The sequence below is a fragment of the Camellia sinensis genome, chromosome 10 (genome assembly GCF_055761805.1).
Source record: "Camellia sinensis isolate YWXY chromosome 10, ASM5576180v1, whole genome shotgun sequence".
NCBI classification, from domain to species: domain Eukaryota; kingdom Viridiplantae; phylum Streptophyta; class Magnoliopsida; order Ericales; family Theaceae; genus Camellia; species Camellia sinensis.
In genome coordinates, this window is record NC_138970.1 from 60,880,059 (window position 1) to 60,952,147 (window position 72,089).

The 72,089-nt window shown below is 38.1% G+C and overlaps 2 protein-coding genes and 1 pseudogene across 5 annotated transcripts; all 3 read left to right on the forward strand.

Annotated features, from left to right (window-relative positions):
* The first annotated feature begins 24,975 nt into the window (after positions 1-24,975).
* LOC145800423 (uncharacterized) lies at positions 24,976-25,560 on the forward strand. The gene has a single exon (XM_082890095.1). The coding sequence runs from the start codon at positions 24,976-24,978 to the stop codon at positions 25,558-25,560; it is 585 nt and encodes a 194-aa protein (XP_082746221.1).
* A 13,755-nt stretch (positions 25,561-39,315) lies between these two features.
* Positions 39,316-43,033, forward strand: LOC114286278 (uncharacterized). 3 transcript variants are annotated; one of them, XM_082891487.1, is made up of 2 exons: positions 39,316-41,420; positions 42,546-43,033. In XM_082891487.1, the coding sequence occupies exon 1, from the start codon at positions 39,324-39,326 to the stop codon at positions 41,328-41,330; it is 2,007 nt and encodes a 668-aa protein (XP_082747613.1). In that variant the 5' UTR covers positions 39,316-39,323; the 3' UTR covers positions 41,331-41,420; positions 42,546-43,033. The 3 variants fall into 3 exon arrangements, with proteins under 3 accessions (XP_082747613.1, XP_082747615.1, XP_082747614.1); XM_082891489.1 differs by having other exon boundaries at positions 39,329-41,420; positions 42,554-43,033; XM_082891488.1 differs by having other exon boundaries at positions 39,337-41,420; positions 42,185-43,033.
* A 3,054-nt stretch (positions 43,034-46,087) lies between these two features.
* Positions 46,088-53,159, forward strand: LOC114313166 (protein REVEILLE 8-like; annotated as a pseudogene). Its single transcript, XR_014342069.1, has 7 exons — positions 46,088-46,205; positions 46,300-46,455; positions 46,571-46,696; positions 47,407-47,529; positions 52,356-52,419; positions 52,577-52,703; positions 52,799-53,159. The product of XR_014342069.1 is annotated as a protein REVEILLE 8-like (transcript).
* Positions 53,160-72,089: the final 18,930 nt, after the last annotated feature.

Below are 72,089 nucleotides of genomic sequence, written 5' to 3' on the forward strand. Positions count from 1 at the left end.
GCACTGGTGCTCTTGTTTGGTATTGTTACTAAAGGTTTGGATATAATGTTTAAGGTTCAAACATTCATGTATAAAGAATGGGTATTATTCAAGGAATTTTTTTTTGCGCAGAATCATAGATTTTAAAAATCAAGAAACCATAACAAACGGATGAGTTTTGAACTGAAATTTTTACAGTAGATTAATTACACATAGAATTTCATATCTGAATTTTCTCATAATTTGTGAGAGTCAAAATCCATATAAACTAATGTGTTCAAATCTGTCCAGAAAACTGGTTTAAAACAGTAAGTTCGGAAGCATCGTTCTCTTTGGATATAGATCCAAAAATTATCAAATTAGTGTCATTAGAAGTCTTGCATTGATTGATCATGTGTACTAAGAGAACCATTAATTTCTTTAAAGTGCTGCAGAAAACAACATGTTTAGATATAATTAATTGTAGTTAATTATTTTGATAAGAAAATCAAGTGAAACCATTTGGGTTTGAAACTTAGGATATATTAGTTGATATCTGGAGGGTTTTAGAATTTTTCGAATGGTGTAGAGTGGGTTTTTAATTTTCAGAGTTAGTGAACAGTTCGGGAAAACCTATCAAAAAAATTCTATTTTATCTCAAAGTCACGTTTAATTAAGTTTCGATCGGAACCCAATGTCTTGGGTGATTTTAGACCTTGAATAACACGAACTTAGATAATATTTAAGAGTAACGGTGAGTTGGGTTGAGCCGTGTTAGTGCGCTTTAAGTTTGAGGTTACTTAGTTCCTATTCTTTAGTATTTTTAAATTAGTAGTGACGTGTAGTTTTCATACTTGGTTCAGGGCACTAGTGGACTTTCATACTCTATTCGAGGATTATATTATTTCTTTTTCAGGTGAGTAGTTTCATGCTACATATTTTTATAAATGTTTCCCTACCCTGAACTATTGGAAAATTAAATTATTGTTTCATGACTAAACTGTTTTGATAAATTATTATATTATCAATGGAATCAAATTATTTCTGAAACATGTGTGAACTTGGCATACTGTAAACTATTTGTTTTGGTCTCATGTTTATAATGGTGAACTACCATGTTTTGCGAAACTGATGTGTGTTGATTATTGGGACCATATGTGTATTTAGTCCAGGGAAATTATTCCACTGTGTGTGGTGCCTCTGGCCACTAGGGAACAGATCCGGGTTGGGCCGTGATGACTCTAGTGCTCAACGATTGTAAGGAAAAGACCCAGGTTAAGCTAGGTGACCTTCAATCAGATCGTCTTCGAGAAAAGGCTCAGGTTGCCACCCTGAGATGACTCTTAGTTCGGTATTGGATCCAACGGGCTTATACCCTTAAGAACTGTGTGGCATATTACTTGTTATTTTCTTGGTACCCAGAAAATTATTGGTGTTCATGCTGTAATCTGTTTGGAGTGGAAAATGTCATTTATCATGTTCTTGAGAGACATGAGTATTTTAACTGTTGAATCGTGGAACCTTCTTTTTGAAACAGATTGTCTTTACCAAACTGTATGCCAATCTAGTTTCTGTGATATATATCTTATTTTGGAATTGAACCATGTTTTCAAAACTGTATATACTATCCATGTTACTGAGCTATTAGCTGACTTAGTTGTTTACCATTTCTAGGTGTTAGAAGGACTTAGACTGGACTTATGGCGTAGCGGGGACTCGATTGTATGGACCTCTAGGACATTCATTTATTTTATTTTAGAGTGTTATGTCAAGTTTGTACATATTTATTTTATTTTTATTTTTATTGGGGTTCATTTAGGATTATTTTGATATGTGGACTGTTTATATTGCATAAGTTTGGATGGTTTTGATTACGGTTGATTTTGCCGTTTATAATTGTGGCATGTCACTGGATTGAGTTTTGGTTATTTATTATTGGACTATTGTTTAGTTGTTCAATGTGATTATGGATTCGTGTTTAGGCTTACGTGTGCCTTGGGCTAAGGCCCTGTGGGATACGGCCGATCATGCCCGGATTTGGGGCGTGACACGCAATACCATCCTTAGTCACACCACCTACACTTGAGTTGAAGCCACTCCCGGCCACACTGAAGTATACATTTTTAGGGCCAAAGGATACTTTACTTATCATCATTGCATCAGACTTGATTGTAGAGCAGGAGAGTGAATTAATGAGTGTTCTCGTGGCACATCGGAGTGCTATAGGGTGGTTGGTGGCTGATTTGCGAGGGATAGATCCCACCACGTGTATGCATTATATACATTTAGAGGAGGACACCAAACCTTCTTGTGAAATGCAACGGAGGCTTAATCCCAATATAAAAAAGGTGGTGAAAAAGGAGGTGTTAAAATTGTTGGATACGGGTATTATATACCCCATCTCGGATAGCAAGTGGGTAAGTCTCACACAAGTGGTGCCCAAGAAATCAGGCATCATAGTTGTTGAGAATGAGCGAGGAGAGTTAGTCCCCACACGAACCACTATTGGGTGGCGAGTGTGCATTGATTATAGGAGATTGAATTCCATGACTAGGAAGGACCATTTTCCTTTGCCATATATTGATCAAATTCTTGAGAGGTGTAGACGCGCCCCGAGGGCCTCATGCTACAGTTCGGACTCAAATGTCACGGTTCTTAATCTGATCTCGCAAAGTGCAATGCAAGATTGATAAATCACCAAAGAGTCCAAATCTGGCAAATCGTTTTGGAAAACTGATTTTTAAGAAAGAAGTGTCAAACATGGACTGCTTTGCCAGATACAGAGTCGCCACCTAAATATTTATTTTGGGAGAATTTAGGAAACCCTGACTCGTGCCTAAGGCCATGTGTCCGTCATCACCAAAGTTGCCTCGGCTCGAGAACTTGGGTACGATTGGGGAAGGTCACTTCGTGAGCAGCCCCGCTCCCCCGATCAAAGATCGGCCTCCACTAACCATGATATCAAGTTTTGAAAATATTATGGGCTCTTATTTCGGTTATTAGCCTAGAATTACTATGTGATGCACACAACATACAAGTATAGACTAAATTGCCTAATTTGGAACAAAGCATCGCATATCCGTTTGTTTTGAAAATGGATTGAAGTTTGCTACTCGCAAGTAGGCTAAAACACGGGTTTCGACGAATTATCCCAATTCAAGCAACCCAACCTTCACCCACAGGCATTCAGGCAGTTATATCACATAAGCAGTTAGCCTTATGGTAAGCATGCTATCATGGCAACACTCACACACATGCAAGGATGCTAAAGCATAAACGCTTACCTAGTACTCCAAGCCAAAACAGAAACTAGTTAGTAATCAAATGCATGATCCTAGTTCATGTTAAGATGGCTAATGCAACACATGCAAAATGCAACTAGAAATAGGCTCGGCTATTCCAAAATGTCATATGAAATGCAACTTGATACATGTATTCAAATTGGAATTGAAATACAATGCAGTTAGCATGATGCGCCGAGCCTGGTGCATGCAAGACAGATGAATGGATGCAAACATGCAAGCATAAGTATGCTAATTGAAACATGCCCTAATCTAACCATCATAAACTGATAAATAAAAGGGAGAAAGACGTGGGGTTGGAAGACACACATCACACACACGCACACTTATTACAATTGTGCCCTCGCTCGGAGGGTCCGAATAAATAATACAACACAAATAAATAATTAACTACTCTAGCTAATTAAATATTACAAAACCCTAAATTAATTAACAAATTAGTTACAAAGGGAGGCCGCTGCAGCCCCGCCTCGGAATGCTTGGATGATGCATGCTCGATTTGTCTCGCTCGAAAACCCGTTGCCATGCCTCTGTTGCCTCTGCTTGCACTGTTCTGCTCCTCTGATAATTGTGAAAATTCTTGGGATGCTTTTGAATTACTCCCTGATCATTATGGGATATCACCGGCTAAGATATCTGACCACCGGCTATGGAAATATGGTAACCGACCAGAAATTGGTCCATCGGCTGGACTTTTGTGTTCGGCCGGCACTGAAAATTGCCGACCGGCCATTTCTTCCTGCAGAATACTGGTTTTGCTGCAATAGAGGACAGACAGTGCATGGCAAAGCATTTTCAAGACAATGTGTGCAGAGCCACTCTCTCTATCATGTAATGAACTCAAGGGAGTGTGGCCCTTGGTCCTCGGGCCACCAATCACGCATTTCGATGCATGATGGCCAAAGGTACCAAGCTTGCAAATCAATGTAAATGAATGCAACAAAACAAATGAGTGCTACACACTCTATCATGTTGAGATCAAGAGTGTCGGCGACCGGAAATTGAGACATGTTTCGCCACTTTGAGTACAAAACGCCCCTCGTTTCCCGTGTTTGGACTAACCCTACTCGAAACACAATGCAATGAGATGTCATACACAATGCGACTAACATGCAACCCTAAATGCAATGCAACCAAATCATGCTGCCATGCGAGGGATGATATGCACACATGCAACCTAGTATACGCAATGGTATGGACTAAAATGGCATACACAATGCACATGAGCTATATGGCATACACAATGCACACATACGAAGATGGACATACTCAAAGGCATAATCAAAACATACACAATGTGATGGTCAAACATGTAACAACATGAACCAAATGGCATACACAATGCAAGGTGGACTTAAACCAATATGAGTGGACCTCAGCCACACTCAAATCAATAGCCATATGATGAAAATGAGACAACCGAAATACATGCAAAGATGCACGAATGCAAAGAACCGATCCTAAGGCACAACATGCAACTCTAACAAAGCATGACAAATGATGAAATATGGCATAGAATGGCATATGATCCAGCTCTGAAATATGATACACAATGGTCCCGAATCATTCAAACACTTCACACGATGCGTGCTAGATGGCTCGAATGCCGAAACTAGTGAAGTGCGTTACACTAGAGGTACACAAAGCAATGCACAAATGGAAAAACCAACCCCAAATAGACCCTAGGCAGGTCCATGATAGTGGGAAATTGGTCTAAAATGATGGCTCGGAATACATTCAAATGAAGCCCATGCAATGGTCGGTAAATGAGGCATACAAGCCCGACTCTCTAATGCACTTAAAGAGTGGAAATCATGGGAATATGGCATGCATATAAACTCTGAAATATGATGTGCAATGGCTCCAAAACATGAAAACACCGCAGTATATGCATGCGATGGACCTCAAAACTCAAAGTTAAGCATCGATATTGAACTACAGGCATGCAAAACAAGCATCATTCGACCATGAGACCCAAAACCAGAGCTAAGGTAGTCCAAAACATGCACAAAATCAGTTTAAGGCAAGGCCAAAATATGCTAGGAAAGGCGGCCAAAACATCATGCAAAACAAGCTAGTGAACCATGACTTACACTACAACTATATGAAGCATGTGAAGGACTACCAAACCAGCCAAAAATAGAAACATGGCATGCCAAAATATGACCAAAAACCCACTGGAACTCAGTCAACACATGCTAGAATGAGGTGCTCCTTTGAAAGGCTATGCAAGGGGTTACTCTACACATGCAAGATAGACATCAAAAATGGCAAAACCACCTATGGACAGAGGTTATGAGGGCCCTAAAACTCATCAAAAAGGGCCTGAAAGGGGGCTAGGAAGCATGCAAGTGAAGGCTCCTTTGAAAGGCCATGAAGAGGGTTACTCTACACATGCAAGATGGACACTTAATATGGAAAAACCACCTCTGGACAGAGATCATGCAGGTCATAAAACTCACAACTAATAGCCTGAAATATGGCTTGAAAACATGCAAATAGGGGCTCCTTTGTAAGGCCAAGAAAGCTAGTAAACAAGACAAGGGGTGAGAGGGTCACCCCTCTCTGATTTTGGTGCTCAAAACAGTATGCTAGCCACAGAAAATCTACTGGATTTCAGTGGCTAGAAGGCCAAACAAAGCTCACTTCAAAGGCCTAGATGCATGGCTCAAAACAAGGTGAAAACAAGCATGCAAGGGGGTAGATGACCCCCAACAGAAAAATGACCTTAAACAAACTTCAAGAGGAGCTCAAAATAAGACTTTTTGTAGTTTATGACAAAGCCCGAAAATGCTTGCAAATAGAGCTGAGATATGAAGCAAAACAATGCTCAAAAGAGGGAAATGAGTGTTACCCTTGTAGAGAAGACCTCTAGCAGCTTCTGGACCAAAGTAGCAAACCTTCAACCTCTGAAAATGAGCTCCAAGGTGCTTAGATGGATGATGGAGAGGTTAGGCTAAGAGGCGTAGTGCAATGGTGCAAGAACAATGGAGTTTTGAAAGCCAAATATAGAGATACAAAGGGGGAGTGTATGTATGAGCCTCAACAATTTTTTCTGAACCAGATGAGGGAGGAGGAGCCTCCCTCTTATAGAGATTAAAAGCATAAGCTTCTCTAAGAAGCTAAGGGCCAAGGAAATTCCTTCATACATGTGTATGGAGGATAGCCAAAATGCTTGCCAGCTGTGTTAGCTAGAAGATACAGCTGTGATGGAGCAGGTGAAAAGCTGCCGACCAGAAAACTGGTCGACCAGTTACTTTTTCTGGCCGGCTGGCTACTTTGGTGGCCGGTAGGTGGCTTCCAAGGCCAAAAAGTGGTCGGTGGGTGTCCAAAATGAAGCCCCAGAAGTTAGCTTTCCAATGGCGCCAACCTTGCATTAAAATTCCATCTGTGCAAAAAGTTATGCCTATTTTTGTGAAGCCGTGCAGTTTCGATCCGACCGGATTGATGCCCTACTTCAAACAATCATATCTCCCCCATCCAGACTTGGCTTTAGGAGATTCTTGAGTGTAAAATGAAGCCCCGGAAGTTTTCTTTCCAACGGTGGTGGCCTCATAGCTTAAACCTAAGTGCATAGACAGATAAACCTGATTTAGCGAGGACCATTCGATTTTCTCTTAGCGATTTATACCCACCTTCTTTTTCAACTTGGTTTCTTCCCTCTTCTCTTCTTTTCTTCAACTCCAAACTCTCGAAGCATGGTGTTTTGAAAGATTTTTTCAAGATTTCATCTCTCTTTCATTCATTTCCCTTTTTGTCCTTGCTCGGTTTATCGAAAAGCGCAATATTTGACAAAATGCGAGCCTCGAAACATCGTAGAAACTTTATTTCAAAAATGTTTTAAAAGAGAGGGTTTTAAGGTTTAAAAAACCATTCAAAATAGCTTTGGTACAAAATGGGGTGTGAGGTTTGGATTTGACGCTCTCCTTGCCAAAGAAATCGACCCTTTGCATAGCATAGCCTGCACAACTTTCATCACCAAGGAAGCCATCAGTAGCGCCTAAGTCTTAAGGTCGGTCAAAAATTGGGTGTCTACAGTTGCTCCTTTTTGACAGAACTCGAAAGTCACGAAGTGATGGGAGTGAATGTCAAAGCCCAGAGACGACCCATTTTTGACAAGGCCAAAGACTTTGACAAACAAAGTACAGATAAATAAATGGTTGCGACCGCAGGCTGCCTACGTATCCCTTTGCAAGGAATCAAACCAGCGTAGTTTAGGAGCAGGATGCAAAATGTTATGTAGGAAGATTTTGATAATTGGACTTATACGCTACGCGAAGCCGATTTGATAATTGGACTTATGCAATGCACTGTAATGACTAAAATGCAATGTGATAGCTAGGAAAAGGGAGGTACCTTACAGGGGCAATTGGTAATGACTTACCTCGGCAATGTCCTACCTTATGCTGATGTGGGAATCTTCCTCTTCTGTATCTTGTATTTCCGAACCGTAGGTACTAATTTTCTCCCTGGCTATGGTCGTAGCTTTCCCTATTCTCCAACAGGGTGACAGACTAGGTTGATTCGGTATCTAGAATTGAGACGCATACACATGTTATCTCAATCTATGGGGCTGCCATACAGATTTCAAGCCGAGGATATACCACTGGGTATTTAAACCAGACTTTAGTCTTGGAAATCCTGAACCTTTGCATTCTAGGCATGAGCCATTCGAACTCTAGTTTCTACCGTCTCAGTTGGTCCCCTAGGAACTCACCGCAAACACAGGCAGGTGGCTATACCAGACCACTGGGAGTCGTTCGGGCACGACAAACACCAAAGGAATTGCACTTTTAGAGGATTTAAAGTCTCCTAGACCGGCGAGTGCACAAGACAGTACGAATGAAGATGCAAAAACACAATGTGCACAAGACAGTGCGATGCAAAGTGAATGCACAAAACAGTGCTAAACAGATGCACAAAATAGTGTGATGCTAAAGGTGTACAAAATAATACGAGCAGGGTGAATGCACAAAACAGTGCGATACAGATAAGGTGCGCAAGATAGCGCGATGCAATGCACTAACAAGTGCAGGTAAAGTATGCAAGACAGCGCGATGCAATGCATTAACAAGTGCAGGTAAGGTACACAAGATAGCGCGATAAAATGCATGCACAATGCAAGTAAGGTGCACAAAATAGTGCGATGCGCAAAATAGCGCGAATGAAATGTAATACACTAACAAGTGTGGAGAGGTGTGCAAAATAGCGCGATGTGATATGCAAAGCACAAGACAGTGCGATTGAGGTGCGTAAAATAGCGCGAATGAATGCAATGAACAGGACAGTACGATGCGCAAAATAGCGCGAATGTAAACTGCACAAAACAGTGCGATTGAGGTGCACAAAATAGCGTGAATGATAAACTGCACAAAATAGTGCGATACGCTAAACAGCGCGAGTGATTTGAAATGCACTAAACAGTGTGATACGCTAAACAACGCGAGTAATTTGAAATGCACTAAACAGTGCGATACGCTAAACAGCGCGAGTGATTTGAAATGCACTAAACAGTGTGATACGCTAAACAGCGCGAGTGATTTGAAATGCACTAAACAGTGCGATACGCTAAACAGTGCGAGTGATATGAAATGCACTAAACAGTGTGATACGCTAAACAACGCGAGTGATTTGAAATGCACTAAACAGTGCGAGTGATATGAAATGCACTAAACAGTGCGATACGCTAAACAGCGCGAGTGATATGCAATGCACAAGATAGAGTGAGCGGATACAACCACAAGATACACAAGACAGTGCTAGTGAGATACAAAGTGTAAGTGCACAAGACAGTGCGATAAAATGCATCTTCTATGCAAGTATGGGGGCTTTTTCTACGCAACAGATACGAGCATTTTCTATGCAAGTACGGAAGCACATTCTATGCAATATTGAAAGCATATTCTATGTATGAGACAAGCAAAGCATATTCTATGTGGAATCAAAAGCAAGCATATTCTATGCATGAATCATAACGATGCGCGGCACGCATGCAACAGCAGTGTATATGAAAGTTTACATTCTATGCAATAGAGGAGCATCAAATATGTACTCTGGTGCTCTGATTTGCCTCTTAGAGGACTTCGCAACACACTCAGCTCAAAAAGGGTACACTCCGTTTATGTTGGCAAGAGATAACATCTGCATGTGAAACCCTTGGGTGCTGCTTGGACTGTCATTCTGACTTGAAGCAGACTTACACTTGGGGCCGAGATACACTCATACTCCAGAGAAACGGCGAGGCCTGAGAAGGTGCACCTGGAATGCAGTCTCAAATTTTGCTAAAGTTGAAACATGCTGAAATGCTCCAAATTTTTCCTCTTTTCTTTTGCTTTGCAGTCCGGACCCTAAATAGCTTCGGATAGGTCCTTGTTTTACTATTCTGACATGACCTGGGTTAAACCCTGCGGCTTTATGAAAAAACCAATCCTGTTTTGCACAAATGTGGAGAACGACACGGCACTCTGAGCACAAAACGATTTTTGAAATTGAAATGAGAAAAGGGTTCTCAACTGGGTATTGAGCCTACAACTGACCACAGCCAAAACGACTTAACAATGGAAAACAAAGGTAGAACAACCTAAACACAACTCAACAAAGGAAAAACAAGGTAAAATGACCTAAACATCTGTTGACACTTAAACGACTCAAAACAAGAATCGAGACAAACAAAAACGCACAAACACAACACTCAGCTGTGTTACAAAGGCAAGAGACCTCTCGGTGCCCGAGGAGCCAGTTTCTCCGGGTATTGTTTCCCACCATTTCTTATTTGTGATTCTCACATCACTCGGCTCTTAGGCTTGGCTTTTTTCACAAAACCCTTTTTCTCACTTTTTCTCTCAGCGCATATCTCTCTGTTATTTAATATCACATTTTTTTATCCCTCCCCTGAGTGGTTGATGGATAAACAAAAAGTTACGGGCTCTTGCCCCTAGCACTCAGCTAGATTCTTCTTTTTCCGCACGCAGCTAGTGAGTTCCTCCCATACAGGGGTTGTGTTGCAACTGAGCGTGTAGCGAATCTGCAGCTGACATCGGCTGTCGATGCTCTGCCGGGGAGTTTGGACGTGGTTAGATCTGTCCAGATGAGGGAGTGGAAAATCTTGATCCATTCCAATTCATGCTTTGTACATGGCCTGATACCTCGTTGCTTTGAGGATGAGAGAGCTTTCAGCCCTTTGTTGTTAGCTTCAGTTGTGCCCTTTTCTAGCAGGTAGAGTGCCCTTTCTGGCAAGTAGAGTGCCCTTTCCGACAAGTGCGTTGATAAAGGGGAAAATATAGAACACCTGACTTAACTGTGCCCCTAGTTTATTATTTTGACCATTTTTTATTTTTGGCTTTCTACTAAAACAATTTTGACCAACATAAGAGTTAGATTAACACGCTTGTTCGATTTTCTGATTTAAAATCATGCAAGTCAGGTTATGAGCAATGAAAATTTTTCTTTTTTGGGTCCAAGAAATGGTCCAGTTTTGGAAAAATGGAAAAATTTTCGAGAAAATTAGTCAACCTCAGTAAAAATTCTCAAAAATTGTTTTTGCAAACGGTCACTGCTCAACGAGCACGGAACCTACTCTTGAGATGCACGACCTCGGACCCATAAACAATGGAAAATTGCCCCTTGTTTGAACGGCACTGCATGGCAACTGAAAGTTGCCCCTAGTCTGAATAGCACCACAACACAATGTATGGCAACGGAAAGTTGCCCCTTGTTTGAATGGCACCGCAGTGCATCGTAATCAGGCTTCAGAGTGACGATCACAACCGAACTCTCGGATACAGAGAAGGCAAAGATGACCAAAACCATCACATGGACACAATCGAATTTGAAGTGTTTTACGGCTGGACTTCAGAATGAAGTTGCCTACATATCCCAAAGATGGGAATCAAGCCTTGCGTAGTTCGGGGTAAGGTACACTCAGGTATTAACCTCTCCTTTTGCGCTCTAACTTTTGCCAAGGCCGCCCTTTCTGGGTTTTCAACCTTGCGAGCTTTGTTCTTCTTTTCTTTTCAATTCTTTTCATTTATTTTCTTCTTCTTTTTTTCTTATTTTCTCTTTTTTTTTTTTCATTCTGTGCATTTTTTTTTCTTCTCTTTTTTTTGCATTCTTTTCTTTGCTCTAACTTTTGCCTGGGTCGCCCTTTCGGGTTTTCGGCCCATCGAGCCTCTCAAGGGTAAAAGTGAAGTTTTGTCCATGTCAAATGGTTTTGAGATCCTGAAGTCATCTAGATCCAGGAGAATGGCTACTGTTCGCTGATGATGTAAGAGTTCATCCAATGGGGCTGAAATTGCACCTAGTGTTGTGGACAGGAACTCAATTATCCTTCAGCACAAACTTTCTTCTTTCCTCCCTTATGGGATTTGGCATCCTTGCTAGTCTTCATTGATTTGCAAGATGATCCATCTTCGGCTCTTCGAGCACATCTGACATTTTTCTGCCCCTAGGTCGAGGGCTGCTTTGAATCTAGCCACACAGGCCTCACATTGCGGTTGACCGTTGAGCATTCTGAGTTAAGGTTCAAGGTTTGAAAGCAAAGGGGGGTCGAGTCTCGAGGCTGAGAGCGATCCTAAGCTGCACAATCTCAAGAGCGATTCCACACAGGTCTTCACAGGACCGCGCAAAACATTTTTTGAAATCTTTTAAGAAAGCGACAAATCGCTCGCGCTAAAGACTGTGTGGGACCAATCTGGATCAAGCCAGGATCCTTCTCAGTACTCACATTAACAAACATGATCTCATTCATTAAGGGTTTAGCACACCTCTCTTCCTCTCAATTGATCAATTTTTTGCAAATCCTGAGAAATTCCTCCCTCTTTGTTTTCAACACATCATTCAAAAAGTTTTGAAAAACTTAGGTCAATGCAATGACTTCAAGGCACAGAAAAGACATAGTTCTGGTCAAATACTGCCATCTTATTCAGAACTTCTGGCATAACTGGCACAAGGCAGAAGCAAACACAAGAGTGTGAAAATCACTGCTGTTTCATTCAAAATCTGTTGGAACAACTGGCTCCAAGGCAGAAACAGACTCAAAAGAAAACGAAAAGACAAACACAAAACAAGCAAGTGATGTCCGAGGTAACACCCCTGAAATCACCCGACTCTAACAAAACAGGACTAACTCGATACAACAAGACAGACCCGACTGACTCAGCATAAAATGACTGACTCTAAACAACACAACAAGACAGACCCAATACCCAAGTCAGAAAGCAAAATTAACAGCATTTGTACATTGCTCAAAACAGTGCATGCTATCTACCATAACTGGAGTAAACTAAGCGCCATTCGCAGGTGGTTCATCTCCCTGATCACATCACATTATCCCCCTAAGTGCACTGATCCAGTGCCGATAGACTTTGCAGGACCTGGTGCGACGATGACCTCTTTATCAATCAGATCTTGTATTTCATAGCGAAGACGGTAACAACTATCAGTGCCATGATTGGTTTGTTGATGGAAGGCGTAGTACTTGGCCGGATCATGGGAGGGAGGAATTTTATTTGGCAGTGGTCGCGGCTCTAGGGGTTTCAGATCCCCCTTTCTAATCAAGACCCTCAAGGCCGCTGATAGAGACATGTACAGTGGTGTGAACACCCTCTGGCCTTGAGGTGGGTGTTTTGAGGTTTATGGAGTTTTGCTGGATGCACCAGCAAAGGGATTGGTAGGCGCTGACTGGGCTTGCTGATCTCTTTCGAGCAAGGGTTTAGAGCTGAAAGGAACATTCCTGGTACAACGGCCCTTCTCCCGGCTTGCCCCTTGATTCAAACTGCTCTCAACTTGAGTGGTGAAAGTTTTATCCACAGCCTTTGTAACGACTACAATCACTTGTTGTTTGTCCAACCCTTCGGCTTTCAAAGCCTCCACAGCCCACAAAAGGTGTTCATGAGGATCCATGTCTACCCCTACCTTGTTCTTTCCACTGGCTTCCATTTTGCCAAGCGATTGGCCTTCTTCAAATGTAGCCCGTCCCAAGGTTGGGGAGCCTTTAGATATGAACTCCCTGGTACGTGATGTGGTCGATGATGGGGCCAAACCCCAAAGGCCAGATCTGCCATAGTTCTTTAAAGGTCTTCAATCATTTTCATCAACTCAGAAGTAGTGGGTTCCTGGGTTTGAGATGATTGGGGTTCAGATGCACCCATCATGCATAAGTCCAGGCTCTCTGGGATAAACACATTAGGCTTGGGTAAATGGACTGGGGTGATGTATACGCTGGGGTCGTAAGGGACGGCCAGTGTGTGGATTAGATTGAGATGTGGATGAGGTACTTGGTCATTGGGGTCTAAAGGTGGAGCTATTGTCTGGTTGTCGATGAGATTTTGGACCTCATGACGAAGGCGGTAGCAACGGTCGGTACCATGACCGCGCTACTGATGGTACACACAGTACTTGGATGGGTTATGTCTGGCTGGGAGTGGGTCAGGCAGAGGTTGAGGATCAAGGGGTTTGAGATACCCTCTTTCCATCAAGAGTTTCAGTGCGCTAGTTAGGCTCATATAGAGGGGGGTGAAAGTTCTGCCCTAAGCCCGGGCTGGGCTGGCGGTTTGTAGGCTTGGATTGGCAAAAGGGTCGGCTGTAGCAATTGTATTGATTTCAGTGGTTTGGGAATAACGCTACTACCAGCATTGGTACTCCCTGAAATCACCCTCCTTGTCGGTTCACTTGTTCTAGGAATGATCCCACTGTTGAACGCATTCTCGATTTGAACCCCCAGTTCATGCAAACTTTTGAAAGTGAATAGTGGAGCGACTATCAACTTTTGCAACATATCATGCTCGAGGTTTCGCACCATCATTTGCACTTGATCCCTCTCAGAAGGGCGATCTGTCATCTGTGCTGCCTTTGCTCTCCACCTTGCAACAAATTCCACAAAAGGCTCTGTTGGGTTTTGGCAGGTTGTTTCAAGCTCTTGCATGGTCATTTCAACTTGGGTATTGTAGGAATACTAATCGACAAAGGCCTCAGCCAGTTCTTCCCAGTTTTGCTTCACTTTATCCTCCAACCTAGCGTACCAAGTGGCTGCTACACCCGACAGGGTTCTTCCATACAGAGAGAGTTTCTGTGGCTTAGTCAGACCCATCAGCTTTAGGACATCCAAGAAAAGCCGGATATGTACCATAAGATCTCCAGACCCGTCGAAACGGTCAATATGTGGCATTTTGAATCTGTCTGGGAGCTGTATGGCAGCCTCAGTGTATCCATCCTCAATGTCGGGAATGGAGTTAAAGCCCTTTGCCTTTTTGAATTGCTTATCAAGGTTCGCAATTTTCACTGCAGTCGGATTGAGCTCATTAACATCAAAGGGATAAGGCCTCTCATTAGGCTGCACTAGGGGTCTGAACACCTGAGCGTGAGTCAACCTTTCTCGGGGGTCTGGACCCTGCAAATCTTCAGCTGGCGGAAGTGGGTCAAAGTTCGGCTGGGGTCCCAAAGCTGGATGTGAGGCAGATGCCCCAGATGGGCGTTGCGTTTCAGCATTGGTCTCATCCTGCATGGCAATTCCCTGATTTAGCGCTGCTGTCACGGCCACAAATTCTTCCGAACCCTGTGCCATCACGGGTCTGCTGAATTGAACAGAGGTGATGTGACTGGTGACTAACGGATCAGATGAACCGGTAAGCCTTGACTGGCCTTTTTATGCCTTGCCTCAGCGAAGGAAAACACTGGCTGCTCTGAACTGAATCTTTGACCTGACAAAGTCTATCAGCACAAGTCCGGTGTACTCGGGGGATATTAGAGCCTTCTGAAGCTATGGTTCCAAGACTACCCCCATAGAAAAAGAGAAAACATGCAGCATCTCAGCCCAATTTCAACATAACAGATTTGAGTATAACTAAATGACTGTACTCTCTACTAAATTCTGCCTACAATTCTGCCTGTAAATTGATACCCTCAGGTAAAATTGATTCCCAAATACTGATGCCCGCAGGCCTGATGCCCAGACTTGCAAACTATTACGTGCATTCCTGCAGGGACACACCCTAAAAGCACATAGCAAGCAAGTGAGAGCCAAAACACCCCTATGCTGGGGTAGGGTTTCCCTGTCCTATTTTGTCAGGAGCTAGGGTTTCACTACGCACGCAGTGGTTTCAAATAACCTATAATCGGGTAAGCAACCTGTCCTAGCTTTGGAATGGTCACTATGGATTCCGAATATGCACTAGGTCGAATGGTCAAAAAAGGTGCCCCGGTAAAACTGGGATTTATGTTCCCGTCGTGGCAGAGCCCGTAACCGGTCAGCCTTATGGCACACTTCTCAAAGCGAGCCTCCGACAAACCGTTCAGGAATAGCAGATGGCAAACACGGTGTCCTAGGCGCACCAATGCAAATGCAATGCAAAGAAACACATAACTGTAATCAAAACAAGATATCATGAGTTCGAGTCAAGTTCTCTAAATCCCCAGCGGAGTCGCCAGAAACTGTAGACGCGCCCCGAAGGCCTCATGCTACAGTTTGGACTCAAATGTCACGGTTTTTAATCTGATCTCGCAAAGTGCAATGCAAGATTGATAAATCACCAAAGAGTCCAAATCCGGCAAATCGTTTTGGAAAACTGATTTTTAAGAAAGAAGTGCCAAACATGGACTGCTTTGCCAGATACAGAGTCGCCACCTAAATATTTATTTTGGGGGAATTTAGGAAACCCTGACTCGTGCCTAAGGCCATGTGTCCGTCATCACCAAAGTTGCCTTGGCTCGGGAACTTGGGTACGATTGGGGAAGGTCACTTCGTGAGCACCCCCACTCGCCCGATCAAAGATCGGCCTCCACTAACCATGATATTGAGTTTTGAAAATATTATGGGCTCTTATTCCGGTTATTAGCCTAGAATTACTATGTGATGCACACAGCATACAAGTATGGACTAGATTGTCTAATTTGGAACAAAGCATCGCATATCCGTTTGTTTTGAAAATGGATTGAAGTTTGCTACTCGCAAGTAGGCTAAAACACGGGTTTCGACGAATTATCCCAATTCAAGCAACCCAACCTTCACCCATAGGCATTCAGGCAATTATATCACATAAGCAGTTAGCCTTATGGTAAGCATGCTATCATGGCAACACTCACACACATGCAAGGATGCTAAAGCATAAACGCTTACCTAGTACTCCAAGCCAAAACAGAAACTAGTTAGTAATCAAATGCATGATCCTAGTTCATGTTAAGATGGCTAATGCAACACATGCAAAATGTAACTAGAAATAGGCTTGGCTATTCTAAGATGTCATGTGAAATGCAACTTGATACATGTATTCAAATTGGAATTGAAATACAATGCAGTTAGCATGATGCGCCGAGCCTGGTGCATGCAAGACAGATGAATGGATGCAAACATGCAAGCATAAGTATGCTAATTGAAACATGCCCTAATCTAACCATCATAAACTGATAAATAAAAGGGAGAAAGACGTGGGGTTGGAAGACATACATCACACACATGCACACTTATTACAATTGTGCCCTCGCTCGGAGGGTCCGAATAAATAATACAACACAAATAAATAATTAACTACTCTAGCTAATTAAATATTACAAAACCCTAAATTAATTAACAAATTAGTTACAAAGGGAGGCCGCTGCAGCCCTGCCTCGGAACGCTTGGATGATGCATGCTCGATTTGTCTCGCTCGAAAACCCGTTGCCATGCCTCTGTTGCCTCTGTTTGCATTGTTCTGCACCTCTGATAATTGTGAAAATTCTTGGGATGCTTTTGAATTACTCCCTGATCATTATGGGATATCACCGGCTAAGATATCTGACCACCGGCTATGGAAATATGGTAACCGACCAGAAGTTGGTCCATCAGCTGGACTTTTGTAGTCGGCCGGCACTGAAAATTGCCGACCGGCCATTTCTTCCTGCAGAATACTGGTTTTGCTGCAACAGAGGACAGATAGTGCATGGCAAAGCATTTTCAAGACAATGTGTGCAGAGCCACTCTCTCTATCATGTAATAAACTCAAGAGAGTGTGGCCCTCAGTCCTCGGGCCACCAATCATGCATTTCGATGCATGATGGCCAAAGGTACCAAGCTTGCAAATCAATGTAAATGAATGCAACAAAACAAATGAGTGCTACACACTCTATTATGTTGAGATCAAGAGTGTCGGCGACCGGAAATTGAGACATGTTTCGCCACTTTGAGTACGAAACGCCCCTCGTTTCCCGTGTTTGGACTAACCCTACTCTAAACACAATACAAGGAGATGGCATACACAATGCGACTAACATGCAACCCTAAATGCAATGCAACCTAATCATGCTGGCATGCGAGGGATGATATGCACACATGCAACCTAGTATACACAATGCTATGGACTAAAATGGCATACACAATGCACATGAGCTATATGGCATACACAATGCACACATACGAAGATGGACATACTCAAAGGCATAATCAAAACATATACAATGCGATGGTCAAACATGCAACAACATGAACCAAATGGCATACACAATGCAAGGTGGACATAAACCAATATGAGTAGACCTCAGCCACACTCAAATCAGTAGCCATATGATGAAAATGAGACAACCGAAATACATGAAAACATGCACGAATGCAAAGAACCGATCCTAAGGCACAACATGCAACTCTAACAAAGCATGACAAATGATGAAATATGGCATAGAATGGCATATGATCCAGCTCTGAAATATGATGCACAATGGTCCTGAATCATGCAAACACTTCACACGATGCGTGCTAGATGGCTCGAATACTGAAACTAGTGAAGTGCGTTACACTAGAGGTACACAAAGCAATGCACAAATGGAAAAACCAACCCCAAACAGACCTTAGGCAGGTCCAAGATAGTGGGAAATTGGTCAAAAATGATGGCTCGGAATACATTCAAATGAAGCCCATGCAATGGTCGGTAAATGAGGCATACGAGCCCGACTCTCTAATGCACTTAAAGAGTGGAAATCATGGGAATATAGCATGCATATAAGCTCTGAAATATGATGTACAATGGCCCCAAAACATGAAAACACCTCAGTATATGCATGCGATGGACCTCAAAACTCAAAGTTAAGCATGGATATTGAACTACAGGCATGCAAAATAAGCATCATTCGACCATGAGACCTAAAAACAGAGCTAAGGTAGTCCAAAATATGCATAAAATCAGTTTAAGGCAAGGCCAAAATATGCTAGGAAAGGCGGCCAAAACATCATGCAAAACAAGCTAGTGAACCATGACTTACACTACAACTATATGAAGCATGTGAAGGACTACCAAACCAGCCAAAAATAGAAACATGGCATGCCATAATATGACCAAAAACCCACTGGAACTCAGTCAACACATGCTAGAATGAGGTGCTCCTTTGAAAGGCTATGCAAGGGGTTACTCTACACATGCAAGATAGACATCAAAAATGGCAAAACCATCTATGGACAGAGGTTATGAGGGCCCTAAAACTCATCAAAAAGGGCCTGAAAGGGGGCTAGGAAGCATGCAAGTGAAGGCTCCTTTGAAAGGCCATGAAGAGGGTTACTCTACACATGCAAGATGAACACTTAATATGGAAAAACCACCTCTGGACAGAGATCATGCAGGTCATAAAACTCACAAATAATAGCCTGAAACATGGCTTGAAAGTATGCAAATAGGGGCTCCTTTGTAAGGCCAAAAAAGCTAGTAAACAAGACAATGGGTGAGAGGGTCACCCCTCTCTGATTTTGGTGCTCAAAAAAGTATGCTAACCACTGAAAATCCACTGGATTTTAGTGGCTATAAGGCCAAACAAAGCTCACTTCAAAGGCCTAGATGCATGGCTCAAAACAAGGTGAAAACAAGCATGCAAGGGGGTAGATGACCCCCAACAAAAAAATGACCTTAAACAAACTTCAAGAGGAGCTCAAAATAAGACTTTTTGTAGTTTATGACAAAGCCCAAAAATACTTTCAAATAGAGTTAAGATATGAAGCAAAACAATGCTCAAAAGAGGGAAATGAGTGTTACCCTTGTAGAGAAAACCTCTAGCAGCTTCTGGACCAAAGTAGCAAACCTTCAACCTCTGAAAATGAGCTCCAAGGTGCTTAGATGAATGATGGAGAGGTTAGGCTAAGAGGTGTAGTGCAATGGTGCAAGAACAATGGAGTTTTGAAGGCCAAATATGGAGATACAAAGGGGGAGTGTATGTATGCGCCTCAACAATTTTTTCTGAACCAGATGAGGGAGGAGGAGCCTCCCTCTTATAGAGATTAAAAGTATAAGCTTCTCCAAGAAGCTAAGGGCCAAGGAAATCCCTCCATACATATGGAGGATAGCCAAAATGCTTGCCAGCTGTGCCAGCTGGAAGATACAACTATGAGGGAGCAGGTGAAAAGCTGCCGACCAGAAAACTGGTTGACCGGCTACTTTTTCTGGCCGGCCGGCTACTTTGGTGGCCGGTAGGTGGCTTCTAAGGCCAAAAAGTGGTCGGTGGGTGTCTGAAATGAAGCCCCAGAAGTTAGCTTTCCAATGGCGGCAACCTTGCATTAAAATTCCGTCTGTGCAAAAAGTTATGCCTATTTTGATGAAGCCGTGCAGTTTTGATCCTACCGGATTGATGCCCTACTTCAAACAATCATATCTCCCCCATCTGGACTTGGCTTTAGGAGATTCTTGAGTGTAAAATGAAGCCCTGGAAGTCTTCTTTCCAACGGTGGTGGCCTCATAGCTTAAACCCAAGTGCATAGACAGATAAGCCTGATTTAGCGAGGACCGCTCGATTTTCTCTTAGCAATTTATACCCACCTTCTTCTTCAACTTGGTTTCTTCCCTCTTCTCTTCTTTTCTTCAACTCCAAACCCCCGAAGCATGGTGTTTTGAAAGATTTTTCCAAGATTTCATCTCTCTTTCATTCATTTTCCCTTTGTCCTTGCTCGGTTTATCGAAAAGCGCAACATCTGACAAAATACGAGCCTCGGAACATCGTAAAAACTTTATTTCAAAAATGTTTTGAAAGAGAGGGTTTTAAGGTCTAAAAAACCTTTCAAAATAGCTTTGGTACAAAATGGGGTGTGAGGTTTGGATTTGACGCTCTCCTTGCCAAAGAAACCGACCCTTTGCATAGCATTGCCTGCACAACTTTCATCACCAAGGAAGCCATCAGTAGCGCCCAAGTCTTAAGGTCGGTCAAAAATGGGGTGTCTACAAGAGGTTAGCGGGTTAGGGTTTTATTGTTTTCTTGATGGTTAGTCGGGGTATAATAAAGTCCCAATGTACCCTGCTGACCAAGGAAAGACCACCTTCACATGTTCTTTTTGCACTTTTGCTTATAGGCGCATGCCCTTTGGGTTATGCAATGCACCGGCGACTTTTCAACCGTTTATGATGGCCATTTTCTCCGACATGGTGGAGAAATTTTTAGAGATTTTCATGGATGACTTCTTTGTGTTTGGGCCATCTTTTGAGGAATGTCTCCAGAACTTAACTAAAGTACTACTCGATGTGTGGAGACAAACCTTGTTTTGAGTTGGGAGAAGAGCTATTTTATGGTTCACAAGGGTATAGTGTTGGGACATATTGTGTCCCCTCGAGGTATAGAATTTGACAAAGCTAAGGTTAACCTCATTGCAGTCTTTCCGTCACTTACTTCTGTGCGCCAAGTTAGGTTTTTCTTAGGGCATGCAGGTTTTTACCGTCGATTCATCAAAGACTTTAGCAAAATATCCTGTCCTTTGTGTAGTTTACTTGCTAAGGATGCGCCCTTTATCTTTGATGATGCATGTTTGAAAGCATTTGAAACACTTCGAGCTGCTCTTTTTATTGCCCCTATCATGCAATCTCTTGAGTGGTCCCTTCCTTTCGAAATCATGTGCGATGCATCTGATTATGCCCTCGGCGCCGTCTTGGGCCAAAGGGTGAATAAAGTGCCCCATGTTATATCCTATGCTAGTCATACTCTTTCTGATGATCAATTATGCTACACTACCACTGAGAAAAAGTTACTAGCTATTGTCTTTGCACTTATTAAGTTCTAGTCCTACCTCCTAGGGTCTAAAGTCATTATGTTCACTGACTATGCTACGTTGCGGTACTTATTGTCCAAAAAAGAGACTAAACCTAGGTTAATTAGGTGGATTCTACTCCTTCAGGAGTTTGACCTAGAAATTCAGGACAAGAAGGGATCCAAGAATGTAGTTACGAATCATTTATCCTGCATCTTTATTGAGCACATGAGTGATCCCTTAGCCTTGCATGACTAGTGTCACGACCCCATTCTGCCCCTAGTAGAATGGTGCCGTGATGGCCAGTAATCCAAGATTACCAAAGGCCAACTTACAAAAATTCACACACAATTAGAGTATACATATGGGGCTTACATGTGCGGAAGCAATAAATTTAAATCTAAATAGTCTAGAAGAGCTGTGCATAAGTCAAATGAAATGGCATACAATTTAACATGGCTTACAACATGAATACAAATAAAATAAAGTACATGTTACATCTTGATCAAAAGGCTTCTCAAGCCAACATATACAAAAGAAGTGAATTAAAACTAAGAAACATAATCTTCAAGAGGTTAGCAAAATGAATCCAAAACAACTTGCAAATAACATCTAGGCGTCACAGCCTTCTTGCTCACCACCTACATATATATAAAGGGGAGGGTGAACTTGGATACTCAGTGAATGATATAATTAATAAAGGTTTGAATGAATGATATCCGAGATCTTTATCAAAATAATACATATCATAGCTTGTAACAAAACATGGGATGAATCAAGTTCATCAATCAAATCTTTCAAATCTTCTTGGGATGTTTAATAACATCTACATAATACATGGGGGATGACATTCCGGACAAAACAAGGAAATAATCGACCCATAATCGATTAGACAAATCCACCAGTACAAGACCGTCGGTAAGGCCATCTGTACAAGACCGTCGATGGCAGAGATCTCTCAAACATGGTGCTACATGGGCTTAAAGTCCCCTAGCATAAAAGGACTTTCTAAGAATGTCATCAAAACAAGATAATACTTGATACAAAAACTAGGGATAATCATTCATGCTTGATCAAATACTTTTCCAAAACGAAGCAAAGCCTTATCAAAACTTTATAACATAGCTTTATTAAAAATACCACTCACATAGCTCTTCGGGTGTAGGGATTAAGGCAAGGATCCAAGACCTACAAATACATAATAAAGCCTACTGAATGCACTTCAAGAAAACAAGAAGATATGCTCAAAGATGGGTATGAAATGCATTCTTAAAACAAGCTTTTCATGAGTGCAAATGATCCCAGCATTTCTTTCCAAAACCAAGTCAAGACAAAGTAAAACATGCTCGGAGTTAAATCACTGTTTTTCATGTAGGGAAAACATGCTGGGTACCAACCAGGTCTTGGAATGGGTGCACAGAAATGATCTAGGCAAAAATGACCTAGCTGGGTGAACTTAGGAGGTCTTAGCCGAGGTCCCACACCTCTTAGCCGAGGTGTGGTTACCTAGGCTTCGGTGTGTTGCCTACCGAGGTGTTACAACGTGCCGGCAAGGGTGTACCATGGTCGGCCTAGGTGTGAAGTGGTTAGCGTAGGTGTGTATGCAAGATAGACTAAGGTGCAAGTGATCATGCAAGGTAGGCCACGGTGAGATACAATGCTTGGCCTAGGTGTGAGATCTAGGCAAGAGTGGTTTCAGTGACCACACCTAGGGAAATGAGGTCTGGAAATCTAGGTTTCCCTCTTGATGAACATGAAGAACATGAAGGACAAGAACATGAATGCTAAAATCATAACTTCTTTATTTACAATCTGAGATTTCATGAGATGAGTTTGAAAACATGGACCTGGGTACCCATTCTTGAAGATCTTATGAAAACAAACACAAAAACATGGATCTTGATACAAACTTTCGGATCAAAACATGGTTTTTCTTCAAGAACACATGAACATCATTTTCTCTTTCTAAAACAAACTTTAAATCAATGCATGGCTCATGAATCATGCTAGATCATGCAATGTGATCGAATCAACATAAAGAATAACAAGAGTAGATCAAGAATCTAACCTCAAAACACGGATCTAACGGTTCAAGGTGTGAAGATCAAGCTTGGAAATCTACTTTTCTCTCAAGAACTCTTCTTCCACACCTCCTAGAGCTTCTCTCTCTTCTAGGGTAAAGATATAACAAATGATGTGGGTTTCTCACTGCTAGCTGACTTAACCCTCTGCTGGGACACGTGATAACGTCTGGTTGGATCTCCTCAAAAAGGTGACTGAATGATAAGACAAGAGCATGACAAAGGGTGTACAACAAGTAAGGTGTCATGGGCACTCTAACAAGGTAATGACCTCGGATTAGGACATAGGCTTCGGCAAGTAAGGTCTCAATGATCTCGGCTAGGAAGGACAACACTTGACCTAGCTGTGCCACACCTCGGCCTAGATGTGCCACACCTCGGTGTAGGTCATACTAGTCCCGGAACAAGATCACTAGGTGCAAGGATCAAAGATCTAGGACGCCTAGATGATAACATCTCGGCCTAGATGATACACATCTCGGCCTAAGTGATGCACACCTCGGCCTAGATGATGACATCTTGGCCAATATGCCTAGGTGATAGTGGAGTTCAACCAAAGTGGTTCCAAGATGGTCCTAGGTGTAAGAGGTTCAAAGGTGTGACCTAGGCTTGACATGACCTAGGCTTGGCATGACCTAGCCTTAACATGACCTAGGCTTGGCATGACATAGGCATGACCTAGGCTTAACATGACCTAGGCTTGGCATGACATAGGCTTGGCATGACCTAGGCTTGGCATGACCTAGGCTTGACATGACATAGGCTTGGCATGACCTAGGCTTGACATGACCTAGGCTTGGCATGACCTAGGCTTGAGACAGCAAGGAAGGAACAAAGCATGCATACAACACTTAGGCGAATCACATAAGCACAAGACAAGACAGGGACCTTTACTTAGGCAAAACAAGTCAAAGTCTACAAATGCAAGCTTAACAAGACAAAATCATGCAAATGCACATGAACATGACTAAGACATGAATGTGGGTTATTACAACTAGTTTTCGAGCAAGAAACTTCTTACGGTTTCACACGTGACCCTCCCATGGTTTGCTCACATAGTGAATTACTTGGCGGTTGATCAAATTCTGAAAACTTGGTCTAAGCAAGACAAAGACCGATTTTTCTCACAAGTCAAGCACTATTTCTGGGAAAACACGGAATTGTTCAAGTATTGTCCGGATCAAGTGATTCGGCGTTATGTGCCTGAGAGTGAAACCCATAGCATTCTCACCTCTTGTCACTCTCATGCATGTAGTAGCCATTTTAGTGGGTAGAAAACGGCCTCCAAGGTTTTACAATGTGGGTTCCATCGGCCCTCTATTTTCAAAGATGTCCATAACTTCTGTAGAGCGTGTGAGCGTTGTCAATGCATGGGCTCTATGTCACGGCGAGATATGATGCCAATGACCCCTATTTTGATTGTTGAGATTTTTTATGTTTGGGACATCAACTTTATGGGTCCCTTTCCACCATCTTTTGGATTTGAATACATTTGGTAGCTGTGGACTATGTCTCCACTTGGGTTGAGGTAGTGGCCACCAGAACGAATGACCACAAAATTGTGGTTAAATTTCTCCATGAGACCATTTTTTGTCGTTTTGGGTTCCCACGTGCCATAATTGGTGACGGTGGCAAATATTTTTGCAACTGATTCTTCGAGGCATTAGTGCGCAAATACATGATCACTCACAAAGTTGGCACTCCCTACCATCCCCAGACTAGTGGTCAAGTAGAGGTGTCTAATAGGGAGGTTAAACACATCCTTGATAAAACTGTGAGGCCCGATAAGAAAGATTGGTCCACTAGGTTGGTTGATGCACTTTGGGCCTATCGCACTGCATATAAGACACCTATCAGGATGTCTCTATATAAGATTGTGTTTGGGAAACCATGCCATCTCCCTGTTGAGTTAGAACACCGGGCTTTGTGGGCCATTAGGAAGTTCAATTTTGATATAGCCAAAGCCGGTGACCATCGAAAACTCCAACTTAATGAGTTAGAGGAGCTCCGCAATGATGCATATGAGAGCTCTAAAATTTACAAGGCTAGGACTAAGGCAGTTCACGACAAACACATTTCTGGTAAGTCCTTCGAGCCTCACCAAAAAGTGTGGCTGTTCAATGCTAAATTGCAATTATTCTCGGGTAAACTCTGGTCTTGGTGGGATGGCCCATATGAGGTTATAGAAGTCTTTTCGCATGGGGCGGTTGAAAGTAAAAATCCACAAGATGGTACGACCTTCAAGGTCATGGCCAAAGATTAAAACACTATGTGGATGGTATTGAGAAAGGGGAGATGATTAAGGTCGTCCACTTCACGGACCCAATATATCTTCCATAGTAATTGTTTTGAGTCTAAGAGACTTTAAATCCTCTAGAGGTGTAATTCCTTTGGTGTTTGTCTTGCCCGAACGGCATCTGACGGTCTGGTATAGCCACCTAACTGTGTTTGTAGTGAGTTCCTAGGAGACCAACTGAGACGGTGAAAACTAGAGTTCGAATGGCAAAGCCTAGAGCGCAAAGGTTTGGAATTTCCGAGACTAGAGTCTGGTTTAAATACCCGAGGGTGTAGAGATTGCTTTAAAACCACCCCGGCTTAAACTCTGTATGGCAGCCCTATAGGTCGAATTAGCTTTCAGCTCCTCGATTCTGGATATCGAATTAACCTAGTCTGGCGCCCTGTTGGAGAATAAGGAAAGTTACAAGCATTGTTAAGGAGAAAAGTAATAGCCGTGGTTTTCCCATGAAGATTATACCTTTGTTGACCATTTAGATGCTTTCAAAGTGCTATTTTTATTTCAGATGTGCATTAAAGGTAGAAATGGTTTAAATTTTTCTTTGGGTTGTAATTTGGTTTATTCATTTAAAAAAAAATATTTGCCCCAGACCGTACGTGTAGCCCACACGGACACACGAGTGGTGGTCCCAAAAATGGGCGCACGAACGAAGGACCAAGCCGTACAAGCAGCCCAGCCCAAATGCACACTGCTTGAACGCCGCAAGAATGACCTATTTCCGCCGTTGGAGTGGCCAATAAATCAGCGCTCGTGCGGCCCAAATTGGTGCACAAGCGATCCACAACCAAAAAAAAAAAAAAATGGAGCGCAGAAGCGGAAGGGCCAGCTGCATGAGTGGCCCAGGCCCAAAAGTATTTTGCACAGCCGCCCCCACGAACGGCCCAATTTCGCCGCTGGAGCGGCGGCGCACGAGCGGTCCAATAAAGCACAAGAAAAAAAAAACCTGCAGATTTTATTTATTTTTATTTACTTATTTTTTATTTCTTCAAAAAAAAAGGTTGCTTCTTTATTTAGTTTTTATTTATTTGTTTAATTTTTACTTATTTTTACTTAATTTTTATTTTTATTTATTTATTTATTTTAATTTCTTCACAAAAAAAAATGAAAATTTTGCTGAGAAAAAAAAACCCTAGACCCACTTGTTGACCCTCATTTTCCTGACTACACTCTCTCTCTACCTCTCATCATCATCATCATCATCATCATCTTCTTCTTCTTCTCTCTCTCTCTCTCTCAACCCCATAAACTCCATTAAACCCTACCATCCCCAACTTCTTATTCCTTCTTTCTTCAACTTTCACTCACTACTACCTTCCCATCGGAGCATCACCCTATTTTCCGATCGGCAACCTTTCGGCGGCCATTTTTTCTGGCGGATCTACATCTTCTCTTCTTTCTTTTTTTTCTCCCTATTTTTTTTTTAAGGTAATCACCCTCTTTTTATGTAGATTTCTTAATTTTCACTTGTAATATTAGTCCATTAGTAGTTTGATGGTGATTTTTGAGCCTTGTTCATCGTCATTGTCCATGATCTTCATCCTCATAAAATAAAAATAAAAAATAAAAAATAAACTAATCTAGGCATGCAATCAACAAACCACCGCACGTGTGCCCCAAACATTAAAAAAAAAATCAATAATAATAATAATAATCATAATTTAGCTTGTTGTAGCCTATTTTTCTATATTATAGTTGTTTAGTTTAACTGTTTAGTTAGTGGTTTTTGTTAGTCTAATTGGTTAGTGGATTGTTTTTATTTTTGTTTCAATTGTTTAGTTAGTGATTTAGTTTTATTTTTATTCAGTGATTTAATTGTTAGCTTAATTGTTTAGTAGTTTAGTTTTTTTATTTTTATTTTCAGAATTTTATTTTATTTTATTCTCTCCTACTAACTTAGATTATTTTATTTTATTTTCTTATTTATTTATTCCTTGTATTTCATATTTATGTTTGTCAATTTGTCTCATGCTAACTTGGTGTAGGCTAATTTTTTGTAAAAAAAAAAAAAAAAAAAAAACATCGGTAGTGTGATGGCAATGAGGTTTTGAGTGATTTGTGTATGCATGCGCTATTTGATGAGTGCTGATATAATAGTTCCAAGTTTTTGGTTGTGTTACTTTGTGCAGATATGTTTACATCATCCCGCTGAGCTCCCAAATGGCCTCGCAATGCCAACATTATTGCTAGGGATGTACTAACCGACACCTGGGCCAACAAACCAATTGCCTGTGACACATCCTTTGATGTGGACTTCTTCCTCCACCATCAACCCACTACGTGGAGTGTCCAATAACTTAAAGACGGGGGCCTCCTAGGCATCTGCACCGTCACTAAACCGACGTATCCTCGCATTGTACTAGTCTTTTATCAGAATATGTACATCAGTGACGAGGTCTCGGGAGCTCTTTTGTCCATTGTTGATGGGGTGGAGTTAGTGGTCACACCAGCTTCCATTGCTGAGGTTCTCCATTGTTCCATGGACACTATCAATGAAGAACAATTCCCGGTGTTCACTCAGAAACTCACACTCCCTGCACTGGTGACTGAATTTTATGAGGGGCGATAGGATAATGACAACCAAACTAGTATTCGGCAGGCTAGTTTACCGCGCTGCATCCTCTTCCTTGATGTGGTTCTAAAAAAGAATGTCATCCTTCTAAGCCACAAGGAAGAGCGGCGATGGGACTTCTTTCGTGCCTTGCACTGATTTGACTTCGGATTTTGGGTCGACATCCCTATTTTGATCTTTAACCAGATGTTCCGTATCCTTAATGGAGTCAAGTTGTGCAACACCCAAGGTAGTTCTACATGGGCCCTCCCTTTTGCCAACCTCATCACTGCACTCATAAAAGGCCAAAGGACATACCCACTCGAATCCAATGAGATTCTACTTCCGCCGCTAACGTTTTATGGTAAAACCCACTGGCTCCAAACCATTGCTTGCCTATCGCCTTCACTACTCCTCTTCGATGCCCTGGCCAATCCTTATGATATTCTGGTAGAGCCCGTCACCTCACTAGCCCCATCGCCACCGTTATTTCGTATGACGCGGGCGCAATATCAGGCTCTTTTGGATAATCAAGCCACTATTTAGCAATCTGTGGTTGATCTCCAGGTAGACCATCAGGCATATTGGGATCACTCGCAGATGGCCTTTGATGGGTATCAGCAGTCAGTTGCATCTCTGTAAACTGACTTCTGCGTATACCGAGAGTCGAGCCAGCAGCGGTTTGATCAGCTTGGTGCTAGGGTTCATGATGAGGCATTCGAGACTCGGACACTGATGCTAGCCCTATTTGAGTAGCATTTTCCGCCACTGCCGGATCCAAATCAGTGATATCCGTTGTATTTTCTTTGTTTTAGTTCTTTATTTATTTTTGTTTTGTTTTGTTCTATTTTATTTTCTTTTCCTTTTATCTTGTACAGTTCAAAAAAAAAAAAAATAGTAAAGAGTGTGTGTGTGTGGTGTGTCCTTGCCTTGCTGGATGTGCGCCTACGCCGTCTAGTAAGATCCTCTCTCTCTCATTTTATTATCTACTTTCCAGTTGCTTACATTAAAGACAATGTTGTATTCCAGTTGGGAGGGGGGTAATGGTGTTTATAAAAACAATTCATGTTTGTACTTGCTGCACTTGATTGCACCACTTCACTTGATGTTCACTTTGTGCCAGCATGGTAGTGATATGAGCATTTGTTAATTGGGGAACATAGTGGGCTTGTATGAAAATGGTTTATTGGGTAGATACTCACATGTGATGTTTGCACTAGGAGAGTTGTTTGTGTTTGTGGTATTAGTACACTTGTCATGAGTATGCCTTGATTCACATGAACACACTTTCATAGCAGTGACCTCTTTATTCTAATACCTGGTGTACATCATTGATAATTGCTATGGTTGTAGAAAAGAATAAATGAGTAACCAAGATTCTTTAAAAAAAAAAAAAAACACTTGACTTGTTTGGGTTCGTAGCCTCTTTAACTCGAGTTATTAAGCCCGTAGGGGGTGTCTCTGCACCTAGTGCCCTAAAACCGTTTGGTTTGGGAGTCATTGGCCCAATATTTGCTACATGGGTCAATTAGAAAGCTTAAGGCAACTAGACATTGCATAGTTAAGGAAAAATAAGGAGAATGACTTGTTTGGATTCGTAGCCTTTTCAGCTTGAGTTATTAAGCCTGTAGGGGTGTTTTCACACCTAGTGCCCTAAAATCGTCTGGTTTGGGAGTCATTGGCCCAATGCTTGCTACATGGGTTGATTAGAAAGCTTAATGGATCAAAACATTGCACAATCTTTCCAAAAAAAATAAAATAAATTGAGAATCTTGGTTGCAACAGTTTAGTTTTTCTGTATATGTTGGGTGTTATTATGAGTTACACTGGCTATTATAGTGGACAGTTAACTAGTATGGAGATTACACTTTACACCAAGGGTACTGATGATGTGTTTACTAGTATTCACAAGTACAGGGAACTTAACTTTTGTATTAATTGAATTGTGGTTTTTGCTCAATAGATTCCTTCATGCTTGTCCATTGTGCCTTCAATGACTTATCATGTCTTAATATCACTCGGTAGTGGCACATAAGTTGATTGTTAGGTAGAATAGTGTGGTTAATTGTTGTTGAGCAGATATGAATATGTTGATGTTTGTGGGTATCATTTCTGGAAACCCTTACGAGACTATACTCGTTCACTTGGGGTAACCTTGTGGTTTACAGGTTGTTGCATATGCTAAATGCAATCATGATCCCTACGAAAGTGGCTTAAAGTTATTTTACTTTTCTTATTTCTTTTGTTTTGCTTGAGGACCAGCAAAATATAAGTTGGGGGATGTGATGTAGGCCGAAAGGTACCACATTGAGGTCACTTAAGTTACATTTATAGTCTTTCAATTTTGTTTATTTGCTGGAGATGATGTGTTTTGTGCACTTGTACAGATTTGATAGGAAATATGCAAATTCAATCAAAAAGGGCGCGAAAGCAAATTCTCTGTGTGAGAAGCAAAAAATCCGAGCCAGCCACCTCACTACATGTGTGGCCAAGCTCCACCGCACGTGCGGTTCACCACTACTCGAGCGGTCCACATGGGTGCTCGAGTGGCTCACCTAGGGATGCATGCGCAGAATTTTGGATTTGTTCTGCTGAGAATAAAAGGAAAAAAAATAGGCTAACTTAGGGTTCAAAAATTATTCTAAGAAAAGGAGAGGCTAGGGTTTAGAAAAGTGATTTTCCTAAAGCTTCAAGAAGAACTTTCATGGGGGCTTCCCCCTCTTCCTATTTCTCCATAAGTGGCTAGGCTCTTCTTTTCTAGGGTTTTGATGAAACCCTAGCCATGAAAAATGATTGTTCTTAAGCTTTGATTGTGAATCGGTTTGAATCAATGTATGGATGATTTAGAAGTTTTTAATAATTGTTCTTTTCATCTCTTCAAGTATTTTACTCTCTGTGGTTATTTAATGCTTTCCATACAGTAGTTTTCTTTGTGTTTGTGTTCAAAGTATAAGACGAGTCATGCTACGAGAAACGGGTCGTGTTGCCACCATAGTTTAGAGCAAACGACTCGTGCTACTCGGGATGATTTGTGCTTGTACGTTGAATGAAACAACTCTCTTAATCAATATTTCAAACTTGTAGTTATGAAATATTAGGTATTTCAAACCGGATTGCAATTGATGGCCGATGTTAAATCTTATTTATATGGTTAGTGGTGAATTCTTTGCCCTAGGATTTTTTTCCCAAAAATCAATATGTCAAACTCTACGTTTAATTGTCAATTTCATTTCTCAATTTCATTTAATTCTTGTTTAGTCATAATATTCATCAATCTTTTTAATCAAAATTAATTTAGGAATTTAGCAATTAAATTAGTTTAATTTCATAATTGGCTTTGTGGATCAATACTTGGATTTGCCATTATTCTAAAAGAATTTGGTATAGTTTAGTATTTATATTTGGTGTGTGAAATGACCCATCATAAGCAAAACAGAGTAGTAGAATATTGACATGATGTAAATGTCACCTGTTTGATTCGTGTTTTTAATTTAACACTTTGTTGTTAATATTCACATTGGAATATTGTGTTCATGTGTTCGATGTTGTTGTGTTGTATTTGTCGTAGGTTTATTTCCTGTAGCATTTGCGATTATTGATTCAGAGACCACGACCAATTGATCATGGTTCTTGCACAAGCTTGGAAAGGTTGTTGATACTAGGCGACAAATTACGTTCATTTTTTATCGTAATAATGGGATGTTAGAAGCGATGCCAAAGGTATTTCCCTCAGCTCACCATGGTTATTGCTTACAATATTTGAAGAACAATTTAAGGGACCTGATGAAGGGTATTGATAATCAATTTAAGGACCACTTGGTTAGTAGTTTGGGTGATTGTTCATATGAGCCAACTGTGGTAGGTTTTCATAAAAAACTTGAGAAATTAAAGGAGAAGGGCAAGCAACGAGCGCATAATTTCTTCAAGGAGTTGGCATCTAAGCACTGGGCGAATACATATTTCAGGTAGGTTTATATGCTTGATGTATATCTAATGTGAAATTTCACATTTAGGTCGATAAAATTAATTTCAATTATTATGTAATGTTGTTATATTTTGTAGGGGCATACGTGATGGGGAGATGACATCCAATGCAGTGGAGTCGTTTAATAATTGGATCAAAGAAGCATGTAATCTTCCTATCACTCGGACGGTGGACACTATTCGTACTTAGTTGGAGCGGCAAATGTTAGCGTGGCGGGACCAAGCGAACAAGTGGAATGAGGCTATTTGTCCTACATTTGAAACCATGCTTCTTGATTCGTTCAATGACAGTAGGTCTTAGTAGGTTAACAAGGCTAATGAGGATGTATTCGAGGGTCATTCAATTCCATTTGTCATGGTTGATATTGCGAGGCATACCTGTTCTTGTTTTCAATGGCAAATCAACGGCTTCCCATGTGACCATGTTGTTATTGCAATTAAAAAGAGTCGGTACAATCTCAACGATTGTGTTGAACGTTATTTTCACGTCAAGACGTATCGTGCAGCATACTCGGGTGCCATATTTCCTATACCATTGGTGGAGAAGCCGTCTTTTAATCCCATGGACTTCACCATATACCCACCAATTGTGAAAAGACCACCCGGCAGGCCGAAGAAGAATACGATTCCATCAAGGGGGAGAAATTGAAGCAAATAAGGTGCCAGAGATGTGATAAGTTGGAAAGCCACAATTGGAAATCATGTAAGGAGTCGACATAGGATGTGCAAAGTTCATTTCAACACTGTATGTGGGGGGTTTTTATTCTTGTTTGGAATAAGATTACGTTTTGTGTGACAACAAACATAAAGTGTGTTGGAATCAAGTTCGTGTATTTGCCAAACATAATACTATGTTTTTTTTCTAATTTTTTCAGTATTGATTTGTTTATCTTTTTGGTTTGTTGTACCTAAAACAGTGGCATTGTGAGTGGTTTTGTTTAGCAAAATGAGATTTTGTTGTGTATATTGTGATGCATGTATTTGTGTGGTGTGAATATTCATATTCTTGTAACCACTAACAGCATCCAAGTAGTTAACATGAATATTTATATCATTGTAACCATTCACATTACCAAATCATTTGATGTGAATATTCATATTTGTATTACGAATTGTCATTGTGAGTGTTTTTTGCTAGCAAAATAGGATGTTGTTGTGTATATTATGATGCATGCATCGGCACAGTGTGAATATTGACATGCCAGTTACCATTTACAACATCAAAACATATGATGTGAATATTTACATCATCTGTAATATGTTATTTGATGTGAATATTCACGTCATCTGTAACCATTCACATCATCAAATTATTTGTTGCGAATATTCACTTATGTGTTAAGAAATATAATATTCACACCTGTCACATTGTGTTACAATAATACTTTAAGCAATATTCACATACATGGAGTGAGGCTTTAAACATGAGAATGTGTCTGATCCTTTCATGTTGTGGAAATTCACATCATGTTGTGCTTGGCAAAAAATAAATACAATCTTAATGTGAATGATCAACACGAAATAGGCCTCAAAATGCATATACATATATTGAATGAAAAATTGGAGTACAAGCAATGATATAGAATTGATTTACACTTAAGCTAGTCTACTCTAATATGTCAAAACTATTGATACTAAATTGTTTTAAATGTGGATGACAGTTATGGATAACAGTTATAGGTGGACACCCCCCACTTATAGGTTTTCATATTGCACTGTCTTTGTGTTATTCAGGAAAAGATGTACTAATGAGTCTCTTATTTGACACCATTCAAAGCGATTAAGGTTGTCAACAATTTCCTTACGATATACATGCACCCTGTTGATGTAACATACTATAGGCCCGCAATCCACCCTGAAAATGCAAAGTTGTTATTGTTAGAATTTGAAAATTAGGTGTGTATAATGGTTGTGGAAGATGTGTACAAATTGATGTGAGGCTTACGATTCAGATGCTTGCTGAGGATAGACGTCTACTGATATGATTTGTTATGATGGATCTTGGCCTGATAACTTGGTCCATAGTGGTGATGATGGTCCAATAGTGCGCACCATTGCCTCGATGTAGTCTTTTTGTCATGGGGGGAGAATGAAATTTCATATTAGGCACAAAGCAACATAGTGCATACGTCCACGTTCCAATATTATAGATCATGACAACTATTATATGTGTCAGCCACTTACGACTATTTGTGCTTGGTCAATAAATGGGTCATGTATGCCGGGTCTTGGTCGTAATGAGTTATAATGCCTCCATAGATTGTCTTTGACGTCATAGACAATGATCGTCCAGTGGAAGTCGTGGTGTATTGGGAAGATGAAATATCTCTGACCTTGATAGTTATTGATATGTACATCAATCAGTTTATTTCTCTTGTGGAGGGGGTACTCTTACATGACTTTTTGCACACAATGGACATATAATTATATACCAAGTATTTATATCAATGTTCACTGTTAAAGATGTGAATGTTCATATCTTTAATTTGTCAATCAATCTTATAATGTATTATGGTTGTGAATGTTCACATTTGTTAACTTCTCAACCAGTTATATAATATTGATGTTAACATTTACATCTCTCTAGCATGTAAGTTAATAATATAATCACACAATGTTGAGGTGAACATTCACATCTATTCAACATGCTATTCAAATACTATTCATGTGAACATTCACATCAACATTGTGCATAAACAAATTAATAGTCTAGTTATTACCAAACATGTGCTTGTGAAGATGAATGCTGAATCCTCTATGTTGGGTTGACCAACTCTTGTAGTTCGAGTAGTATTTCGCCATATGCATCTATCACCTGCACAAATAGAGGGGTGGCAGTACATTATTTCTAGTGTTTATACAGTGTGTCTGTATGTATGTATGTTTTGTATAAATTTGCGAGTATCATACGCTGTTGTGTATTGATTTTTCCTTGATGATGTGTATGATGTCATCAAAATACACATTTCTAGACTTTGAGTCCCTTCGTCACACAAGCAACCTGTGCATTGTGGTTACAAAAAATGTGAATGTTAACATTGCACAATTATAAAATGATCTAATCCATTATGTATAGATGTGAAGCTTCACATCATCATTAAAATAAATACAATCTCAATGTGTATTATCACTTACTCATTACCGCCATTCTTGTGCAAATTTTAGACCTTTTGCTTGTTGAGTTTGCTCATGTTGGCCCAAACCGTCATTTTGTTGTTCAATGTTAACGTCTTGGATTTTGTTGGGTGCTTTGTTTGTGGCTATTTGCCCATATCTTGTATAATGTGGACTGTATGGGATTGGTCTTCAGCTCCATCTTTCTCTTTTTTTTGGCTAGGCAGGTCAAGGTATTGAAAGTCAGCCAAGCGGTGCTCTTTCTGTACCTTCTGCTTGATACGCTTCACCGTAGATGGTGAGTTGAGAATGTCTTTCAGTGGTACAATGGGATGTTTCTTAAGGCTGTCATGAACCTTTTGTGCTTCGTCTTGCATGATAATATGAACGGACTGATCATCGTAAAGGTCTTGAAGAATCTTTCTAGGCTAATGACCAATTTTGTCAACTGCTAAATTTTTGTATCCTTTTGCTCTATGCAATTCTTGATCCCCATGTCTACGTTGGATGGGCCCGATTGGTTGAACAAGTTGGCTTCAAGTATAGCGATCACCCTTGCCCTTAACTCCCATGATTTTTCTGAGTGTTTGTGTTTTGCTTCCCATTGCTGTACGAGACCCCAAGCTTTTTTGGTTTTCTTTTGTAAGCATATCCACGATGTCTGGTTCACTTGGTTGTGCTACGATGATACCTCTCTCAGCGTTGGGATTGTTAAAGCTAGTGTTGATGTCATCGTTAACATCATTTGAGTCAACTGCATCCCCAAAAATTCCATCGTTGTTGTCACTGTCTTCATTGTCTTTGCTTTCATCTTGTTTGGGTGTTGCACTTGACAAATCTTCATGTTTGGGCTCCACAATCAAATTAGTATGATGGTACATCTTTGCTTCTGTTGGAGATGTCATTAGCTCGCCACTATATACTTGGAATTGGAAACGTTATGTTTGTTACATAGTTCATTGTGTCCAGTACGTGAATGTTCACAACATTTTGGGGTGTACTTTTATCTCATTCAAACCAAGCTTCGGCAAAGATATGAACTTTATGTTGGTATGTAAAGCTGTGAGGCCCTACTTCACACACCATGAAATGGCATTGGGTTTGCGGGGTTGTAAGATAGTTGTGTGCTCACACAACCAGTACTGAAACAAATAACAAACATCAATGTTGATTTCAGAAAAATTAACACTTGTATAAATGTTCATATCTTAAACACTGTTGTCAATGTTTGCATCAACAGCACACTAATGTAAATTTTTACATCAGTACACACTATTGTGAATGTTCCTATCATTGCACACTGATGTAGATGTTCACACCAGTGTCCACTGAAATGAATGTTTGTGTCAATAAACATTGATATGCATGTTCACATCATTGATGTCAACCTTGATATCATTGCCTTCCAATGTGTGTGCTACATTTGTCTTGGTGCCAACATGAGCAAAATACTGGTGTCAATATTTACATTAGATCATTTTATTGTGAATGTTCCCACTATTGCATACTATTGTGAACATTCACTTCAGTTTGTACTGATGCCGACATTTACACTAGTGTCTACCGATGTGTGTGTCACATTTGTTTTGTTGCAAACATGAGTGAATAGACCTTGTGAATGTTCATATTACATATATAATAAGATTTATGGGATTTACTATTAACAACAGAACACATCCGGTGACTTGCCCTTGTTTTCCCTAGTTTTGGCCCATTGACCCCATGAGAGTTGCCCGGATGCTCTCAGCACAATCATACTCGATCATCTTGTCTAATGGGTCCATGTATGAATAGAATGCCCATCCAATTATTTCTCCGGACGTGGAAAATAATAGTTTCACGCTTGCATACATGCAAACTAATCTTGCAACCTCTTCGTTATCTTGTTTCTTTGTGCCATTTAATGCTTCATTCAGAATTTCACGTATTTATGTTGTACTTAACCGACTGATATCCTTGCACGTTCGGTGTATGATGCCGGTCGTTGGTTTCGTACCATAAGAGAGGTCCATTGGCTTGGTGTCATAGTCCAACCCAAAAATAAGTGATACAACACTTCTAAAAATCTAAATGTTTTTCTCTCCAATGTAAAACCTCCTACTGGATGGCTTGAATGTTTACACAATACGTCCAATGACATCATCATATTTCATGCAATGATTGAGGTCAACTTCATTATTGATCAAACAATCAAATTGGGGCCAAAATAGTGTTTTCTTAAGGCATTTCAATTGACCATTTGTAAAATTTGTACCATTCAATAGTTTCACGAATCCAATGATATTAGACCGGCAGTTGACCTTTTTCATGTTCACTTGTTCGGGACTAGTTGTTTAATAGGGTTTGCCTTTGACATAGGCTTCGTCTCGCTTTCTTTTGCCATGAAATTTACGGTGAACACCTGTTTGTTCAAATACAAACAAATTTAATGTTACTGTTTATAAATGAATAGTGATAATAACTGTAAATTATATGTCATGTGAATAATGAGATGATCATGGTGAAATATTATGTGAATAGTCAGCGTACATGTTCATATGAACAGGTTATAGCACATAACAACCCAACATGGACATAATGAGGGGAGAACAATCACACATTATAACAACAAATCAGCAAAAATAAATATGATGTAAATGTTTGCGATGGGTACGGTCCTGTGTTGTTAATGTTGCTATTGGTTTGTAGTCATTACCAATAGCTAACAATCTGATGTAAATATTGATATTATGTACAATTGAATTCAAATTGAACCAAAAAAGAGTTGACAACTATCTAAGATTAGGGGCTCTACATCAACAAGCAACAATACTAACAACTTTGTCAATATCTACATAATATTCCATTGATATCAGAAGGTGAATATTGACATTGATGTCAGAATGTGAATATTGACATTATGTTCAGAATGTAATTATTTCATCACCATCAATAACCAACAACACTAAACACTCTGACATTGACACGAGGGAGGAGATAGGGAGTTTATTACAAAATAATAACACATGACAATTTAAGACAAACAAGTCATTACCAATATTTAACAGTCTGATGTAAATATTAACATTATGTATAATGGAATACACATTGAACCAAAAGAGGGTTGACAACTATCCCAGATCAGGGACTCTAATTGTTTTATAACCATCAACAAGCAACAATACCAACAACTCTATAAATATTTAATTATATTCCATTGATGTCAGAAGTTGAATATTTACATTACATTCATAATGTGAATATTGACATTGAAGTAGATATTTACATCAATGTCAACATTTACACCATATTCACATCATATTCGATCACCCTGTAAATATTGTACAGTTGCCAATATGATGTTTACATCATATTCCATCATATTTCAATTTGGGGAGAAATTGAGGGTTCCATGGACATCAATAACCAACAATACTAACATTGACAGAGGGAAAAAAACATAGTTCATTACCAAATTACAACCACAAACAACATTAATAACAAAGGAATATAAATTATATATTTGTTTGTTAATGTTATTCATATTCAATAAAAAATCAACATCACCAACTTAGACAAAGAGTGAAAATAAGGAGTTTATTACAAAATGAAATCCAAAAACAACAATAATAATAGGAACAATGTAAATATATACATTTATGATTAGATTACATTATTATTGATTGAAAAATAGAGGGTGGAAGGATGATGCTTACTTTTGCTTCTCATTGTGGATGGGATATGAAAATCGACGACCGACGAGAATCAAGAAAGAACGAACCCCAATCATTTCGATGTAAACCTTTGTAGTGGTGCATTGATGTGGAATAGCAGTGGCCGGTGATGGTTGGTGGTGGAGGACAACAGTGTTGAGGCGATGCGAAATTTAGGGTTACGATTTAAGAGTTTTTTGGTGCCAATGATGAGTTTTTTTTTTGGAGGAATGAATATGTTGTGGAGTGAAGAGATGTAATAGGAATGGTTGGATTTTCATAATGGAGTATGCGCGGGAGAAACGGAAGAGAATATTTTAGTCTTACTCCACTTAATAATGCAATAATAAAAAACGATTTAAATTTTATGGTATGTCTTAGAAATGAGATTTATGGCTCCCAATTTTATTTTTATTTTTTTAAATCTCAGAAAACCAATTCTAAAAATCAAACCAAACCGAGAGGAGCGAGCATTCATTTGCTACACGGTTCAGTATCTACTACTCTCTCTCTCTCTCTCTCTCTCCTCGCCGACACAGCTGAGATTGAAGAAGATGTCAAGCAGAAGAAGAAGAATTTCTTTTTCTTCCATTATTGGACCAAGAATAGCTTACTGCAATAATTGGCTATTAAAAGGTACTTCCAAATCTCCATCTCCATCTCTACTTGTTAAAGTCAATCATCCCTCTTGTTTCTTGTTTGTTCTAATTCGTTCTCTCTCTAACACCACCAAAAACCCTACTTCTCCTCCTCGAGGACGCAAACGTAAACCTGAAGCCTTACCCAAACAACCATGCAATTTGGGTCCCAATCATCTTCATTCTGCTTTAATTTCCTTCAATCGCATGCTCCGAATGCGACCTTTGCCCCCAATTTCTCAATTCAACAAAACTTTAGGCTCTATTTTGAAAATGGGTCATTACGCCACTGCTCTTTCTCTTATTCATAACAAGTTGCAACAGCTCCAAGGCATTCAGGTCGATTTCTACACCTTCAACATTGCTATTAACTGTTACTGTCACCTTAATCGAGTCGATTTTGGATTGTCTCTTTTGGGTACCCTCTTCAAACGCGGCTATACACCCAGTGTAATTACCTTCACAACTCTGATTAATGGACTTATTTTGCAAGATAAAACTCCTCAAGCTGTGGAGTTGTTTAAGAAATTAATGAGAAGTAGAGAAATTGAACCCAACGTGGTTATGTATGGAACCATTGTCAATGGGCTCTGCAGAACGGGGAACACTATCAGGGCTGTTAGTTTGCTTAGGATTATGGAAGAGGGAAGTTGTAAACCTGACACCGTAGTGTATACCACGATCATTGACAGTCTTTGCAAGGATAGAATGGTGGATGATGCTCTCAAACTCTTTTCTACAATGGGTGAAAAGGGTATTTTCCCAAATGTTGTCACTTATACTTCTTTGATTCATGGCCTATGTAATTTTGGTCAGTGGAAGGAGGCTACTGAAATGTTCAAAGAAATGTTGGATCGTGGTATTGCTCCGAATGTTCATACGTATAGTGTTTTGTTGGATGCATGCACCAAGGAAGGGAAGATGAAAGAGGCAAAGGGGGTACTTGAAGTCATGATACAAAGAGGTGTGGATCCTAATGTAGTCACATACAGTACTCTAATGGATGGATATTGTTTGCAAGGCCAAATGGATGAAGCAATCAGAGTGTTGAATACCATGGTGGAGAGGGGCCTTCACCCCAATGTTTTTAGCTATAACATTCTAATCAATGGATATTGCAAGAAAATGAAAATAGATGAGGCCATGCATCTCTTTCGAGAATTGCCTCGAAAGGGGTTGAAACCCGACAATGGTACTTTCAGTGCTATGTTATGGGGTTTGTTTCAAACAGGTAGATGTGGAGCTGCTCAAAAACTTTTTAATGATATGCAAGTTGAAGGCATAATTCCAAATTCTCAAACTTATGGTATCATATTGGATGGGTTGTGCAAAAATGGGTATATTTCTGAAGCATTGTCATTATTTCACATCATGGAAAGCAACAGTTTACATCTTGATATTGTTAAGTACAATATTCTTATTAATGCATTTTGCAAGGATAAAAAGCTTGATACTGCAAGGGCCCTTTTCAGTAACCTTTCTTCCAAGGGATTAAGACCTGATGTTAAGACATACACTACGATGATACATGGTTTTTGTAAAGAAGGCCTACTGCATGAAGCTAAAGAGTTGTTTGTTAAAATGGAACATAATGGTTGTTTGCCAAATGATGTCACTTACAACACTATTATCCGAGGATTTATTGGACAACACAAGCGCTATGAGGCATTAATACTGGTTGAAGAAATGGTTCAAAGGGGTTTTTCAGTAGATGCATCCAATTCTTCCTTGATCATAGATATACTCTCAACTAAAGGATAAGATTCTGCTCTCCAAGAAGTGATAAAGAAGTTCATGCCCAAAGATAGTCATGGAATGCAAGAGATTGAGTAAAGTGCTTAAGCTGTGAAGGTAAAGCTCCGTACATATTATGATATATATTATTAGGTGAAGCTCCCTTTTTCTTTTTTTTTTTTTCTTTTTTTTTTTTTTTTTTTTTTTTTGGTCTTTTGTTATATATTGACATGAGCTCATACTTCTCCATCAATAATTTTGGACTTGTTGCTACATGACTTTGCAACATTATTTTCATATGTTGTAGATTCTTGTAGACTATTTGTTACCTCGCTCTCTGCAGTATTTTAATTCACATGTTACAAATTCAAATAGATTCTTTTTCAGTCCCCTGAATTATGTACAAGTGGTCATTTCTTAGGGATTTTTGACAAATGACCGCCAGTGGTACTTTTGGAGATTTCTTTCTTAGGTATGTGGTCATCAACTAGTTCTCTGAAGGATAATTTATGGTATTAGTAGCGTAGATGATTAAATATCTTTGAATGTGTTGTTGGAAGAGGCATAACTGTCGTAGTAGTGCTAAATTGGGTAGAAATTACAATAATGTTTGGTCTTTGTGCTCTACGAGATTTATACAAAGCTTGGGATGCTTTACATCATAGATAAGATTGTCATTGTTAAATGGAAGAAAAAAAAAATAATAAAAAGATAGATGAATAAACCATTTAGAAGTTGATACACTTCCCAGTAGCGGGAGAGGCAATTCTCGCCACGTTCAAATGCCTATTGTTGATTTATAATTTCCATTTATGTATCTTGTGCATAATGCCTCATAATTCTTTCAACCTGTCAAATTTTTTGATTCCCCTCTTTTGAAGGTTCATATCGCCGCTGCTGCACTAAGCAACCCCACTCACATACCTCGGTGCTGACATAATTCAATGGCAACAGAAAATTCTTGTTGAATCAACAACTGTTCCTTTTCTTCTGAGCTATTTCAAATACAATATTAGTTTTATATTATTCTATTGGTATTTATTAGCACACTATATTCTTGTGTTGATTGTGATGACTATCAGAATTTCATTCATGTTTTTGCTCCAATTGAAGCTCATGTCCTGGTAATTGACTTGATCAAATAGAGTATCAGCATGCTCTACAAAGCTAAAGCAAACGGGCCCTTATGAATTAGGTTTGGACTCATCGATCTAGTTTTAATTTGCACCCTCATTCTGATAGTGGTGCAGGGACTTTGTTAAAGGACCCAGGTGCTGATTATGGATATTATTCAAATCCTTGATGGAGTTTTAAAGGCTGTATCATCTTGGACTGGGAAGGATTCCTTGTGGAATCAAGGAATTTGTGAAGTACCTGCAACTGCTGGAGCTTGATCTTTGCTGTTAGTTTCCTCATACAAGGCAAGTGTTTAAGCTTAATTCCTCATCATTACAGCCCAAGGGTAGCAGCCTGTTTCAGCACCACAAGCATCAAATTATTCTTATTTTTATTTGACTAAATTACACATACACTGACCTCCCTTGAGGTTTTTGACACTTTCAAATCCGGCCCTTGTGATTTTTGACTTATGAAACTGCTGCGTAACGGAAAGCATTTTTTTATAACTATTTTGCTTGTAGTCATAATGTTATATAAAATTCACTTTTATCGTCAAATTCAATAAATTTTGAGAAGACAAATATGCCCGGAATGTCTCACTCAATTTATCAGCCGAAGCCATCCATCACAAACTCGGAAAAGCTTTGTTTCATCTATTTGTTTGAATTCCTAAATCTATATGTATGTGTACATAGATATATATTTGAAACTATAGTATGAGTCTTGTTTTATTATTGTTTAATGGATATCTTGTGAATTCATTCGTCACTAAATTTTTAACTTTCAAGTTTCAACTTTCAACAGCAGTTTGAAAAATTTGTCACAGAAAAACATTACTAATTGTAAGTTTTAGCGACAATTTATATAACCGTGACAAAAAAAAAAAATCACTAATTGTCAATTTTTAGTGACGTGCAAAAAATGTCACAAAACGACGATTTTACTAGGATTTATTTTCAATAGGACTTAATGGGAATATTAAATCCAACTATTAAGATCTATTGGTAGTTTACCTTTTTATTTTTATTCCGTACTACTTGTTCGAACATATTGTTAGTTATTAATTAACAAGTACACGTGTCGCACGATGATTTCTTATGGGAATATATTGCAAAGTAGAGCTTTCTTTAAGTAGACGATTAATTGAGTGGCCAGAGATCACTCACCAATCACCATTTCACACAAAACCCAAGCTGCCTTTCAATCCTCAGCTCTCTCTTTCTCTCTCTCTCTCTCTCTCTCTCTCTCTCTATATATATATATATATATATCTTTCTCTCTATGGAAAGTCTATGCGATCACCACCATGAATTCGAGCTCTTCAAACCCTCAATCCATGGAGAACTCAACACCAACCGACTCCTCACGCAAGAAGATGAGGGAACCCTACACATTAACCAAGTCTACAGAGAGCTGAAGCGAAGAACACGACAAGTTCATTGAAGCTCTTCAACTGTTGAGTTCTTCTCTCTCTCTCTCTCTCTTTCTCTCTCTTTAATTTTTATCTTCTATTTGAAAATTTTCTTATTTGTTTATGCATATAACCTTGCTTATACAGTTATATATGTGACTTAATTTATCTTGAGTGTGATTGTTATTTGGGAAATTTTAGTAATCAATTTTTATTCTTTTTCTCAGCAATTTTAGTAGTCGATTTGAGCTCATTTTCTGCTGGCTTGTTACTTTTTTTAATAACATATATTATTTTCTTATTTCAAAATTTATGTGGTCAATATCTGTCTATGTATATACTAGCGGTGGTGTAAAGGCGATGCGTTTGTAATTTTTGATCTAATTTTTTTGGTGATATAATGATGGTTATAAACATGGGCAAAAAGGAAAACAAAAATTTGTGGGGAAAATACATTTTCCTTTATATTTTGTAAGAAATTGTTAGCCTAACCAACAAGCTAATTTGAGTTGTATGGAAGTTTTAGTTTCTATTACTTTCTAGAACTCTCTATCTAAACAAACACATAGGCCTTGTTTGGTTTGTATTTGAGAAATATGTTTTGAGATAAAAAGTACGAAAATTTGTTTGGTTTGGTTTTTTTTCAAAAGATGTTTTGAAAAATTATTTTAAGATAGAGTTTTGGAAAAAGTGATTGATTTGATGTGTATGAGAGAGAGATTTGTTTGGAAAATTTATAAACCAAACAAGTTTTGGAAAAAAAATTTGGAAAAATTTGTTTGGTTTGATTACTTTTGAAAACTTATTTGTAGAGAATTTTTCTCAAAATTTTTTGAGAAACACAAACCAAACAAGGCCATAAATTTTTTTTCCCCCTTTTCTTTCATTTTCCTAAACTATCTATCTAACCAAACTGAGCCATAGATAGTTGTAGAAGGACACAGTTTGGAAATGGGAAGGGCATTCTTGGAAAGGGAAAAACGTGGCAATTCACACCAACTTAGGTGCATGCTTTATATAGTAGAGTAGAATAGACAAAATAGGATAGAATAGAATAGAATAGATAATAGAAGTAGTGGTGCATAATTTATTAGATGAAAACTAAAATTTCAAATTCGAATCACTAAATACATAAAATTAACTAAACATCTCAATTTCTTTAATTTTTAAAATTATTGATAGACAAAAGAACAAAGGAATTAAGTTAATACAATTTTTCAGGGGCAACTCAAGCTTGTTTGAGGTCTTTTGAGAAAAATCTAAATGGGTCTTTATAATTTTTGTGCATTGTAATTTTTATTTAAAATTTACTATTCTCACTTCTTGAGATGCAAAATTACACTAAGTTTTTATGTTCAAGTTTTTTGACATAGCATTTTCAAATTTATATTATGCCTGATACATTACTTTTTTCTTGTGACCTAATCAATCTTAGGTGTAATTTTACAGTATTAATTTTTAAAAAATTCTTTTTTAAAAGTGAATGTTATAATTGTCAATAATATTATGTTAGTAATGCATGCACTCAGGAAATGATTTAAACTTTTTATATGATTCAATACATCAATTGAAGGTATATTCTTCTATTTGCAAAACTTATCATTGCCATGGGTCTGCTGGACAGTCTGGGCAATAAAGTAAATAGTTGACACCATGCTGTGTTGTTTGGTTGAGGGTGGCTTTAGCATTCTAATTACAGTGTTCTAGATAAGGCACATTTAAGAGGAAATATCGGAGAAATGGGAAATGGGGAAAGTAATTGTAAATGTATGGAATGCAAGTGAGTGCAAGTGAGACATATGCCCAATGCAAACTGATTTGCAATTACTTTCTCTAATTCCCATTTATCTGATATTTCCCCCACATTTAAAGTTTTTCTGTCTGTCAACTGATTAGTTCTTAAGTGGGAAGTTTTAGTTCAAGAATCAGCATGACCAAATGATCTGAAACTTCTTTTAAATCATTTGATTTTCAGAACTTATCAAGTCCCTAAAACATAATTATCCTCGATGAGGAACTTCAGTACTTTCTTTCTTCTACTCCTTTGTGGTTGGATGTTATTGTTCTTCTCCGCTCCCTGTCTTTTTTTTCTGTGTCATTGTTCTGTATAACCACTTATTCTTTTTGTTGCCTAACATCTGTTATTAGCTTTTGGATATTTCCAATTCCAGCATCTAAAGGATGTTCATTTATGCAATTTATCACTGCAGGCTCTTTATATATCTTGGCTGAATAATTCCATTTGCAGATCTGAAGTCATGCCCAAAAATATTTTCTGAAGGTCCAAAAAAATGGGACTAGAGAACATGTGCCACCACCTCGACCTAAGCACAAAGCTGCTCATCCTTACCCGCAAAAGGCACCAAAAAATGGTTTGTCCCATGATGACGATGAAAGTACATATGGCAGAGGATTTTATTTGAATTTTGGTCATTCTGACATTTTATTTCTTTTAAAAATTGGCAGTTTTAGCACCATTTCAAGCTTTCATGGCTTATCCTTCTTCGTTGAATTCCCTTGCACTAGGATATTCTCCATGGGATGACACTTCCAGGCTCATACACTCTCCATCAGGTGGAATCATGCTATCCCAGAATGAATACAATCTTCATGGAGTCGAAGGCATGCATAAGTTTTTTTATTTGTGTTATTTCTCCCTTGTTCATAGATATATGTATATTTTTTATTTGAGAGAACTTTCTTGTACTTATTATGGCATACAATGTTACTGCTTCAGCTGATATTGGATCGAAGGGGGTAGCAAGGACTAGTAACAGCAGCTTTGATGGCATCGGAAGCTTGAGTAGAACAATATCAAGTTCTGAATTATCAAAGCAAGGGAAACCAGGTTCATTGTTTCATGGTAATCTTCTCAGCTGTATTGATGATTGGTTTAAATTAGTTAATCATGGTGAAGTTTTAGACTTGCAGCTCTATACTAAAGTGGCACAACTTGCTCTCTCCACAATGTTTTTCTATTTATATTATGCGCTTTAGATACTTGTTATCTAATTTGTATGTTAGTGCTCTCCTATCTTACTTGCCCTATTTGTATTGTTGTACTTGTAGTGCAACATGCGTCATAGGGAACCTTTTATCTTTTTTTTTTTTGCCAGTTCCTAAGATTTGGCAATACTGGAAGATGTTACTCTGAAAGAATTTTCCATGGTGATAACATACTACTTTTGGATTGTTTCTCTTTGGGTTATTGGGGTAGTTTGATCTGAGTTTTTATCAGTATGAGTCCACTTACTTGCCTAACAAATTTTCAATAATGATGGTTGATAGAAACTATAAAAGTTGTGAAGCAATTATATTGCTCATTTATATATCAACTATGAATTTCTCCTTCTTCCTCACCCTACTATGTTACATGGACTTGGGTGCAGGTGCATCTACTTTTTGAAAATATCCATTATTTTGGAGTGTTAGCAAGCATGCCCATACCTGTTTGGTTTATGTTAACATGAGTACAGTTTGTCTGGCTGAAGTAGTACTCATTTATTCAACTACGTAAAACTCATGAATAAAATAACTCATCTGTTGTTCCTCTCATACACTTATGTTTTTCAGTTAAATTTTTTTCAGGTATACCAGATTTTGCTGAAGTCTAGCTTCATTGGAAGTGTCTTTGATCGAGACACACAAGGCCATGCGCAGAAGCTCAAGGAGATGGATCCTATCAACTTTGAAACTGTGAGTAAATTCAAATTTTGCCAGTCTTGATTGTCTATTTTTCAAGCAGACGATGCCTCTTATTCATAGGAAGCGTGTTTAATACTTGATTTATTATCAAATGAGGAGTAATTAGTGATAGCATATGTACATAAGTGGCTATTGGCTCAAAACAAGCCAATGTGGTTGATAAAGTGACATAACTAATAAATCATCTATAAGGATGGGGTATAAAAGAGAACCTGACTGATTTTGGATGAAATGGGAAAATGCATTCTGGGAAAATGAGGAGTAATTAGTAGCAATGCTGTGACATAGGCTTTTTGGGCAGTAAAGAAAGAGCTTGAAGAAAATGGTGTTGCTAAAATGATTATTCCAGACACAGAATTGAAGATGAAAAATGGTAGTTATCACTCAGTAGATGGAGAAAAAATGTGTTGAAGCATCTAATATGATTTGCATTTTACCAATTGAAACAAAACCAACGGCTGACCATACACGGTGTTGACTTAATTCAAGGTGAAGGTATTGTTAGGGGAAAAGGAAGGCTGACAAAAATTTAGATTGGAGCTATGAAGCATGGACACCTCTCTAGAGATGACGTACATGTGTCGGACACGGGCACGCACTAGATATGCTCCAAACACGTATTGGACATGTTGGGACACTTGGGAAGCACTATAGATACTTTGCAACATGCTGAGGACCAGTTTTTTCAAAAATTAAATTATATATATATATATATACCAAAATAGTATACCTAAGGTTGATAAATTTTAAAAAATTAAATATTTGACATAAAATTAGTATTAAATATTTAAAAATATATGTAATAAATATATAAAATTATATGTCTTGCACGTGTCCCTAATGTGTCGTGTCTTGCATTTTTCGAAAATTTACGTGTCCGTGCTTTCTAGGTTGAAGGCAGTAGAGAAGGCATGTCAATGTAGGATTTATCTAAGGGATCCCCTAATATATGTTCAATTTTACACTTGCATTTAAAGATATGACATAACAAATCTTGAATAATTGGTTGATACTTTTGGATTTTCAAGGCACACAAGTCACTAAAGTAGAATAACAGAAACCGAAAAACTAGAAAAAGCTTTTGATGTTTGTAAAATTACATACTTTTAACAGTAAGTATAATGACTTGCATAATTTATAAAGACATCATTCTGACAGAAAATAGGCCTCTAAAGATTAAAAAAGGCAATTCAACAATATTATGTAGCATTACACAATAGGGGTGTTTGTTTGGGTTTTTTTGAGCTAACTTATAGCTTCTAGCTTTGGAAAAGCTATTTTAGACTGTTTGGTTAAATTTATTTCAAACAGTTTCTGATTCTAACAACTTATTTTAACTCAAAAAAACTGATTCTGAGAAGCTGTTCACCCCTTGCTTCTGATTATCAAGACATGTTAATTTACAGTTATACTCTTAGATTTTTTATTTTTTAAAAATAGAAAAAGACCCAAATGGACTATAGATTATTATTATTTTTTTTATGAGAAATGTAGACAAATAGTGAATAACAAAAAATAAAAGTTAATTGAAAAACCTACTTCATAGCTTATTTAACAAACACTACTAAACAACTTAAATCTATAATCTAACAGCTACACCAAACAGATTAACAACTTCTGATTAAAGTCATAATCTATAATCTGTTAAGTTATAATCTATAATCTGTTTTAATAGCTACACCAAACAGGACTAATCTCTAGATTGGTAGTTGGCTCGGCCTTGTTCTCTCTCTTGTTAGTCTTCTCGGCACTGGATCCAGCATCCCCTGATGGATATTGTATAAAAAGATAATGCATTAAATCCTTGTTCTAGCCCTTAGAGATTCTTATATAAGGTGGACCTCTATAAAAGGCTTTAGCTGAATGGTAATTGCTGGTTTGTAATACCTTGCCATTCTTATAGTTTGATAGCTCCTCCTGCTGTTAGTCATCACAATCGTATTTTGGACAGCCCAATGGAATTCTGTATACTTATGCATTCTCACCAAAAAAGCAATATTTAATGGAGACATAGAAGAAAGTGTGTTAGGTTAGTTTTTGATAATTTTTTTGAATTTTCATTTTTCTAGTTGTCTTTAGTAAACTTTTTCATGTTTGACTAAAAATCTTTTACTTTTTAGATGCACCAAATAAGTAAAATATTTGTTAAAAATACTTAATTGAAGACCAAAAAGAGTTGGAAACACATTACCTCCCTATGGTTTTGAAATATTCATATGGTTGCAGTTCGGAGACAAATGCGAAAGTAACGAATTCTGTCAAACTTAACGGCTTGTGTAACATGCATTAAATTAAGTGCATGTGACAGGACATGAGTGATACGAGTCTTTTGCCCTTTTATTTTCCCTTCTTTTCTTCATTTTCTTGTTCCCTCCACCTCCTACCCTTCACTGTTGCACAGTTCACGCTTCATCTCCTCTCTTTCATCTCGTTGTCTCCATCACTTCCTCCAGTAACTCGAGCCCACCATTGCTGAAACCACCATTTTTCCTTGTCATTACAGACACGTGTACAGAGGCACTTAAACACAGCTCGCACCTTTCTCAATCAAGAAACCCAAAGGAGGCAATACTTTTTTCAATTGCACATGTACCTTCACACACTTGTGAAGATAACTTTCTCTTTGACAACGACGTGCAGATAAAAGCTAAGGCTCCGTTTGGCAAGTCTCTCAAAATATAGTTCCACCCATTGATTTGAGTGTGTTGTTTGTTTGGAGCTTTTAAATCATAATTCTTCACCCATTTCTTAAAACTCAATTCAAAACATAATCATTACTTTTCAAAATTCATAATCAAACACATAATTCAAAACTCTTTTCAAATCAATATTTTAATTTTTTAAATATTTTAAATATTTTAAAAATATTTTAATTTTGTTAAGATTTTAAATATTTTAATATTTAAATATGTTACGATTTTTTTAATTTTTTAATTTTTTGAATATTTTTAAATATTTTAATTTCAAAATATTACGATTTTAATTTTTTAAATTTTAAAATATTTTATAAAAATAAATTCAAACTCTATTTTATAAAAATATTTTTAAATATTTTAATTTTTTTGTTATGTTTTTGTTACGATTTGAGTGTAGAGTTGTGAAAGTAGTATGAAATTTCGAGTTATGTGTTTGGCTATGAGTTTTAAAAATAATTTCTTAATTGAGTTTTGTTTTATGTGTTTGGTTACGATTTGAGTGTAGAGTTGTTTTTAAATTTAAAATATTAGCATTTTAAATTATTTAAATTTTTTGAATATTTAAATTATTTAAATTTTTACGATTTAAATTTTTTGAATATTTATTTTAATTTTTTATTTATTAAATTTTTTAGATTATTTAAATTATTTAAATATTTATGATTTAAATTTTTTAAATATTTATTTTGAAAAAAAATTATTTCCTTTGTAGTATTTTCAATTAAAAAATTGATTAATGTTATTTTCTGTTAATAATAATTTTTTTAATTGAATTTTAAAAAGAGTTTGGTTATGAGTGTTGATCAGAATTTTCAATAGTGTGAAAGTAGTGTGTTTTGTTATGAGTTATAATAATTTGAATTAAATTTTGAAAACTCTTTCCAAAACTCAAAACCAAACAAATTTTCTTACTTCACATGTCAAATCAAACTTTCAAAACTCAATTTCACACTCAATTCCAAACTCAATTCAACACTCTATTCAAAAATCATAACCAAACAAATTTTCTACACTCAAATCATAATTCCACAACTCACAAACTCAAAATACAACTCATACTCTCAAATCATATTTACAAAACTCTACCAAACGCAACCTAAGAGTTTTTTTTTTTTTTTTTTTTTAATTTTTTTTTAGAATGTTAACTAAACACACAGGAGCATTTTTTAATGAGGCAGCTGTCATTTATTTGTAAAGTTAGGCATTCAAAATGTTTCTCGGTTTATTATTGTAAGCCATCTATTGAAACCCAAAACTATCAAATCCAAAATTGTACCATTTGGGGAAGTTCATGGAAACGCCATAACTGTCTATATGGATTATTTCATAAGGGAAAGAAGGAGATGGTTGTGAGTTTGGTAAGTGTAATTGGTAAAGGATTTGGCTTTGGAAAGGGTTTGTGATGCTGTATAATTTTTAGAGAGAGAGTTTGTAGTGATGCTGGCATTGATAAGAAAATTGGAGAAAAAAAAGGGGGGCAGTATAGACATTTTGTAAAATTAACAGAGTTTAGCTTTGCATTTTACCTTAGGCCATAAGGAGGTTAAGTGTATATTTTTAAACTTCAAGGAGCTGATGTGTTTTTTGGCTAAACTACAGGGAGGTAAAATGTAATTAACCCAAAATAGGAAAGGAAAAAAAAAAAAAAAAAACTAGCAGAAAAAAAAAAGAGCAAAAATTTGGTAGCTTTTTTTTTTTTTTGGGTCTTCAATTAACTTTTTTTAGAAATATTTTATTTTTAGGTGCATCTAGATTTAGCGTATCCAATAAGTTGAAAAAATTGATGCAAATATTTTAAAAATTATAAAAGACAAATAAAAAAAGCAAAAAACTCAAAAAACAGTTTTTTTAATTCAAAAACCAAGCTGGCAAATAATTCTTAGCAATGACAGGTATGCATGCACTCTCGATTGCTTGCATTTGCACAGTGGCCCCCTTGATCTCTAACATGAAACCTTAAGCTTCTTGTCTATGAATGATTTCCCTTGTATTTGTTAGTTACATGATGAAGTATTTTGACGTCAGTTGGGTCAATCTGGATTTTATTAATGTCATTCAATTGGAAGAATATTGCTTTGCAACTGAACATCTTTTGTCTTTTTGGGTTCTATCTACGTACAGGCTTTGTTGCTGATGAGGAACCTCACTATCAACTTGTCTAGCCCTGATTTTGAGCCAATTGCAAGTAATCTTCTTCTTCAATGATATGGTGAAATGCTTCAAGTGACAACTCTTGCAATACTGTTAAATGTTTAATATTTTGCTTATCACTCTTCTAAGAAGTTCTAACTTGCTATGACCATGTATTTCTTAATTAAAGTTATTTTCATTAACTGTTGCAGAGAGGTCCTGTCGTCATATGATGTCAATTCCAAAACTATAGGAATTGCTACAGGAAATGTCATGAAGAACCAAGAAAAATGAGCTTTTGTGTTGAAGTGTTGAGCAATACTTATAAGCGGCCATGTAGTATGTATCTTTCTTTGATCCCCTCAACAAATAAGATCTCCAATTTGTGGTTACTGGTTTGACATCTAACTTGAATATCTGTGTTTCTTCATCAGCAGGCATGCTCCGAAATCCACTAGTTCAAGGATATAGAAATGCCACTACAGCTGTAGAATCGGAGAGTATTGCCAGATGAAAGGAAAACATCCTCTGATTTTCATGCCTTCAATGATATAAATATCCAAAGGCTGAATGGCAATGTTTTGTACCGGTTTTAATGATCTGGGTCTGTTAGCAGATTGTATGTATGTCTTGTAGGATCTGTCGGTGGCAATTTTAGGTTTCTTGAAAATATAGTGTCAGTCTCAGTTTTGTGTAGTATAATTTGCCAAGGCAATGTAGCTTTAAGAATTGGGGTTGTAATAATGATGGTTATGTTTTCTTGATCTTTAAGAGCATGGTTTTGTTGTTGTTATATGTGAGAACCACCTTCGACTTCTTGATTTTCTTGCCAGTTTTATTGCATCATAGAAGACAAATTAATGATGACTTTCTATTGTGCGTTTGGATCCCTGAAAATCTTCCTTCAGCCCAAATTAGGCTTGAGGAAATCCCAGTTTTATTGCAGAGTATGTTGATCGCTTCTACTGGAAATCTAAATTTGATAGAATTGTGCTGATTTATTAGTATTTGTTGATAGAAAGTGAGGTTGTGCAGTGTGCACTAGGAGAAATTTCTCGAGTTGTGATGTTTGTACTTTGTGTTGTATGTAATTCGTTTTTGTATTTCTAGTTGACTGATATTCCTAAGAAGTAACAAGTTAATGACCATAGAATTGCGGGTGAAGTTTAGGATTCTGTGATTGTTAATAGTTCTTTCCTTCCCTCTAAAGGAGAGACAAAATTGCATGGGGAAAACAAAATTTTTTACGAAATGATTGACTAAATGTCTCCCATGGGTGTGGGGTTCATAAAAGTGCGGACCTCATATCCATGTAAGACATTTGGTCATTTATTTGGTAGAAAATTTGATATTTCTAACATTATTCATTGCATGGTGGCCAAAGCGAAGTTAGTCTCCAGCAAGGGATTAAATTCTTTACCGATTCCCCATAAATTATTAATTTGCTATTAGGAAGCGAACTAGATGTGTAGTTCGGGTTTTAAATGTGTGACAATTTGGTATTTTTATTTGGGAGAGGCTTCTCTCCAGTCCACTATGTGGGCTGGAGCAAACTATTGGGCTCGTGGGATTTACCACGGGTCACATTTCGATGATTTGAACCCTTCACATTTTTATCAATGGTAAATATAATTTTAAAAATAAATTGTTAATAAAAATGTGTTCTGATCAAACAGCTATCGATATTCGATCACTGTGTTTTTTTTTAGGCGTGAAGTACTCGATGAGTTCTACATATTGAACAATTCGAATTATCGAAACGAGATCTATAATAGATTTCACAGGCCCAACAATACGCTCCAGTCTGGAGAGAAGTCTCTCTTTTTATTCAATGGTTTAGAATTTATCCACCTACCTACAAACTCAATTTGATCCATTATTTAATGGGTTAATAGGTAAGTAAAATTTAAATCATTAATTTATAAAGGATGCTACTATTAGCACCTCATTTTTTCCTTTTGGATCCCAATTTCTTTCATTTTTTTATTACAATTTTAACCTAATACAAAATTTCAATTTTATCCCTATCATCTCTAGCCTCCGAAAAACATATCCAAACACTAACACTAACCCTAACCCTAACCCTAACCCTACTTTCACCCCCATTGTCCCAAACGAGTCACTACCAACTCCAACACACTTTCCCTCATCATTTACAGCATCGGCGACCCATCTCTACCTCTATTCCGCTTTCATAGCCCAATAACGGCAACGATTTCGCACCCCAGCCACCTCTTCTCCATCTTAGCCACCACTCTGATTTTTACTTTAATATTCTTTTTGAATTGGGTAAATTACACTGACACCCCTTTAGATTTCTGTTTAATACAGATCCCCTTCACATTTGAAAAATTAAACTTATTCCTTGTCAAATTTGTAACGCCCCACTTTTAAAATCACGGATACCATTACCAAATCCTTTGTTATATTATAATTTCAGAGATAACGTACGAAACTTTAATACATTAATAAGGACAATTAGGTAAATGTTCTCTCATTCGAATATATAATGAATGCAACATGAGTTATAATTGAAGAAGTAGCCCGTAAGCTTACATCATTACATATAAAAGGAAAGGTCCAATTGTTTTACAACAATGTGTAGACATCCCATTTTTGACCGCCCTTAAGACTTGGGCGTTACTGATGGTTTACTTGGTGTTGAAAGTTGTGCAGTGCCAATGTTTGGTTTCTTTGGCAAGGAGAGTCAAATCCCAACCTTACACCTCATTTTGGACCAAAGCTATTTTGAATGGTTTTTAAACCTTAAAACCCTCTTTTTCAAAATATCTTTGAAATAAAATTTCTACGATGTTCCGACGCTCGCATTTTGTTAAATGTTGCGCTTTTCGGTAAACCGAGCGAGGACAAAGTGGAAATGAATGAAAGAGAGATGAAATCTTTGAAAAATATTTCAAAATACCTTGTTTAGGGATTTGGAGTTGAAGAAAGTGAGAGAGGAGAGAAGAAAACTAGTTGAGGAGAAGTTCGGCATAAATTCGGGTAGGATCGAAACTGCGCGGCTTCACCAAAACAGGCATAGCTTTTTGCACAGTTGGAATTTTGATGCAAGGCTGCCACCATTGGAAAGCTTACTTCTGAGGCTTCGATTTGGACACTTTCCAGCCACTTTTTGGCCTTGCCAGCCAGAAAACTAGTTGAGGATAAGTTCGGCATAAATCCGGGTAGGATCAAAACTGCGCGACTTCACCAAAACAGGTATAACTTTTTGCACAGTTGGAATTTTGATGCAAGGTTGCCACCATTGGAAAGCTTACTTCTGGGGCTTCAATTTGGACACTTGCTAGTCACTTTTTGGCCTTGTCATCCACTTGCCGACCACTTTTCATTCTTGTAGACCACTTTTTCCTCTTGCAGACCAGAAAAAGTAACTGGCCGACCAGTGCAAGTAGCTGACCGACCACTTCAACTGGTCGGTAGCTTTCCTTCACTTTCTGCAGATATTTTCCATGCTAGCTGTGCCAGTTGTTGGGCACATAAAGCATCCTCCATACACGTGTATGGAGGGATTACTTGGAGCTCCAAACTTGTTCAACAAGCTTGATGCTTGGTTTTCCATAAAAGGGAGCCTCCTCCCTCTTGCTTTAGGGTCAGAATTTTTTAGAGATAGCTATACATTTACTTCTATCTCTATATTGCTCTTTCTCTCTATATTTGCATTGGTTTTGTGCTTAAAAGTGCCATTTCTTCACACTTTTACACACAAACACATAGGGAAACACCTTCAATCTTGGGCTGAGCTTCTTGGAGGTTTGTTTGAAGCTCAAGGCTTGGTTTTTGCCTCAGAAGTTGCTGTCTTGATTTGATTCTTCAAGGGTGAGTCTTTAATCCCTTTTAAAGCCTTGTTGTAGTTGCTTACTAGGCCAACTTTGCATGCTTATTTTGGCTTAACTCTCAACTGTAAAAAGCTCCATTTTCAAGTGTTTGAAATGTTTGTTTAAGGCTTTGTTGGTGTTGGGGGTGATCTACCCCCTTTTGTGCCTTGTTTGGCCTTGTTTTGGGCCATCACTTTAGGCCTTTGTAATCACCTTTGTTTGGCCTCTTCACCACTGAATTCCAGAGGAATTTCAGTGGTAGAAAGTGTGTTTTGAGGTCTTAAATGGGAGGGGGTGGTCCCCCCTCCTCTTGTCTTGTTAGCCTATCAAATGAGCATGTATTTCTCCCTTCTTGAGGCTTAGTTTAAGCATGTTTTTTGTGACTTTTTTAACATGTTTTAGCTCTGTTTGTGGCTGGCTTGGCCACTCCTTGCATGCTTTATACACTTGTAGTGTAATCCTTGCAAACTAGCCTTGTATGCTTGCTATTTTAGCCTATAATTCTAGCATGTTTTGGCTCCACTCTAGCACATTTTTTGTCATTATTTAACATGCTTTAACTCTGTTTTTGGCTTGTTTGATCATTGGTTGCATGCTTCATGCACTTGTAGTGTAAATCCTCTTTGCTAGCCTTTCATGCCTAATGAGTTAGCTTGTTATTCTAAAATGTGTTGGCTTAGTCTCAGCCCATTTTTGGTGTTATTTTGACATGCCATAACTCTGTTTTTGGTTGGTGGAGTCACCTCTTGCTTGGTTTGTGCACTTGTAGTGCATGCTTTCCCATTAGCCTAGTGTACTTGGTGTTTTGGCCCTTCATGTTAGCTTACCTTGGCTATACTCCATACATGTTTTAGCATTATTTTGGGTTGTTTTAGGACTATTTTGGGTTGCTTTGGCCATATGAATCATGTTTTGTATAGCTATAGTGCAAATGCCTTGACTAGTCTTGAGTTTTGAGGCCCCTACCATGCTATACTTGTGATGTTTGCATGCCTTGGCATCATTTGGCATGGAATTTCAGAGCTTATATCTTTGCCATATTCTCATGTTTATCACTCTTTAATTGTGTTTAAGAGTTGTGCCTTAATGCCTTGTCTATGAGCCAATATGTATACATGCATGCCTAAGCTTTTGAGCTACCATCTCAGTGTGTATTTGGTCTTATTTTGCCATGTTACAATTCTAATTTTTGTTGGTGAAGTCATCTCATGCTTGGTTTTGGTAGGTGTAGTAAGTGTAGTGTAATCCTCCTCATTGGCCTTGCATACTCCATGCTTCATGCCTTTTATTCTAGCATATGTTGATTATGTTCAAGCATGTTTTTGGCATTATTTTTACCTGCCTTGGGACTGTTTTAAGTCATCTCGGCCCTTTGGGGTTTGCTTGATATGGCCATGGTGCAAGTGCCTTTGCCAGCCTTAAGCTTTAAGGACCCTAGCATGCCCTGCTTATGTTATTTGGATGATTTGGCATCATTTCATACATAATTTCAGTGCTTATAGTGTGGCTACACTCTTACATTTGTCACTCCTTGAGCACTTTTGAGAGTTGTGCTTTTATGTTTAATTGGTGAGTCAATGCATGAGCATGCATTTTCTAGCCTTGTATGTCATCTTTTAAGAGTGTTTTGGCCATTGTCTTGGCATGCATGAAGTCTATTTGGGGTTGGTTTAGTCCATTGTGCATTGCATTGTATAGCCTTAGTGTTGTGTGCCTCAATGCTTAAGGACTTTGTTTTGACATGCTCATGTTGCATTGCATTGTAATTTCATGTTGTTGCCTTGCATGGTGTTTGGATAGGGTGTCGATCCAAACATGAGAAACGAAGGACGTTTCATACTTGAAGTGATAAAACGTGCCTCAATTCTCGGTCGCTGACCCTCTTGATCAAGCATGATAGAGGCGGAGGCTTTTATGTGTTATTTGTGTATTCATTTACATTGAATTATGCAAACTCGGCTTCTCGGCCATCGTGCATTGCGATGCTCGGTTGATGGCCCAAGAGTCGAGAACCGCACTCCATTGAGCCTAAGAAATGATAGGGGGTAGTTGTGCACACATACCTTGCAAATGCATTGCCGTGCCCCTTCTTGTTCTCTGTTGCAGCAAAATGGAGTTGTGCAGAATTTTCTGGTCGGTAGACCAATAAAAGTGGTTGGCCGACCACTTTTTCGAGTCTGCAGAAAATGTAAGTGGTCGGCAGGTGGTCTACAACATCAACAAGTGGTCGGCAGCCTTCTTGAAGGTCTCCATGATGGTACAGAAGCCATCTGGAAGCTTGTACAGTGTTCTGAGATCAAATGCAAACAGAGGCAAGTTGGAGCACAGTGATGGATTTCCGAACGAGGCGACCGAGTATGCATGCACTTCTCGCCCTGAGGACCTCTTTCTACTGATTTACTTAGCTGTTTTGCTTAATTAGCTATTTGGTTCTGTACTTAAGTAGTTAATGCGTTTAGCTACTCATTTGTATTTAATTAGCTAGTGTAGTTAGCTAATTAGCTTGTTTTGTAATAATTAGTTGACTCGTTAGTTAATTAGTTTTGTGATGTAATAAGTAGTTTAATTAGCTTAGATTAGCTAGTTAGCTTATTATTCGGACCTTCCGTCGAGAGGGCACAATTTTGTAATAAGTGTGCGTGTGCATCACGCATGTCTTCCAACCCCCATTTCTTTCTCCCTTTTACTTAACCGCTTTCGATTGTTAGCTTTAGGTCATGTTTCAATTAGCATACTTATGCTTGTATACGTGCATCATTCATCTGTTTTGCATGCACCGAGCTCGGTGCATCATACAAACTGCATTGTATTTCAATACCAATTTGAATACATGTTATCAAGTTGCATTCACATGACATCTTAGAATAACCGAGCCTATCTTAGTTGCATTTTGCATGTGTTGCATTAGGCATTCTTGACATAGCTAGGGTCATGCATTGATTTCTAACATAGCTTTTGTTTTGGCTCGGAGTACTAGGTAAGCTTTTACGCTTTAGCATACTGCATGAGATGAGTATGTTGCCATGTATAGCATGTTTGCCATGAGGCTAACTGCTTAATTGATTAACTACATGAATGCCTGTGGATGAAGGTTGGATTGCTTGAATTGGAACAATTCATCGAAATGTGTGTTTTAAGCCCACTTGGAGTGGCAAATCACCATGTTTTCTAAGCCCACTTGAGTGGCAAATCCGCGTCTTAGCCTTCTTGCGAGTAGCAACTTCAAACCATTTTCAAATAAACAAACATGAGATGTTTTGTTCCAATTTGAGTGATTTAGTCTATACTTGTTTATTGTGCGCATCACGTAGTAAGCTAGTCTAATAAACCGGAATAAGAACACATGTGTTTTCAAAAACAACATATCATGTTAGTAAAGGCCGATCTTTGATCGGGCGAGGGGGGTGCTCATTGCATGACGTTCCCCTCTCGTACCCAAGTTCCCGAGCCGAGGCAACTTTGGTGATGACGGACACGTGGTCTTAGGCACGAGTCAGGGTTTCCTAAATTTTTTTAAAACAAAATATTTAGGTGGTGACTCTGAAATCTGGCAAAGCAGTCCATGTTTGGCGCTTTTTGATTAAAATTGATTTTCCAAAACGATTTGCCAGATTTGGACTCTTTGGTGATTTATCAGTCTTACATTGCACTTTGTGAGATTAGATTCAGAACCGTGACATGAGTCCGAACTGTAGTAGCTAAGAACTACGATTCGCGCCCTCGCGCGCGGAGTGGAGTTCGGGCGGTCTACACAATGGCGTTCCGCCAACAAATAAAAGGCCTCGTGGCCAACAGATAAAGAAGATCCTCGATCTTAAAACACCTCTCAACGTTTACCTAAAAAAGGGTTAGCAACGTGGGATGAACATAAAGTCCAGTAGGGATCCCAATATGATCCTAAACAATAACAATTTAAAATGGCTATGATCATGAATGCTTAGTTTCATACTATATAAATAATGTGATGATTTATAACCAAAGAATTTTTTTCATAAGTACTTTTTCCAAAATTATTCAATTCCTTCAACAATTACAGACAGTTTACATTTTTCCTTTTCATTTCCCATTTCAAAAATATCTCATAACAACTATTTTGTTTTGGAGTTTGAAACATGTTCATAAATCTCTGATTTCCTTCACATTACTTACAAACTCAATACATGGTCTACATCCTTTTCTATCATGTTCAAATATACATATATATATCTAACATGAAAAACGAAAACAATAAGCATCCAACAACTATCTACTTAACATATAAGACAACTTGGCCTTCCTGAACCATAACCATCATAACACATGATATACACAGGTATACAAATAATAATGATAAAAAAACTCTGCTCTACCTACCTTAAGCACGATAAGCCAATAATGCACATTTACATAACGAAGTGCCAATTTACCAGACACCGGCTGGAAGGTAATGGTACCTGTAACAATCCCGATCCATAATTAAGTACTAATTCGTAATTAAGGATGCTAATGAGGGGATTAAAATAAATTATGCGTTATTATGTATTTTGTATGTTATTTGGCTTTTTATCTGTTACTTGTAGTAATATATGTCAAGAATTCTATTTTGATCTGAAAATTGTGAGCCTTATCGATATTCGAAACTGAAATTGGTTACATCAATATGTTATTTAGAATTTTTAGAATGTTATGGCAAATTTTATTAAAAATTAATTCAGTGTGATTAATTAAGTTGCATTTGGCAAGCCTTATTTTTTAATTAATGTATTATGGCATTATAACTATACATACAACACATTAATCTCACTTGAGCTCATTTTTTCAACACTTTGAGCTCCCAAATCTGAATCAACATTTTAGAGAGAGAGAGAGAGAGAGAGAGAGAGAGAGAGACTCCATTTTAGAGAGAGAAAGTGTAGATTCAAGGTAGAAGTTGAGGATTTTGCTAGAGTAGCTCAAGTTTTGGCAAGAATCTTGTGTATTTGAAGGCTTTTGGTGAGCATCTAATCCATAATTCATGAAGATTGTGTGTTGTAGAGATGCATTCATGGAATTATCATAATCATTTGCGTGTACTTCACATGAGTTTGTCAAGAAGATGAAGAATTTGCTTATAATTCTTATATGCATGGAAGTATGAGTGTTACATTATCATTTTGATCATAAGCTGTATTATTATGTTGAATTGAGACCATAAAATTAACATGCATACATATTAGATCAAGTTTTGTAAGTAAATTCCATGTTTGAGGAGTCTTAGGAAAGAATTCAAAAGAGAATTCTACTTGCATGTCTAAACATGTTGGGTTTTGCTATGTCAAGTTTGATTTTGATCATTCGTGTGGAAATTATGAATGATTGGCACATGCATGTTTGAATCATCACATATTACCTCTTAAATCATGTTTTGAAAAAAGAGTTTTGTATATGTTACAAGCCTTAAAGCTCAATTTTGCTAAAAATATGGACTTTGAGAAAAAGTGTTTATGAAACTTACATGCATTGAGGTTTTGAACCCAATTTTAGTTAAATCCATAAGTTTTGAGCTAAAGGTTTGTAAAGGATCATGTCTTCATGTGTGTGGATAATTTTTCTAAGTTTTTGAACACGCCATGCATGTGTTTGCCTTTGAAATTACATGTTTGGAGCTCAAGACTTTGTTTTGGAAACCCAAAATTTTTGCAGGTCACTCGAGCAAAGGATTTGCCACTCGAACGGACATTTCGAGCATCCAGTAGTTTTGCGTCTATTATAGACTGCTTGAGCGACCACTTGGTGGCTTGAGTGAACCCTTTGTATTTTGTTGAACCACTTGAGCGCAGGAGTTGAAGCTCGAGCGTAGATTGAGACCATCTAGTACTTTTGCAGGCAGAGCAGTCCGCTCGAGCGGCGAGGCCAAATTCAGCATATTTTTCAAAGACATTCTATGTTCATATTTTTGTTCCCATCCTTTTCTACTCATATTTAGGCATGAATTATGACTGATTAAAGAGTATTAAGCTAAGAAATAACATGAGTAATTGAATTAGAAAATATGAGACAAATCTGAGACCTGAGAATGTGATTCACGTGTTTACGATATGAGAATTGGATTGAATAAGAAACCAATGTCACAAAGCCGTGATGGCCAAGTGCATGTGTAATGATAAGATATGTTTGTGTTATGTACTTTGTGGTTGTAGGTCAAGACTCGAAGATTGATTGACTGTTTACGGGGGCCCACTGTGAGTAACGTTATAATAAAGATATGTTTATATGAATTATGTTCCGAATGTGATTTGATAAGTTATGATTTCTGAAATAATATTTGTTTGGGTGAACGAATGTCCTATGTTTGAAATTTATTATGGCATCCATAGATAGTCCTAAGTCATGGGGGATGGCAAGTTAATGTGGGTCCATGACATATATGTGATTACGAGATCTCGTTAGCCACTTCATTGGTGATATGTGTCTAATTGGTATCCGAAACTGATTACTCTAGTTGGAAGACAATATATGATGTGTTCTATGGGATGTACCGTTATTATGTTTAGATATGAGAATGATTATGTTATGATTTGTTTTATGATTATGAAATGTTCAGAATTCGTTCACTAACCCCTTTACCTTAATGTTATTCATTCGGCTTTAGCTCACTGTGTGTATATATATGTATAGGTGAGCGTTCTGGAGATCAGGCCTGAAGACTTTTGCCTAGATCTGTGTTTTATTGTTAGCCAACCATTGTGCCTCACGTGGAGGTTCTAGAAGTGTCACGTGCTATAAGTTTTGGTTGTTTTTGTATATGAGACTTGTTTGTTTTTGTTGGCTGTATTTAAGATGCCATGATGTGTGTGGGTATAATGCAAGAATGACTTTTGGATATGTATATAAAGTTTTAAATATTCTGTTTCATATAAGTCAGCACAGCTCATTGAACAATTATATATATGTTTTTGCTTTCGCTAGCCCCTTATTTTGAGATTCTGTTTCAGAGGCCGTAGGTAATCTTAGGATTACTGGCCGGTTACAGCGCTAAACCTATAGGGGTGGGTTTGGGTCATGACAATACCTCTGCCAAGTTTTCCAGGCGTTAGCTAGAAGGTAGTGGTACCTCTCCTTCTAAGCGCAGCCAATTCTCTAGGCGCTAGCTGGAAGGTAATGGTATCTCTCATTATCAGTGTAGTATACGTTACCAATCATCACAACATGACAAAGTACAACTAACACAATTGTAATACATACACATAAACTATTCAACACAACAATGTCATCCTCCACCAATAACTAAGGACAAAACCTCTAAATGTATGTACTCAACACACGTATTAGGATAATCCAACTCTCATGAGATTTTAAATCCAACAACAACAATAGTAAAATAAACTATTCATAATCCAACCTCAAGTTCATTTATGAAATTCACGTAGTGTTATGATTTCCTTATTTCTTTTCAAAAATCAATTCTCTTATTTTCCAAGTTAACATACTCCACTCTTTATTCCCAATCCATTCTTTTCATTTCACAAAACTAAATCCATGGATATCAAAGCCACAACCCAACTCAACTTAATATGATCAATCCAAAATAATTCCAATGCCATAGTTAATTGTCCTTTTTAGCTATTAACACAATCTATAAAAATAATTTACAAACATTATTCAACTGCACCCCTTTTTAATTCATCAAGTCAAAATATTAAATTAGGTCATTTTCTCCCTTTCAACATAAACATGTTAGGCTACTCCCCAATTAACCCAAATAACAATCAATTTAACAATCTCATTCACAAATAACAAACCCTAGATCCCCTTTCATGACTTTCAAAGAAATCCATAATGGATATGATTTTTGTGCAATAAAATCTACCACATATCTATCTATAGATAAAGTATTGAAAAGGAGCAAAGAAATCCCTACCTCAAGCAATGAAGAGAAGAAGCCCGAAAATCCAATTTCAATGAAAACACGATCCGTTTAGATTAAATGCAAGCTCTCGTCGAGCTCTATGTTTTGGTATATGGAACTAGAGGTCAAAAATGTGTAGAAATAAATGAAATCAAGGCTAAAAAGCTTGAAAACTCAAAAATGGCAGAAGGAAAGAGAAAATGGAGTGAAAAGTAAAGAGATTTGACAAAAAAAGTAACTTTTAAAGATATGATTCTGAACAGTTCGCTCGAACGATGAAAATTGCGCTGAAGCGAAGAATTGAGGCTTTCAGTATCTCAGACAATTTTGAAAAACAAAGTTAGAAGGGTCTATGGCTCGCTCGAGCGAAGAAAGTTGCGTTCGGGCGAACTATGCACACAACACAAACTCGCAAACTTCAAACATGTATAACTCTCTCATCCGGACTTGTAGGCCCGGAAGTAAGATTTCCAATGGTTTTAGCCTCACATCAAGATTCAAAGTGTGGAGAGAGAAAATGATGGAAGAGTGAAAACTATTCAATAACAATTATTCGAATTTGGAGTTTCTGATTCAATCTCACCCAACCACTATGGTAACACCTCAACCAAGGCTCAAATATCAAATAAGAAGGTTCTGAATCAAGATAATCAAAGAGTCAAATATAGGAGGCACATAGTGCTATAACCTCCCTATCTTATGAAATTTCGTCCTTGAAATTAAGAATACACCAAAACACAAGGCAAACCAACCACAAAGCACTCAACACCCGAGCACTTACAAAAAAAGAGGACTTACCACGAAAACACATCCCAAAAGACAATGCTTCGACACAATAAACTCCAACAATACCAAACCCTCCTCAAAACAAAACACCTAAACACACGACTAACAATACAAGTTAAGTCACTACTCAACATCCATCATCCCAAGTAAAACAAACGATATCAAAACTTTGTTTAAAAAAAAAAAAAAAATTCCCTTGTTGCTTAACTCTTTGAAAATCATTCTCTTGTATATAAAACATTTCTCAAAAGATGCTCAAATTTTCACTGTTCATAATCAAAATATATTTATGCATTTTTCATGTGAAACTCAAAAATTTTGTAAACATTTTTCGAAAACAATGTGTTACCTATAACACATAACCATCCATAATTTAATTGCCAAGGACTACTCATTAAAATTACTTATACCATTTAAATTAAATTAAATCCTTAACATTTTTGTTTTAACAATGCCATTAGAAGGCCATAATCCTAGGAAAAATTCATTTTCCAATTCCTTTCCAATATAACAATCGATGAACCTCTATCTTCACCCAACAATACCCATCACTTATGTGGTGATGCCACAACTAACATAAAGCATAACATTTCTGTAATAACAATTAATAGAAATAACAACTCTACTATCAACATAATAAGGCACAAGAAAATCCACGATTTTGCAATTTCATTCTGTTATAATCATTATCATAAATTATCAGCTACATGAGGTAAATTCATATGTAAACAAAGAATCTACAATACGTTACCCCAACCCAGGGTTTTCCACTAATCCAAAACAAGTCTCACACAAGCTTCCCAACCACATACACGAGACTCAACACTCGCAAAATCATTCCAAGGCACCCATAACCTATCAACCTTTATACACAAGCCCAAGTTTTCCTCAAGGTGACTACTTGTCAACCAAACCCCGCCATCAACAAACCGACTAATCAACTCGATAAACCTCTACACTCGACACCAAACATTGATGTGCTACTCAACACCATTTACTCCAAAGATGGAGTTCCACACACAATCGCCCATATTTTTGAATCTCACCGGATTCCTCAAGATCAAACCATACCATCATTGTTCCTAAGGAAATCATCACCCCTACGCCTACATAGTAAGCATGTCCTTACATCTCAAACACAAGACCGACATGGTCAACGGCAATCACACAATCCCTAATACATAAAACAATTTCGACCAACGCTACCCTCGTTCCTCAAGAACACAAATTGTTCTTCCTTCCAAGGAATACTTCTAGCATCTACTCACGAAATTCTCCTCCCACTCATAAACTCCACCCAATATCTAATAACACCACCAACCTATTTCATCCACACATAATTACCAACTTATAACAAATCACAACATGAACACTACCCCTATTCATGATTGATAGAATCACAACAAATCCACTAACTAACAAAACCCAAAACACTAAACAACACACTAGTACTATTCTCACTAACCTGAGATACAAATCTCACACTCCTTCAGACATGCTCACCTAACTTTGCCAATTCCACAAAACTCTAAAATATCTTATTCCCTTAAACTTAACACATCCAATGCCTTATAACTCGACCCTTATGATACCACCACACCAATCACAATAACCCACAAATTTCCCATTCTCAACAAACAACTTCCAAACTGAACAAGGCTCACAAGCCATCACATAACTGTGTCATAATTTAATACCAGACATACAATAACACTTGGATTATTGATCCTATTAACAACTTCTCATTACACATATATATAAAAGAGAGTTCGAGATTCAATGTGTGCCCCCCAATACATGAGGATAAACAAACAACAATATATATATATATATATACACGACACATAAGCACGATGTCTCAGCATCCAACGGTACATCGGTCAACAACAAAAAGATTCACATATTAAATCACCGGTCTCCAACACAAAAGCCCCTCTCCAGGGTAATACTACTGTGTTAATTGATAAGTCGACCCTCACGAGGCTCTCGAAGCTTGGCTTGCGCATTTCTAGTACTGATATCGCCCCTGATTAGACTGATGAGACTAAGTCTGACTAGGTTCTGAAACACCTGAAGAATTCACACGCAAAGGGCATAAACTTCTAACATGGCCCAGCTGACCACAATCAAAACAAACAGCAGACTCCCTACTCTAAGACTGGCCTAAAGCCTAAACCTCCCTGGACCTCCCAACGGAAGAGTTTGAAACCCTTGACGAAGATAAGGATTGAGCCTGGGACTGAGTATGTGCTCGCCTCTACCTATTATTAAGCCTAGAGTGCTTATGAACCGTAGGAGTTGTCGAGGTGGCCTCCTCCCTAACCCGACCAACACTTATAACCATGGTCTCCACATGGGGCCGCTGCCTCAACTAGAGCATAGTAATTCTTCCATAGGGATCCAATTACTTTCTCCTGGATATCATTACACAACCGCCTCTCAAACTTATGACAACAATGCTCCTTTGTTGCCACCAACTCTGAAGCAAATCTCAACAAACTAGTAAATCGCATCTCAAACTATGCCAAAGGAGTAGCATCCTGACGCAACTCAACAAACTGTTCCCTCAACCTTTCTCAAGCAGAAGAGGGGAACTACTTAACCAAAAGGCCTCCGTAAAAGCAACCCACGTATTACCTACAGTGTCCTTAGCATACTTCCACCAGTAACCCGCATCTCCCTTCAATTTGAAAGTTTCTAAAGAAATCATCAACCCCTCGTCCTTGACTCTAAACATATCAAGAGTCTTGGTAATCTGTTCTAACCAACTATCCGCCTCTAACAGTTTAGCCTTGTAACAACCCCGATCCGCAATTAGTTACTAATCTGTAATTAAGGATGTTAATTAAGTGGATAAAATAAATTATGTGTTTATTATGTATTTTGCATGATGTTTGGCTTTCTATCTGTTACTTCTAGAAATATTTGTCTGAAATTTTGCTTTAATATGAAAAATTGGAAGCCTTATCGACATCCAAAATCAGAATTGGTTACATGAATATGTTATTCGGAATTTTTAGAACCATATGGCAAATTTTATTAAAAATTGATTCAGTCTGATTAATTAAGTTGTGTTTGGTTAGCTTAATGTTCCAATTAATGTATTATGGCATCATAAATATATATATATATATATATATTAGCCTTGAGCTCAATTCTTTTACCTCTTAGTGCCAAAATCTGAAGTTCATACATTCTAGAGTGAGAGGGACTCCATTTTAGAGAGAGAAAGTGTAGATTCAAAGTAGAAGTTGAGGATTTTGCTACAATAGCTCAAGTTTGGCAAGGATCTTGTGTATTTGAAGGCTCTTGGTGAGCATCTACTCAATAATTCATGAAGATTGTGTATTGTAGAGATGCATTCATGGAGTTGCTATAATCATTTGCATGTATTTCTAATGAGTTTATCAAGAAGATGAAGAATTGGCTCATAATTCTTACATACATGGAAGTATGAGTGTTACATCATCATTTTGAATATAAGCCTTGTTATTATGTTGGGTTGAGACCATGAAATTAACATGCATGCATATTAGATCAAGTTTTGAAAGCAAATTCCATGATTGAGGAGTTTGGACAAGAATTTTACATATATGTTGAGCCTTGTCATGTTAAGTTTGATTATGAGCATCTAAATCATTATTGTAAGCTATTTGGCACATGCATGTTTGAATTGTCATGTTTCAAAGTTTGGTTTCATGTTTCGGAAAAAAAAAGGGGTCTTGTACATGCATGGAGCTTTTGGGCTCAAATTTGATCAAATCATGAATTTGGAGAAAATATTTAGAAAAATCTTGCATATATGAACTATTGGGTCTAATTTTGGTAAATTCATGAGTTTTGAGTAAAAAGAGTTTGTGAAAATCATATACTCATGTTTATGAATAAGTTTTCCAAGTTTATGAACAAGCCATGCATGAATTTGCCATTGAATTTGCATTTGGAAGATCAAAACCCTGTTTTGGAAACCCATAATTTTTGAAGGTCGCTCGAGTGAAGGATTTACCGCTCGAGCGGACATTTCGTGCATCTAGTAGTTTTGCAGGCTATTACAGCCCGCTTGAGCGACCAAAGTCGCGCTCAAGCAAACCCTTTGTATTTTGACTAACCGCTCGAGCGTGGGAGTTATAGCTCGAGCGTAGATTGAGACCAACCAGTACTTTTTTCCAAGTTTGCAGACTGCTCGAGCGAAGGAAGTTGTGCTCGAGCGACCCCTCACATGTTTGCATGTCCACTCGAGCGAGGAAAGATACGCTCGAGCGGGGACCCTGTTTTCAGAAATTTTACCAAGTGTTTCAACTCAAATTTTGGCATCCTTATTGCATCTTAGGCATTCCTAAACCTTAATTAAGCCATAGTAATGAGGTTATGGATTAGAAACACACTAAGAAAAGGAATGTACTAAGTTAAGAGATTACAAGAGTGTGTTTTGAACAATGCGTTAAGCAAGAACTTATGTAAAGAGAACTAAGCCGTGATGGCCAAGTACATGTGTAATGATACGCTATGTTTGTGTTATGTACTTTTGTGTTTGTAGGTCAACGTCCGAAGATTGATGGACCGTTTACGGGAGCCCACTGTGAGTAACATTATTGTAAAGATATGTTCATAAGAATTATGTTCCAAATGTGATTTGATAAGTTATGATTTCTGAAATGATATTGTTTACGTAAACGAAGTCCTCTGTTCGAAATCTATTATGGCATCCATAAATAGTCTCAAGTCATCAGGGACGGCATGTTAATGCGGGTCCATGACATATATATGATTACGAGATCTCGTTAGCCACTTCATTGTGGTGATATGTGTTTAATCGGTATCTGGAACCGATTACTCTAGTCGGAAGACGATATGTGATGTGTTCTATGGGATATACCATTAGTATGTTCAGATATGAGAATGATTATGCTATGATTTGTCTTATGATTATACAATGTTCGGAATTCGTTCACTATCCCCTTTACCTTAATGTTATTCACTGGACTTAGCTCACTGTGTGTATATATATATATATATGTAGGTGGGCATTATGAAGATCAAGCCTGAAGGCTTTTGTTGGATTTGTGTTCTGTTGTCAGCCAACTGTTGTGCCTTACGTGGAGGTTCCTGAAATGTCACGTGTTATAAGTTCTGGTTGTTTCTATATATCAGACTTTGTTTGTTTTTGTTGGTTGTACTTAAGATGCTACTTTGTGTGTGGGTATAATGTAAGAATGACTTTTGGTTATGCGTATAAAGTTGTAATTATTCTGTTTCATATAAGTCAGCACAGCTCATTAGACAATTATATTTATGTATTTGCTTCCGCTAGCCCCCTTAATTCTGTTTATCTGTTCAGAGGCCTTCGGTAATCCAAGGATTACTAGGCGATTACAATGCTAAACCTATAGGGGCAGGTTTGGGTCGTGACAGAGTGGTATCAGAGCACGAGTTATACCACACACACGAGTCCATATAAGCTATAGGTTGTCCTAGAAAAGAAATAGGGACATTACATTACCATATATGAGTATATGTACATTTTCTGTACTTGTTTAATGAGAAAATGAAAGCGAAAACTGTTTGCATGAACAAAGAAGTTATGTGGAATAACATGTAATGTCAATTTCAATATTGAATATGTAATTCTTGTGAACATGACCATATGAACGTGAAAGACTACGTAATCTATGTGAATATATTTGAGTTGAAATAAAATGACGAACTGTTTGATTCGAAGTGCAAATGAAACATGAAGTCAGTGAGGACTATTCCAATGTTAATAATTACCCTGTTTATGTATAAACAATGGAAAGGACAAGGAATGTAGATGAATTTGAATCTTCTGATGCTAGAATTAGCCAGTTAGAAAGAATGGTCGAAGCCTTAACTGAATCTATGAGACAACAACAGCAAAGGCAAATACATGTACCTAAACCAGCTAATTATGATATGATAACTCTGACACAAAAATACAATAAAATGAAGCTGCCAGAATTTCTAGGGGGTATTGAACCGTTAAAAGTTGACGCTTGGGTTTTGGAAACTGAGAAAATATTTGAAGTATTCCCATGTACTGAGATGCAGAAAGTTTTGTTGGCCACATTCACACTCAAAGAAGCGGCTAGGAGATGGTGGATGTTAGTACGAAATGATAATGAGGGTATAACATGGGATATTTAAAGAAATGTTCTTTGAAAAATATTTGCCCCAATACATCCGAGATAGAAAGGTATCCTAATTTGTACAACTAAAACAAGGCGATATGACTGTGGCTGAATTTGAAGCAAAATTAACTGAACTAGCCCGATATGCACCCCACATGATAGACACTGACTACAAAAAGGCTAGAAAATTTGAAGGTGGGCTTGACCTAGATATGTTTGACCGAGTTGGTGTTTTAAAATTGCCAAAGTATGTGGACGTTCTTGATAGGGCCTTAATGTCTGAGGCAAACATAGCAGCCTAGAAAATATCAAAATCAACATCATCAATTAAATCAGAAGGAAAGAAACAGAAAGTTGAAATGACCAGTAATTCAATGACCTCTGTGAATGAAAAATCTAAGGCAATGACTTTTGACAATGTAAGTCAGAGAAGCAATGTGAACAATGATATACCTAATTGTAAAGAATGTGGGAAACAACATTAAGGGATTTGTCGCCGCCTATCAGGGGCTTGTTTTAGATGTGGACAAAAGGGACACTTGGCTAAATCTTGCTCACGAGCTCATCCGAACAACACTGGTCTAATGCTAGTACGACTAGTTCTATTCCTGTACCTAGAGACAAGAAAGGGTTTACACCCTAGTTCCAGGAGATGCTCGGAATATTGAGACGACTAATACAGGTATTATTTTGATTATGTGCACGTGTAAGTGTGAAAATCAGTTTGAAAATACATATGACCTTTGGCATGAGAAGAATTGCTAATATGTTGACTGAACCAATTGAATTATTAGAATCATAAACCTATGCTTCATGCCCTGATTTTACTAATGTGTGATATGTGGTTAGAACTGATGGGATAGAATTCTACTTATCGAACATTTTTGGAACGCTATGAAGTTTGACAAATTACCTATGCTTTGGAAAATGTTCGGACTCATATATATGGATACCTTTGCTTGACAATGTTGTTAGACTCGGGACATACACATATACGACTATGCCCTTGCTCAGAATGATTGATATGTTATTTGTTTTGTTAACTAGACTGTTGGGACTATGACTCTGGGAGTATGTGACTAAGTAAGGA

Coding starts and splice junctions, on each gene's coding strand:
- LOC114286278 (XM_082891487.1), top strand. CDS start 39,324: ATGGCTCCCAATTTTATTTTTATTTTTTTAAATCTCAGAAAACCAATT.
- LOC145800423 (XM_082890095.1), top strand. CDS start 24,976: ATGATCACTCACAAAGTTGGCACTCCCTACCATCCCCAGACTAGTGGT.